The sequence below is a fragment of the Triticum aestivum genome, chromosome 7B (genome assembly GCF_018294505.1).
Source record: "Triticum aestivum cultivar Chinese Spring chromosome 7B, IWGSC CS RefSeq v2.1, whole genome shotgun sequence".
Classification (NCBI taxonomy): domain Eukaryota; kingdom Viridiplantae; phylum Streptophyta; class Magnoliopsida; order Poales; family Poaceae; genus Triticum; species Triticum aestivum.
Genome location: NC_057813.1, coordinates 377511320 through 377583408, shown reverse-complemented (window position 1 = coordinate 377583408; position 72089 = coordinate 377511320). Strand labels below are relative to the sequence as shown.

Here is a 72089-nt window from a genome sequence, read left to right as displayed (position 1 = left end):
TCCTAACATATTCCCCTCCTCAGGTGGACCCAGCAGGTCTCTGAATTTTCTCCCACTTTCTTTTTCGATGTAAACTGAGTTTTCTCCCAGTACTTTTCCCTAGAACCAACTCAACTGTCCCATGTCTAGCCTAAAAAATAATAATACCCCAAGTACTATTAACTCATCAAATTTAAATGATATTTTATTTCGTAAGTTGAAAGTTCTTACAAAATAATAATAATAATTGTTTATATATAACTTGGCAAGTTAACTCCTAGTGATTGCGTACATAAGCTTGCAAAGATTTTACCGACCAATGCAGTAATAGACGTGCAATCATGTGTTTATGTTTTTATAACATTTCTCCGTCTAGCCCAACATGATATTTTCACCCAACCTAGCAAGTCCATGGATTTCGAGAAAAATGCAAATGGGATTTAAACGGGCTGCATAGATGCCACATCATTGTTTCACCCAGCCCACCAAATGGACTAAAAAACAAAAGGACTGGCTGACATGTGGGCCAGTAGGTCGAAGCCTAAGAAGGCGTTGGATTTACATCCAACGGCCGGCATTCTTCTTAAATCTCTCGTCTTCTTCCCCCAGCGCTGCTGGGACCGCCTGCTCCAGCCTTCGGCGTCCAGTGGCGTTGTTTTGCGCTCCTCAGCGAAATGCTACCCCGCCGACGGTCAGGCCATCCCTCCACTCCGCACCTCCTGTTATTCTCTGCCGAGTGTAGGCCCACCCCGCACCCGAACCAGTCAAGTTTCCCACTCCTCTTCGTCTGCGACTCCACTGTCGCGTCTTCCGCATCTCTGGGTCGTTCCAGTCTGGGGTCTCGCCGTCGTCCACCGCCTCGGTGTGCTCGGCGCGGCGTGGTCAACATACGAGAGTCATCGGAAGAGGACTGCATGTGGAGAGCCTGACAGCTGGGACCCACGAGGTTTATGGTCGCACGCAAGGAAAGTTCCTCCTTATTACGCACTGTACGTGGACTGTACGTGGGAAGGGCTTTTGTATTTCGCGAAAAGACATTCCCCCCGCTGACAGGTCGGACCCACCAGCTATATCTTCGCACGCAAGGAAGTGCCTCCTTATTACAAACAAAAAAAATGAATACCCCCTACTAGTTGGGACCCACCATAGTGGGTGGCTGACTTGTGGTCCTACTAAGTTGCGAGGACGGAGGACTTTGTCGTCAATATGAACGATTCTAGCTCCAATGATCGTACGATGTCCATCCAACAGTCATAGTTCTTCTTCAACCTTTGGTCTTCTTACTCCAGCGGCCCAAAGCAGCGCCGGTCGTGCCGCGTGCTCCTGCCTCTCGTCGCCGGCTGTGATGCCGCGGAGGCCTCACCGCCCCTACTACTCCCACCGCTGGCCAAGGGCATCCCTCTACTCACCCACACCCCTTGTTATTCTGCGGCGACGGCAGCCTCACGCCGCAGCCAAACCAGTGAACCCTCGTACTCCTCTCCGCGTGGGCATCCACTGCCGCGTCTTCCCCGGCTCCGCGTCATCTCCTTACTAGGCCTCGCCCTCGTCCACCGCCTTGGTGCTCTCGGCGCGGCATGGTAAATGTGGTCAATGACCGACTTCCATCGGAAGAGTACTGTACGTGGAGAGGCTGACAGCTGGGTCCACGGCCACAACCCAGTTTTTTTGTGATTTGCCAAGTAAGTCGCTTTGACAGGCCTATTGGGCTGCAAATCTTTCAGGACGAGGAGAGCTTCATTCAGCTGGACGAGAAAATGGCCTATCAGTAATGAGAAATGGGTTGTACATTTTTAAAACACATCAAACCGACAATTAGTTTCAAATATCTTTTTTTCATTTCGATATTTTAAATTGCATTTTTTTTATGTGTGGACAATTTGTTGGATTTTATATTGATATACATTTATTTTTAAATTCTCGAAATTTCGAGATTAAAAACAGTTCAGACCAAACCGAAATATGCAAAATTTAACTTTTTAACCGTGGCCACTATATGGGCTATAATGCTAACAAAAAGGATATGGGCTCCAAAAAAACCTTAAGAATTAGCAAATGGGCTGTAAATTATTAGAAATAATGGCAGATGGGATGTATGCTGTTTTCCATGGATTTGAGGCTTTCCTAAAAAAAGGTTGACGCACAAGCAGTGACTGTTGGATTTCCATCCAACGGCCGTCGTGCTTCTTCAATCTGTGCTCTTCCTGCTCCTATTGGGGAACGTAGTAATTTCAAAAAAATTCCTATGCACACGCAAGATCATGGTGATGCATAGCAACGAGAGGGGAGAGTGTTGTCCATGTACCCTCGTAGACCGTAAGCGGAAGCGTTATGACAACGCGGTTGATGTAGTCGTATGTCTTCATATTCCGACCAATCCAAGTACCGAACGTACGGCACCTCCGAGTTCAGCACACGTTCAGCTCGATGACGATCCCCGGACTCCGATCTAGCAAAGTGTCGGGGATGAGTTCCGTCAGCATGATGGCGTGGTGACGATGATGATGTTCTACCGACGCAGGGCTTCGCCTAAGCACCGCAACGATATGACCGAGGTGGAATATGGTGGAGGGGGGCACCGCACACGGCTGAGGAATGATCACGAAGATCAACTTCTGTGTTCTAGGGTGCCCCCCAGCCCCCGTATATAAAGGAGCAAGGGCGGAGGACGGCCGGCCCTAGGGGGCGCGCCAAGGAGGAGGAGTCCTCCTCCTAGTAGGAGTAGGACTCCCTCTTTCCTACTCCTACTAGGAGGGGGAAAGGAAGGGGGAGAGGGAGAGGGAAAGAGGGGGGCGCCGCCCCCCTCTCCTAGTCCAATTCGGACCAGAGGGGGAGGGGGCGCGCGGCCCATCCTGGCTGCCCCCCTCTCTCTCCACTAAAGCCCATAAGGCCCATTACTTCTCCCGGGGGGGTTCCGGTAACCCTCCGGCACTCCGGTTTTCTCCGAAAACACCCGGAACACTTCCGGTGTCCGAATATAGTCGTCCAATATATCAATCTTTATGTCTCGACCATTTCGAGATCCTCGTCATGTCCGTGATCATATCCGGGACTCCGAACAACCTTTGGTACATCAAAACTTATAAACTCATAATAAAATTGTCATCGTAACGTTAAGCGTGCGGACCCTACAGGTTCGAGAACTATGTAGACATGACCTAGAACTATTCTCGGTCAATAACCAATAGCGGAACCTGGATGCTCATATTGGCTCCTACATATTCTACGAAGATCTTTGTCGGTCAAACCGCATAACAACATATGTTGTTCCCTTTGTCATCGGTATGTTACTTGCCCGAGATTCGATCTTCGGTATCTAATACCTAGTTCAATCTTGTTACCGGCAAGTCTCTTTACTCGTTACGTAATGCATCATTCCGTAACTAACTCATTAGCTACATTGCTTGCAAGGCTTATAGTGATGTGCATTACCGAGAGGGCCCAGAGATACCTCTCCGACAATCGGAGTGACAAAACCTAATCTCGAAATATGCCAACCCAACATGTACCTTTGGAGACACATGTAGAGCTCCTCTATAATCACCCAGTTACGTTGTGACGTTTGGTAGCACACAAAGTGTTCCTCCGATAAACGGGAGTTGCATAATCTCATAGTTACAGGAACATGTATAAGTCATGAAGAAAGCAATAGCAACATACTAAACGATCAAGTGCTAGGCTAACGGAATGGGTCATGTCAATCACATCATTCTCCTAATGATGTGATCCCGTTAATCAAATGACAACACATGTATATGGTTAGGAAACATAACCATCTTTGATTAATGAGCTAGTCAAGTAGAGGCATACTAGTGATGTTATGTTTGTCTATGTATTCACACATGTATCATGTTTCCGGTTAATACAATTCTAGCATGAATAATAAACATTTATCATGATATGAGGAAATATATAATAACTTTATTATTGCCTCTAGGGCATATTTCCTTCAGCTGCAACCGCTCAAACAAGCGCTGGCGGGACTGCCTGCTCCCTCCTTCCCGCGGCCGGCTATGCTACCGTGCAGGCCTCACCGCCCCACCGTACTCCCATCTCTGGCCTAGCCATCCCTCTACTCACCCACACCTGCTATTATTCTCCGGCGACAGTAGACGAACCAGTAAACCCTCGTATAGTCGTACTCCCCTCCGCGTGGGAAACAACTGCCGAGGTTTCCCTGCCTCCGTGTCGTTCCCTTCCTAGGCCTTGCTGTCGTCCACCGGATTGGTGCTCTCGGCGCGGTCTGGTCAACATTGTCAATGACCGACATGCATCTGAAGTGGACTATGCATGGAGAGGCTGACAGCTGGGTCCACGGCCGCACGCAAGGAAATGCCTCCTTATTACACGCAAAATAATGATTCCTCCACCTGACATCTGGGACCCACCGAAAGGGCCTCTGTATTTCTTGAAAATAACGTTACCGCCGCTGACAGCTTGGACCCACCAGCTATATCTTCGCACGCAAGGAAGTGCCTCCTTATTACGCACAAAAAAAAATGAATACTCCCCCTGCTAGCTGGGACCCAGTATAGTGGCAGGCTGACCTGTGGGCCTACTAAGTTGACGGGGATGGAGGGCTTTGTCAACTTAGTCAATACTCCCTGACTGTACGATGTCCATCCAATGGCCGTAGTGCTTCTTCAACCTCTGGTCTTCGTTCTCCAGCCGCCCAAAGTAGCGCCGGTCGTGCCGCATGCTCCTGCCTCCCGTGGCCGGCTGTGATACCGCGGAGGCCTCACTGCCCCCTACTACTCCCACCGCTAGCCAGGCCATCCCTCTACTCACCCACACCCCCTGTTATCTATGGCGACGGTGGCCTCACACTGCAGACGAACTAGTGAACCCTCGTACTCCTCTTCGTGTGGGCATTCACTACTGCGTCTTCCCCAGCTCCGCGTCGTCCCCTCCCTAGGCCTCGCCGTCGTCCACCGCCGTGGTCAATGTGGTCAACAACCGACTTCCATCGGAAGAGTACTGTGCGTGGAGAGGCTGACGGCTGGGTCCACGGCGGCCGCAAGGAAGTGCCTCCTTATTATGCACAAAATAATTATTCCTCCACCTGACATCAGGGACCCACCGGACGGGTCACCGTATTTCGCGAAAAAAATGTGTCCCCCCTGACTGGTGGGACCCACCAGCTACACCATCGCATGCAAGGAAGTGCGTCCGGGCAAAAAAAAAGATTCACCCCCTGACAGCTGGGACCCACCAGCTACATATTCGCAGGCAAGGAAGTGCTTGACAGTTGGGACGTGTACGTACATACTGGTGGATGTAGAGGCGCGCACGTGTCGTAGTAGAGGCGAGCACGTGTCGTAGTAGAGGCGCGCACGTAGCATGTACTCGTACGTACAGCGGCCAGTGTGCAAGAAAGAAATTATGGCCACGTATGTGTACATACGGGCGGGGTCTCGAACGCCTACTCGCGCATACGTACGGCCAGGGCTCGTGTACATGGCTGGGTCGGAATGGAGAAACAGCATTGTCGTCGTGTTCATGGGGAGCCAACCGGCTGGGTCAGAATGGAATGCGTCATCGTGTTCATCGGGAGGGCTTGGAAGGAACATGCGATGGAAACGAGGCCTGGCGTACGCAAAACGGAGGAAACGGCCTTGTATTCGACCGGCCACGTTCGAAACGGGATCCTGTTCATCGGGAGGGGTCTGGTGTACCACAAAATGGAGGAAACAGACCTCCTACGGTCGAAATGGGGGTCCTGTTGATCGGGAGGGGTGTGGCGTACCGCAAAACAGACAAAACGGACTTGTGTTGGAGCGCTATGGTCGAAATGGGGGTCCTGTTCATCGGGAGGGGTGTGGCGTACCGCAAAACGGGACTCCACGGGATACTGTTCATCTCCACCGTCCACCTCCTCCAGCCTCCACAGGCTACCGTCGACCTCCTCCAGCCTCCACGGGCTCCTGTTCATCCAGCCTTCACCGCGCGCTACTCCACCGGCTACTGTTCAACCACCCCTCCACGGGCACCCCTCCATCGTCTACTGTTCATCCAGCCCTCCACGGGGTCGTCTTGTTCATCCAGCCCTCCACTCGACGGGGTCCTGTTCATCTAGCCCCAACCGGCTCGATCGATCGGGGTCCTGTTCATCCAGAGGCAATGCCACCACTCACTGTTCATCCAAACCCCCCGCAATGCTCACTGTTCATTCCAGAGGTAACATTGATCGGCTTCAGTTAGCAGTAGTAGCGAAGGAATCGCTCGATCGGGTTTAGTTAACAGCCATCGATCGATCGCTCTGGTTCAGTAACGCGTAACCTGCAGTGCAATCGCTCGGGTTCAGTTAGAGGCCAACGCCTCGCTCGGGTTCACTTAGAGCCAACGCCTCGCACACACGCGCGTACGTGTATGAGAGAAACGCGCATCGCTCGGCCCCCGACCACCCACCGTAACCGAGAACTCCCCGATATTTTCCTCACCCTCGCTTCTACCACGTTTTTTCCCGTCATGGACGACCCAAAGAATGTCATGCAGCTGCATCTCCGGCCCACCCAGGAAGAAAAGCCCATTTTTGGTCATGATTTTTTGTCATAGAAGTAGGAGCCCACCACATCTATGATGATACCGGGTTTTGTCACAATTATCATCATAGAAGTGTCATAAGTATGATAGAAAAAAGTTCCGTTCGGCCCAAAATGTCACGGATGTGTCTTCTTTTGTAGTGTAAGGATATGTTTCTCGTTTATGGAGGTGAAAAAGAGCTCGTCGTAAACGGTTATGTCGATGCAAGCTTTGACACTGATCCGGATGACTCTAAGTCGCAAACTGGATACATATTTTTATTGAATGGAGGAGCTGTCAGTTGGTGAAGTTCCAAGCAGAGCGTCGTGGAGAGATCTATGTGTGAAGCGGAGTACATTGCTGGTTCAGAAGCAGGAAATGAAGGAGTTTGGATGAAGGAGTTCATATCCGATCTAGGTGTCATAGCTAGTGCATCGGGTCCAATGAAAATCTTTTGTGACAATACTGGTGCAATTGCCTTGGCAAAGAAATCCATATTTCACAAGAGAACCAAGCACATCAAGAGACGCTTCAATTCCATCTGTTAGTAAGTGTCGGAAGGGGACATAGAGATTTGCAAGATACACACGGATCCGAATATTGCAGACCCGTTGACCAAGCCTCTTCCATGAGCAAAACATGATCAGCACCAAAGCTCCATGGGTGTTAGAATCATTACTATGTAATCTAGATTATTGACTCTAGTGCAAGTGGGAAACTGAAGGAAATATGCCCTAGAGGCAATAATAAAGTTATTATTTATTTCCTTAATTCATGATAAATGTTTATTATTCATGCTAGAATTGTATTAACCGGAAATTTAGTACATGTGTGAATACATAGGCAAAACATATAGTCCCTAGTATGCCTCTACTTGACTAGCTTGTTAATCAAAGATGGTTATGTTTCCTAACCATAGACATGTGTTGTCATTTGATGAATGGGATCACATCATTAGGTGAATGATGTGATGGACATGACCCATCCGTTAGCTTAGCATTATGATCGTGTTAGTTTCATTGCTACTGCTTTCTTCATGACATATACAAGTTCCTCAGACTATGCGATTATGCAACTCCCGAATACCGGAGGAACACTTTGTTTGCTACCTAACGTCACAATGTAAATGGGTGATTATAAAGGTGCTCTACAAGTGTGAAGGAGTCCTGGACTAGGGGGTGTCCGGATAGCCGGACTATCATCATCGGCCGGACTCCAAGACTATGAAGATACAAGATTGAAGACTTCGTCCTGTGTCCGGATGGGACTTTCCTTGGCGTGGAAGGCAAGCTTGGTGATACGGATATGTAGATCTCCTACCATTGTAACCGACTCTGTGTAACCCTAACCCTCTCCGGTGTCTTTATAAACCGGAGGGTTTTAGTCCGTAGGACGAACAACCATTACAACAATCATACCATAGGCTTGCTTCTAGGGTTTTAGCCTCCTTGATCTCGTGGTAGATCCACTCTTGTACTACCCATATCATCAATATCAATCAAGCAGGAGTAGGGTTTTACCTCCATCAAGAGGGCCCGAACCTGGGTAAAAACATCGTGTCCCTTGTCTCCTGTTACCATCCGCCTAGACGCACAGTTCGGGACCCCCTACCCGAGATCCGCCGGTTTTGACACCGACATTGGTGCTTTCATTGAGAGTTCCTCTGTGTCGTCACCGATAGGCTTGATGGCTTCTTCAATCAACAACAACGCAGTCCAGGGTGAGACTTTTCTCCCCGGACAGATCTTCGTGTTCGGCGGCTTTGCACTGCGGGCTAATTCGCTTGGCCATCTAGAGCAGATCAAAAGCTACGCCCCTGGCCATCAGGTCAGGTTTGGAAGCCTAAACTTCGTGGCCGACGTCCGCGGAGACTTGATCTTCGATGGATTCGAGCCATAGCCGAGCGTGCCGCACTGTCACGATGGGCATGATCTAGCTCTGCCACCGGACAGTACCATGGAGGCCGCACATGAGTCCGCTCCGACCCTTAGTTCGGAGCCGACTGCGCAGATCGAGGACAGGTGGCTGGACACCGCCTCGGGAGCTGCAATCTCTACGGCGATGGAGCCGAATACTGACCCTGTCCCTTGCAAAGCTCGTGACTCCGAGGTGCTGGACTCCTTGCCGTACTCTGAACCTCCTGCGCCCCTGCCAATCGAATCCGATTGGGCGCCGATCATGGAGTTCACCGCTGCGGACATCTTTCAGCACTCACCCTTTGGCGACATCCTGCATTCGCTAAAGTATCTCTCGTTATCAGGAGAGCCCTGGCCGGATTGCGGTCAGGATGGTTGGGACGCGGACGACGAAGAAATTCAAAGCCCGCCCACCACCCACTTTGTAGCCACTGTCGACGATCTAACCGACATGCTAGACTACGACTCCGAAGACATCGACGGTATGGACGACGATGCCGGAGACGATCAAGAACCAGCGCCTACGGGGCACTGGAAGACCACCTCGTCATACGACATATACATGGTGGACACCCCAAAGGATGGGGACGGCGAAGAAGCAGCGGAGGCAGATTCCTCTAAGAAACAACCCAAGCGCCAACGTCAGCGGCGCCGCTCTAAATCCCGCCACAGCAAGAATGGAGATTCCGGCACCGGAGATAATAACACCCCAGAGAGTGCCGAAGACAACCCCCTTCAGCAAGATTCAGCACAGGAGGACGGAGAAGCCAGCCCTCAAGAGAGAGCGGCAGACGAGGAGGATGAAAATTACATGCCTCCCTCCGGAGACAAGGCAAGCCTCAACGACGACGAATTCGTCGTGCCCGAGGATCCCATCGAACAAGAGCGTTTTAAACGCAGGCTAATGGCCACGGCGAACAGCCTAAAGAAAAAGCAGCAACAGCTTCGAGCTGATCAAGACCTGCTGGCCGATAGATGGACCGAGGTCCTCGCGGCCGAAGAGCATGAACTCGAACGCCCCTCCAAAAGCTACCCAAAACGCAAGTTGGTCCCCCGACTAGAGCAGGAAGCATACAAACCTTCATCACCAGTGCACAATACGGCAGACCGACCACCTCGTGGCCGCGACAGAGAGGCATCTAGGCCCTCCACCAGAACCGTACCCCGGCACCGCTCGAAAAGCGTGAAGCCACGGAGGAATGCACCGGACTTGCGAGATGTACTGGAGGACATCTACGGATCACGTGGGCGCCCCACGATCCACGACGACTATCGTCGCGCCGGATACAGCAAATCCGGCCGGGCCGAACACAGCAGACAAAGCTCTCTTGAGCTACGTCGTGATATTTCCCAGTATAGAGGCGCCGCACACCCACTATGCTTCACAGATGAAGTAATGGATCATCAAATCCTGGAAGGGTTTAAACCCGTGAACATTGAATCCTACAATGGCACAACAGACCCCGCGGTTTGGATCGAAGATTATCTCGTCCATATCCATATGGCCCGTGGTGATGATCTCCACGCCATCAAGTATCTCCCACTCAAGCTTAAAGGACCAGCTCGGCATTGGCTTAACAGCTTGCCAGCAGAGTCAATTGGGTTTTGGGAGGACCTAGAAGCCGCATTTCTCGACAACTTCCAGGGAACATATGTGCGACCACCAGACGTCGATGACCTAAGCCATATAATTCAGCAGCCAGACGAATCGGCCAGACAGTTCTGGACACGGTTCTTAACAAAGAAAAATCAAATCGTCGACTGTCCGGATGCAGAGGCCCTCGCAGCCTTCAAACATAACATCCGCGACGAGTGGCTGGCCCGGCACCTAGGACAGGAAAAGCCGAAATCCATGGCAGTCCTCACATCACTCATGACCCGCTTCTTTGCGGGGGAGGACAGCTGGCTAGCCCGCAGTAACAATCTCAGCAAAAATTATAGCAGTCCGGACAACAAGGACCGCAATGGCAGGTCGCGTCGTAACAAAAACAAACGCCGCGTTAACGGTGATAACACTGAGGATATGGCTGTCAATGCCGGATTCAGAGGCTCTAAACCCGGTCAGCGGAAAAAGCCATTCAAAAGAACTACTCTGGGTCCGTCCAATTTGGACCGAATACTCGACCGCTCTTGCCAGATAAATGGCACCCCCGAAAAGCCAACTAACCACACCAACAGGGATTGTTGGGTATTCAAGCAGGTAGGCAAGTTAATTGCCGTAAACAATGACAAGGGGCTGCATAGCGATGACAAGGAGGAGACCCGGCCGCCGAACAGTAGAGGACAGAAGGGTTTCCCCCCACAAGTGCGTACTGTAAACATGATATACGCAACCCACATACCCAAGAGGGAGCGGAAGCGTGCACTTAGGGACGTATATGCGATGGAGCCAGTCGCCCCGAAGTTCAATCCATGGTCCTCTTGGCCGATCACTTTCGATCGAAGGGACCACCCCACCAGTATCCGCCATGGCGGATTCGCCGCATTGGTTTTAGACCCAATCGTCGATGGATTTCACCTCACTAGAGTCTTGATGGACGGCTGCAGCAGCCTGAACCTGCTTTATCAGGATACAGTGCGCAAGATGGGCATAGACCCCTCAAGGATTAAACCTACAAAGACGACCTTCAAAGGAGTCATACCAGGTGTTGAGGCCAATTGTACAGGCTCAGTCACACTGGAAGTGGTCTTCGGATCCCCTGATAATTTCCGAAGCGAGGAGTTAATCTTCGACATAGTCCCGTTCTGCAGCGGCTATCACGCTCTGCTCGGACGAACCGCGTTTGCAAAGTTCAACGCGGTGCCGCATTATGCATACCTTAAGCTCAAGATGCCAGGCCCTCGTGGAGTTATCACAGTCAACGGAAACACTGAACGCTCCCTCCGAACGGAGGAACACACAGCGGCTCTCACAGCAGAAGTACAGAGCAGCCTCTTAAGGCAATTTTCGAGTCCGGCGTTAAACGGCCAGACATGGCTAAACGCGCCCGGAGTAACTTACATCAAGACCACCAGGCACGTTCCGAGCACGCGTAGCAATGCGGCCCCCACCCCAGCCCTTGCATGTGTAACGCCCTCGATGCGGCTATATCTCCCACGTGTCGAAGCACGACTTAGAGGCATAACCGCATTGAAAGCAATGTCGCAAGTGAGGTAATCTTCGCACAACCCATGTAATACATAAGGGAAAAGAGATACATAGATGGCTTACAGTCGCCACTTCACACAATACATAAATAAACATCCATCATTCAGTTTACACTCAAGGTCCGACTACGGAACCAAAATAAAAGAAGACTACCCCAAATGCAACACAGATCCCCGATCGCCCCAACTGGGCTCCACTACTGATCGTCTGGAAATGAAACATAGTAACGACCAAGGGCCTCATCAAATTCCCACTTCAGCTCAGTTGCGCCATCTGCGCTGGCGTCACCGGTACCTGCATCTGTTTTGGTAGAATCTGTGAGCCACGGGGACTCAGCAATCTCACACCCATGAGATCAAGACTATTTAAGCTTAAGGGAAGGCTGGTGTAATGAGGTGGAGCTGCAGCAAGCGACTAGCATATATGGTGGCTACATCACAAAAGAGAGCGAGAAGAGAAACAAGGCACGGTCGTGAAACTAGTAGCGATCAAGAAGTGATCCTGAAACTACTTATGTTAAACATAACTCCAACACCGTGTTCACTTCCCGGACTCCGCCGAGAAGGGACCATCACGGTTACACACGCGGTTGATGTATTTTAATTAAGGTCAACTTCGGGTTTTCTACAACCGGACATTAACAAATTCCCATCTGCCTCATAACCGCAGGCACGGCTTTCGAAAGATAATACCCTGCAGGGGTGTCCCAACTTAGCCCATCACAAGCTCTCACGGTCAACGAAGGAATAAACCTTCTCCCGGGAAGACCCGATCAGTCTCGGAATCCCGGTTCGCATGACATTTCGACAATGGTAAAACAAGACCAGCAAAGCCTCCCGAATGTGCCGACAAATCCCAATAGGAGCTGCACATATCTCGTTCTCAGGGCACACCGGATGAGCAGTACGTACGGCAACCGAGGATATCCCAATTTGCCTCAGGGCGGCACCACAAGTGGCTCTAGTTTGGACCAACACTCAGAGGAGCATTGGCCCGGGGGGTTAAATAAAGATGACCCTTGGGCTCGCGAAAACCCACGGGAAAAGGCTTAGGTGGCAAATGGTAAAACCAAGGTTGGGCCTTGCTGGAGGAGTTTTATTCAAAGCGAACTGTCACGGGGGTCCCATAAATCACCCAACCGCGTAAGGAACGCAAAATCAAGGAACATAACACCGGTGTGACGGAAACTAGGGTGGCAAGAGTGGAACAAAACACCAGGCATAAGGCCGAGCCTTCCACCCTTTACCAAGTATATAGATGCATTAATTAAAACAATAGATATTGTGATATCCCAAAATATCCATGTTCCAACAAGGAACAAACTTCAACTTCACCTGCAACTATCAACGCTGTAAGAGGGGCTGAGCAAAGCGGTAACATAGCCAATCAACGGTTTGCTAGGACATGGGTGGTTAGAGGTTTGACATGGCAATATGGGTGACATGATATAGCAAGTGGTAGGTATCGCAGCATAGGCATAGCAAAAGAGCGAGCATCTAGCAAGCAAAGATAGAAGTGATATCGAAGGTATGGTCATCTTGCCTGCAAGGTTCTAAGAGTTGTCGAAGGCTTGATCCTCGTAGGCGTTCTCAACAGGTTCCTCGTTCATGTACTCGTCTCCTGGCTCTACCCAAAGCAAGAACACAAGCAACGGAACCACAATCAAACAAGGAACAATGCACAAGCAATATGATGCAATACATGACATGATATGCGAGATGTGATATGCAATGCATATGTGTGCTCCGGAAGGAAAATGATGAACCTGTCACATCCCTAGTTCTGACAATGCCTAGTGCATGTATTAGAGTGTTACATCATGTTTAAATTTCATTTAAACCTGAGATGGGGATTGACTAAGCCCTAGCACCAAATGAATTCAACTAGGGTCAAAATAAAACCTTTTTCATTGAACTCAAAATGTCCTCTAAAAATGTTCAACATTTCTGGTTTGAGGTGGAAGCATCTACCAAAAATGGTTTATATTTTTACAGGACATATTTGCTCACTGAATTAAATCATATAGTATTTTCATTTGGGCATTTAAATGCTATTAAATATTTCAAATGCTCAAATAATCATAAACTAAAATGTTTACTGTTGGATATATTCTAAACAGTAGCCATGATTAGTTTCATGATTTTTGAAAGTGTCTGAGTATTTTTAATAAAGCCCTAAATTTACAGAATAATAGAAAACAGAACTGAAATAGAAATAAAAGAAAGAGAGAGAGGATACCTGGCCACTTACCCAGCCCAGCAGTGCGGCCCACTGGCCCAACTGCCAGTCGTCATCTCCACCGCGCCAGTCGGACGCCGAGCGCGTGCCCGACGCGCGCGCACGGCCGTGCTGCCACGCCACCTGCCTGCCTGCCTGCATCCTCGGGACAGCGCAACGCCGCGGGTCTCCCTCCTCGGTGCCGTCCCGATCGATCCGGCCTCTCATTCCTTCCCCCTGCTCTCTCCCTCGCCGTTTCCCCATCTCACCGAATGCGCCCGCCGCCACCGACGAGCACCACCGCAGCCATCGCCTCTCCCTCGCCCCCTCGAGCAGCCCAGAAGCTCCGCCGCATCTTCCTCGTCCTCTCCACCGAGTTACACGGCGCCGGAGGCCCTGCATCATCACCATCTTCGTCATCTTCGTCGCCGGCCGTCGGAGATCCCCTTCGCCGTTGCGCACGCTCCGGTGCTTCCCCGAGCACGCCGAAGCCACCCCTGCATCCGCCGTGAGCTCCTCTACCGACCCCCCCCTTCTCCCATGTCCATTAGCTCGTCGTATCCGTCGTTTCCGTCGAGACCGAGACCTCACCGGCGCCGGACTTGTCGCCGTCGTCGTTTTGGTTCACCTCCGTCCAAACCGAGCACGCAGACGTACTCAGAGCACTCCCAGGAGCCCGTAGCGCCCACCAACCCCTCCTCCCATGCACCATAGCGCCGAACCCGTCGTTGCCCGAACTCCGGTCGCCGCCACGAGCTCGACTCCGGCGAGCCCGCTCCACCCCAGCTCCTCCCACTTGCACTACCAGACGCGCGCGACCCCCAGCTACGCGTAGGACCAATCCGCCGTCCAAATGGTCGCCTGTGGGCGAAACCCGACGCGCTCCGCCGCCACTGACCTCGCCGGCGACGAGCCGTCGGCCTAACCCCGGTCTAGTTAACCACTAATGACCCAGCTAATCACCCTATGAGCCACTGCCATGTGGGCCCCTGCGCCTAATTAGGATTAGTATATCTTTCTGTTTAGTTTAGTCTAATTGCAGTGGCCCCACGCGTCAGTTTTGACCGTGCTGACGTGGCCGTTGACTGGGCCCACCCGTCAGCGGCACTAAGCAGCCCCAGTCACTGACCAGTGGACCCCACTGGTCAGGTTTGACCAGCAGCAGCGTCTGTTGACCTGCTGACGTCATAGTGACGCAATGCTGACGCAATTATGTTTTCTGGATTATTTTTTTTATTCAGAAAATTCCAGAAAATGCCTAAAACTTCTAAAAATCATAGAAATTCAACCGTAACTCCAAATTAAATAATTTATATATGAAAAATTATCAGAAAAATTCAAGGAATCCATCTGTACCATTTTCATGCATGTTAGAACAACTTATAGGTGCTGTTTAGCACAAATCAATTAAATGGCATTTGAATAATCACATATGGAGTTTGAATTTGAATCTTGTATTCAAACCAACTTCATTTAATCTGTTGCTAGTTGCATTAGCCCAAAACACATTCATTTTGCCATGTCATGATCATGCATCATATTGTGCATTGCATTGATTGTGTTCCCTTCTGTGTTGCCGGTATTTGTCCCCTCTCGATAGACGTGATACCGATGATGTGATCGTTGACACTGATGAAGACTCAATGTTATCTTCAGAAGTGCCAGGCAAGCAAAACCCCCTTGTTCATTCCGATAAAATCCCACTCTCTCGCTCCTGCTCTCTTTTACTGCATTAGGACAACATCGATTCATCTGTTACTTGCTGCGGTAGCTGAACCCCTTTATCCTCTGCATGACCTGTCATTGCCACAGTAAATAGATGAAACCCACTAGTATGAGTAGGAGTTGCTTGAGCCCTGTTGTGCCTACTCATCATTGCTTGTTTGTCATGCCTGCTACTGCTTAGAGTTGAGTCAGGTCTGATTCATCGGGGATGAATCAGAGGCGTGTGAACATGTCCTACGGTGTGTGAGCTAAGCGTCTGAACACGATTTGGTAAAGGTAGCGGTGAGAGGCCATGTAGGAGTACATGGTGGGTTGTCTCATTGCAGCCGTCCTCAGGAACTGAGTTCTGTGTTTGTGATCCATGATTCAGCTACTACCACGCATTGGGCCCGAAACCAATGGACCCTCTCGGCTTCTTGATCACCCTTGTCCTCTGTCCAGGAGTTGCAAGTAGTTTCTGGTGTTTGTAGTATGCTGGAGGCCGTGCGCAGCGCTGACCGTAGGGGTGGGCTGTGATGCGGTAGGCACGTGGCACGGTGTACCGGGCGCCCGTTTGGTGTCTCGGGAACCCTGTTCACATCGTTTGGGGCTGTGAGCGAAACTCCGGCCGGATCTCCTCATGGATGGAACCCGAATAGGCGATAAACCTGGACTAGAGACTTGAGTGTTTAGGTAGGCCGTGGCCGACACCCACGTTGGGCTTCCGCTTGAAGGTTGCCGAGTACATGTCGTGTAAACGGCGGTAAGTGGTGAGAGCGTGTGTGAAGAAGTACACCCCTGCAGGGTTAATATGATCTATTCGAATAGCCGTGTCCGCGGAAAAGGACTTCTGGGTTGCTTATATCAGTTCATAGACAAGTGAAAGTGGATACTCTAAAATACGCAAGATAAGCGTGAGTGCTATGGATGGCGTTCTCGTAGGGAGACGGGAGCGGTTCCATAGTGGTGTATTGGTTGGTGAATATGTGGACTCGTGTGCGCCACCTCAAAAGAGTTACTTGCAGTCGTAGTTCAGGATAGCCACCGAGTCAAAGCTGGCTTGCTGCAGTTAAACCCCAGCATCCCTTTGTTGATAATGATGCATATGTAGTTAGTTCTGATGTAAGTCTTGCTGGGTACATTTGTACTCACGTTTGCCCATTTTATGTTTTGCAGAGAGACTTCGGTCTCACTAGTGGTTTCGCGTGGACTTCGACGTTTAGCTTGATACCTCAGCTACGATCTTGTGCCCTCGGCAGGATCTGATAGATAGTCAGGCTTCTCAGCCTTTTTCATTTATAGATGTCTGTACTCAGACATGATAGCTTCCGCGTGTGCTTTGATTTGTATGCTCTGATTGTTGGGTCATGAGACCCATGTTTGTAATATCGCGCTCCTCGGAGCCTATTGAATAAATTACTTGAGTCGTAGAGTCATGTTGTGATGCCATGTTGTATTTGCACATATCGAGCATATTGTGTGTATGTTATTGAAATGCTTGGTATGTGTGGGATCTGACCATCTAGTTGTTTATCTTTAGTAGCCTCTCTTACCGGGAAATGTCTCCTAGTGTTTCACTGAGCCATGGTAGCTTGCTACTGCTCCGGAACACTTAGGCTGGCCGGCATGTGTCCTTCTTCGTTCCTGTGTCTGTCCCTTCGGGGAAATGTCACGCGATGAATACCAGAGTCCTGTTAGCCCGCTACAGTCCGGTTCACCGGAGTCCTGCTAGCCCAGTGCTACAGCCTGGATTCACTCGCTGATGACCGACACGTTCGATGCTGGGTCATGAATGCCTATCCCTGTAAGTCTGTGCCACTTTGGGTTTACGACTAGCCATGTCAGCCCGGGCTCCTTATCATATGGATGCTAGCGACACTGTCATATACGTGTGCCAAAAGGCGCAAACGGTCCCGGGCTAAGGTAAGGCGACACCCGTGGGAATACCGTGCGTGAGGCCGCAAAGTGATATGAGGTGTTACATGCTAGATCGATGTGGCATTGAGTCGGGGTCCTGACAGCGTTGGTATCAGAGCTTGACTGCTTGTAGGATTACCAAGCCAAACTGGTCGAAGTTGAGTCTAGAAATTCTTTAGTTATATGTAGGGGAATTGATTGTGGGATGGAACGTAAGGCTCTTTTACTCCTTATACCTCATGCCCTTCTGATCTGAGTCATCTTATCTTTCCTGCGGGGATTAAGAACTAGGCTATCTCTTCTTTCTATTAGGATCACGTGTTACTAATCAGTAGACTTATAAGATTGTTGGATTTAAGTCTCAGTTCAGTTCCTACTACTTCCGTATGTTAATTGTTGATCTCGAGACCTTGATATTGTGCTTCTGAGTGGTTATGCCACCATTTTTTGTGAATGTCTCAAATCTTTTCTGAGCATTTACAGCCGTTATGCTGTCCGAGTCATCCTAGGTTTCTAAATAGTCTGATGCATTTGCAAAATCCTTTCCCTCTGGTTTCGATGTTCCTTCATGCCAGCTCAATCACACTAATTGTTGAGTTGAGGTATTCTATTGCCTTGGCATTTATGTTGGAATTATTATTATGACCCTAGGTGTCTTAGGGGATCATCTAGTAATTTAGCCATGATTTGTGTTCCCAGTGTGATGATTCTGGCCATCATTCTCGAAAGCATCCCGTGATGCTACTTAGTAATAGGTATTCTACTCCTGGGTTTTGAACCCGAAATTCACTCTACTTACCTCATGTTGATAGTGTTTGCTAGTTCCTTTAGGATATTAGTAACCTTTGCGATAGTCCTCGAGGTCCGTGGTATATCGTTCTTCCAAATACCATGAACCATTATGGCAGAAGTTTGTTGGATCAAAAGATCACAACAGGCCCTCTAGGAGTTCTCCATGCTATATTGTGACTCTGCCAGCTCAACCTTTCTGCATGGGTTATCCGGAAGAATTATGTTGAACTTTGTTCGGCATACCAACCCATGTATCCACAACTCAGAAAGTTATATGTTCCTTTGAGTTGTCCCTCTTTAGTTGTCTACTGACCTTCGTCTATCAATTGATAGTCAAGAGTATGCGTGCGTTCGTTTATCGATGCCTATTACTCTTGTGGTCCGTCAAGCCATTCTATCGCGGAATGACTAGGAGAAACAAACTCCAGTACCTCTTCCCTATCCAGGATTGGGTCAAAGAAGTTGTGCTCCGCAGATCGAATTGCTAATCCAGCTTTTGTTCTGCTCTACCTTGGAGTATTACATATTTTATATCGAGATTGTTATAGGAATTGCACACCATCCTATGAACTCTTGGTACAACGATACGTCTTGCCATCATTGTTCATTCCTCGGTTCCTGTGTTATTGTCACCGGAATGCCGACAAATGAATCATGGTGTGTGAAATCAATACTCCTAGCAACCTTGTTGCTTGGTGGATAAATGGACAATAACCTCATTCTTAACGTGTTTGTTCTTGAATCATCATTCTAAGATTTATCGTGCTACCTTGTCCATCTTCCTGGTGCACCTTTCGATTGATGAGTTAGGATTTTGTCAAGTCCTCGCTCATTTGATCATATCGTCTTGCCCTGAAAGGCAAGATTGTTCTCGAGCTTAGTAACATACCGGTGGTTCGTGACTTTCCAAATATCTTCTTGGAAGCGTTACCGGGTTATTTCCTGACTGTTATGTTGGGCTTGTGATCAAGTTGGTTTCTTGTGAACCACCCTTTCTCCAAGAATCTGTGTTGGATATCCCGGAGCTAGTTGGTTAAGCTAGACAACAACTTGGAGAGTTGGAAGATAAAAGCTTGCCTGACTTAGTTCGTTCCAAAGGGATATTCTAGTGTAGTGTGTGTTGAAGAACGATGATATCTTCCTCGATTGATCCCTATGATCAGTTGCTGGACCTATTGTCTTATCAATCCTTTGATTTGAGTGTGGGCTATCGTCAAATCAAATCAGTACCAACGATGCTCGTAATGTTGTCTTATTCGTGGTTGATCCCTCGAGCATACACCATTACATCTTTGGTCTGACCAATGCTATCACCGTGTTCACTTAACTATGGAATTCCTTTTAAAAGGAAACATAGATGAATTGTTGTTGAGCCCATTGGCAACATCCTTATCTCCTCCATGATGTTGTTGAACATTAAGCTAGTGCTGGAAACTTTTGAAAGCATTTCTTCATGCTAGCTCATGAAGTATTTGTTTGATGAAAGGAGTGACTTCCTCTTATACACGTGCATTTGGTGAAAGTTGCTGCCGTGAATTTGAGAAAGTTAGTTTTGCTTCCTCTGGAATCATCCCAAGTCAGTCATGCATATGTGCGAAGTATTCTATGGTTTGGAGACTTGCAACCTTCATTCTATATGTGTCCCGAGCACACCAAGCCACTGATTGATTTGTTCAAGGAGAAGGAGTTCCTTCATAAGAGCTAATCCGGACTTATGTAGGGATTTCGATACCCTCGTTGATGGTTCCCCCTCCTGAACTCGGTAGTGTTTTATTATAAGACTACTTTGTGGTCATGCTTGTCTGGAACAACGTGTTCACATGTTTGTAGCAGAACCAGCTCATGTTTTGGAGCTTACTATCGTAGTTCATTTCCCAAGAATCTCGCAACGTCATCTCGTCGATTTGTGTTGCAAACTTTCGTTTTTCTTCCTAGACTCGACGAGTCTGGAATATCCTGACACCAACCAGATCTGAATCTCAAGCAGATGTGATGGTTGGAACATTTCCCAAGAACTATATATTGGTCTCTCGATAACCGGTAAGGTGGATGTCGTGGCCAACACACCCATCCGGTAGACCTATTATTATAGTATCTTATTTGAGGAAGTTGGCCACCTTCCATAAGGACTTCGTAGGATTTACTCCCTAGTTGTGCCTTATGATTTTTTGTCTTTCCGAAGTCCGACCTTTACTTGATGTTCTAGATACCAGACCATTTCTATGAATGGGTTACACTAGCACATCAAGGAGAACATTAGAAGCGGAATGCTAAATGTCTCTCGGTCGATCATCCAGATTTTGTTCCTTGGCTTCGCTAAGGTGTAATCTGAGAAGGTGTTATCTTCCTTAGCGTCTGCATCATCCATCATTAGCCATCATGGTAGTATGTTGTGTTGCCAGGATCCTTGACACGGATATTGGTAAAATCCTGATGAATATGGAAATGCTCAAGTTCTTGAGAGCACGCACAAGCGCTAGGTGTTATCATCGACACTAACTGGGTTGCTCTCAGTTTCCTCGGCAATGCTATGACCATTCCAATAGTGGAATAACTCTCTATTGTTGGGCTCTTCCCAGTTACTAGAATCATTCCCAGCATTTGCATTTTGTTCCCAGTTTGCACCGCCAATGTGCCATTCTACCATGGGTCTCTTCCATTTCCGGTGATAAGCAAATTCATCCATTGCGTTGTCTTCAACAAGGTAATCCACATCATCCAAGTCCGAGTATGCCATTCTACCGACCCCCTCCAAACGATCGTTGTGAATTGCCTTAGGCTGGTATGAGGAGTTTCAATGATCTTTGAATCAAAAGTAATTCTTTTTGCCACTTAAGGAAATAATCTACGAATCACCCTCCTCCAGGATGTTTCGTCGTGGTATCATGGCAACTCAACTCCTCGCTACGTTGACAATCGTTTACCACCTTCTTAGGTATGGAATTGTTGTCTACCCAGTGAACCTTCGTCATCCGTTTCTTCCACCCCTATTGATGTGTATCTCGTGTCTCAACCCGAGAGATGGTTCTATGTCTCATTCCGTGAGTTAATCCTGAGTTGTTCGATCTTCGAGGAGATCGACCCTTCTAGAGTCTCCTTCTTCCCCCCCCCCCTGTCATGTTGACAGGATTTCTCAGAGCAAGACGACAAGACAAAGATGGTGTTCAAATCAACGTTCATTTGAAGTGCAACCTGGATCATGAAGATTGTACTAGTTGCGTTTACCCTTCACCTTACCCTACGCTTGAATCTCGAGACGAGATTCTTGTTTAGTGGGGGTGAGTTGTCACATCCCTAGTTCTGACAATGCCTAGTGCATGTATTAGAGTGTTACATCATGTTTAAATTTCATTTAAACCTGAGATGGGGATTGACTAAGCCCTAGCACCAAATGAATTCAACTAGGGTCAAAATAAAACCTTTTTCATTGAACTCAAAATGTCCTCTAAAAATGTTCAACATTTCTGGTTTGAGGTGGAAGCATCTACCAAAAATGGTTTATATTTTTACAGGACATATTTGGTCACTGAATTAAATCATATAGTATTTTCATTTGGGCATTTAAATGCTATTAAATATTTCAAATGCTCAAATAATCATAAACTAAAATGTTTACTGTTGGATATATTCTAAACAGTAGCCATGATTAGTTTCATGATTTTTGAAAGTGTCTGAGTATTTTTAATAAAGCCCTAAATTTACAGAATAATAGAAAACAGAACTGAAATAGAAATAAAAGAAAGAGAGAGAGGATACCTGGCCACTTACCCAGCCCAGCAGTGCGGCCCACTGGCCCAACTGCCAGTCGTCATCTCCACCGCGCCAGTCGGACGCCGAGCGTGTGCCCGACGCGCGCGCACGGCCGTGCTGCCACGCCACCTGCCTGCCTGCCTGCGTCCTCGGGACAGCGCAACGCCGCGGGTCTCCCTCCTCGGTGCCGTCCCGATCGATCCGGCCTCTCATTCCTTCCCCCTGCTCTCTCCTCGCCGTTTCCCCATCTCACCGAATGCGCCCGCCGCCACCGACGAGCACCACCGCAGCCATCGCCTCTCCCTCGCCCCCTCGAGCAGCCCAGAAGCTCCGCCGCATCTTCCTCGTCCTCTCCACCGAGTTACACGGCGCCGGAGGCCCTGCATCATCACCATCTTCGTCATCTTCGTCGCCGGCCGTCGGAGATCCCCTTCGCCGTTGCGCACGCTCCGGTGCTTCCCCGAGCACGCCGAAGCCACCCCTGCATCCGCCGTGAGCTCCTCTACCGACCCCCCCTTCTCCCATGTCCATTAGCTCGTCGTATCCGTCGTTTCCGTCGAGACCGAGACCTCACCGGCGCCGGACTTGTCGCCGTCGTCGTTTTGGTTCACCTCCGTCCAAACCGAGCACGCAGACGTACTCAGAGCACTCCCAGGAGCCCGTAGCGCCCACCAACCCCTCCTCCCATGCACCATAGCGCCGAACCCGTCGTTGCCCGAACTCCGGTCGCCGCCACGAGCTCGACTCCGGCGAGCCCGCTCCACCCCAGCTCCTCCCACTTGCACTACCAGACGTGCGCGACCCCCAGCTACGCGTAGGACCAATCCGCCGTCCAAATGGTCGCCTGTGGGCGAAACCCGACGCGCTCCGCCGCCACTGACCTCGCCGGCGACGAGCCGTCGGCCTAACCCCGGTCTAGTTAACCACTAATGACCCAGCTAATCACCCTATGAGCCACTGCCATGTGGGCCCCTACGCCTAATTAGGATTAGTATATCTTTCTGTTTAGTTTAGTCTAATTGCAGTGGCCCCACGCGTCAGTTTTGACCGTGCTGACGTGGCCGTTGACTGGGCCCACCCGTCAGCGGCACTAAGCAGCCCCAGTCACTGACCAGTGGACCCCACTGGTCAGGTTTGACCAGCAGCAGCGTCTGTTGACCTGCTGACGTCATAGTGACGCAATGCTGACGCAATTATGTTTTCTGGATTATTTTTTTATTCAGAAAATTCCAGAAAATGCCTAAAACTTCTAAAAATCATAGAAATTCAACCGTAACTCCAAATTAAATAATTTATATATGAAAAATTATCAGAAAAATTCAAGGAATCCATCTGTACCATTTTCATGCATGTTAGAACAACTTATAGGTGCTGTTTAGCACAAATCAATTAAATGGCATTTGAATAATCACATATGGAGTTTGAATTTGAATCTTGTATTCAAACCAACTTCATTTAATCTGTTGCTAGTTGCATTAGCCCAAAACACATTCATTTTGCCATGTCATGATCATGCATCATATTGTGCATTGCATTGATTGTGTTCCCTTCTGTGTTGCCGGTATTTGTCCCCTCTCGATAGACGTGATACCGATGATGTGATCGTTGACACTGATGAAGACTCAATGTTATCTTCAGAAGTGCCAGGCAAGCAAAACCCCCTTGTTCATTCCAATAAAATCCCACTCTCTCGCTCCTGCTCTCTTTTACTGCATTAGGACAACATCGATTCATCTGTTACTTGCTGCGGTAGCTGAACCCCTTTATCCTCTGCATGACCTGTCATTGCCACAGTAAATAGATGAAACCCACTAGTATGAGTAGGAGTTGCTTGAGCCCTGTTGTGCCTACTCATCATTGCTTGTTTGTCATGCCTGCTACTGCTTAGAGTTGAGTCAGGTCTGATTCATCGGGGATGAATCAGAGGCGTGTGAACATGTCCTACGGTGTGTGAGCTAAGCGTGTGAACACGATTTGGTAAAGGTAGCGGTGAGAGGCCATGTAGGAGTACATGGTGGGTTGTCTCATTGCAGCCGTCCTCAGGAACTGAGTTCTGTGTTTGTGATCCATGATTCAGCTACTACCACGCATTGGGCCCGAAACCAATGGACCCTCTCGGCTTCTTGATCACCCTTGTCCTCTGTCCAGGAGTTGCAAGTAGTTTCTGGTGTTTGTAGTATGCTGGAGGCCGTGCGCAGCGCTGACCGTAGGGGTGGGCTGTGATGCGGTAGGCACGTGGCACGGTGTACCGGGCGCCCGTTTGGTGTCTCGGGAACCCTGTTCACATCGTTTGGGGCTGTGAGCGAAACTCCGGCCGGATCTCCTCATGGATGGAACCCGAATAGGCGATAAACCTGGACTAGAGACTTGAGTGTTTAGGTAGGCCGTGGCCGACACCCACGTTGGGCTTCCGCTTGAAGGTTGCCGAGTACATGTCGTGTAAACGGCGGTAAGTGGTGAGAGCGTGTGTGAAGAAGTACACCCCTGCAGGGTTAATATGATCTATTCGAATAGCCGTGTCCGCGGAAAAGGACTTCTGGGTTGCTTATATCAGTTCATAGACAAGTGAAAGTGGATACTCTAAAATACGCAAGATAAGCGTGAGTGCTATGGATGGCGTTCTCGTAGGGAGACGGGAGCGGTTCCATAGTGGTGTATTGGTTGGTGAATATGTGGACTCGTGTGCGCCACCTCAAAAGAGTTACTTGCAGTCGTAGTTCAGGATAGCCACCGAGTCAAAGCTGGCTTGCTGCAGTTAAACCCCAGCATCCCTTTGTTGATAATGATGCATATGTAGTTAGTTCTGATGTAAGTCTTGCTGGGTACATTTGTACTCACGTTTTCCCATTTTATGTTTTGCAGAGAGACTTCGGTCTCACTAGTGGTTTCGCGTGGACTTCGACGTTTAGCTTGATACCTCAGCTACGATCTTGTGCCCTCGGCAGGATCTGATAGATAGTCAGGCTTCTCAGCCTTTTTCATTTATAGATGTCTGTACTTAGACATGATAGCTTCCGCGTGTGCTTTGATTTGTATGCTCTGATTGTTGGGTCATGAGACCCATGTTTGTAATATCGCGCTCCTCGGAGCCTATTGAATAAATTACTTGAGTCGTAGAGTCATGTTGTGATGCCATGTTGTATTTGCACATATCGAGCATATTGTGTGTATGTTATTGAAATGCTTGGTATGTGTGGGATCTGACCATCTAGTTGTTTATCTTTAGTAGCCTCTCTTACCGGGAAATGTCTCCTAGTGTTTCACTGAGCCATGGTAGCTTGTTACTGCTCCGGAACACTTAGGCTGGCCGGCATGTGTCCTTCTTCGTTCCTGTGTCTGTCCCTTCGGGGAAATGTCACGCGATGAATACCAGAGTCCTGTTAGCCCGCTACAGCCCGGTTCACCGGAGTCCTGCTAGCCCAGTGCTACAGCCTGGATTCACTCGCTGATGACCGACACGTTCGATGCTGGGTCATCAATGCCTGTCCCTGTAAGTCTGTGCCACTTTGGGTTTACGACTAGCCATGTCAGCCCGGGCTCCTTATCATATGGATGCTAGCGACACTGTCATATACGTGTGCCAAAAGGCGCAAACGGTCCCGGGCTAAGGTAAGGCGACACCCGTGGGAATACCGTGCGTGAGGCCGCAAAGTGATATGAGGTGTTACATGCTAGATCGATGTGGCATTGAGTCGGGGTCCTGACAGAACCGGGCATCAAATTGGCAAACCAAGTATGCCGCTGGAAAGATGAGATGATTTCGGTTGAAATCGATATAAAGATCACCGGAATAGGATGCACGGTTTGCAAATGGCAAGCAAAGCAATAATGGCACAAATCTGCGTTTAACAGCACGATGCTACTTAGAACACACCAATAAACTATGCTACAGCACCCCAACATAAAAACAAAGCATATGGCAGTGATCTACAGGAGATGCTTAACAAAAGAGGAACACTGAGCTACGGCTAAATCACATCATAACAGGTTCAAACAAGCATGGTGAAAGTGCAAAAAAATACCAGGTTCACAGACTTAGTGGAAATACTAGGATGCCAGAAATTAACATCAGGAAGGCATGTTCAGAGCAAGCAAACAACAAGCTACAGGAACTTATAATAGCAAAACAAGGAATGACATGAATCTACTCAAAGCATAGATCAATAGTCCCTTACTGACCATAAGCCAAAAAGGACTAGAGGATATGATGGCACCCATGTAAACATAGCAAGTTTTATTACAGATCTCAGATTTGCAGAAAACTGGGCATGGCAAAAACAGATATCAAGTAGGCATGTTCGTAAGCTCGATGCACTCACAACAGAGCATCTCATGATAAACTAAGCATACACCCATCAAGAAGACATGGCATAGAAGCTATACATGGCAAGAATAACATCATAGCATACACGGATCAACTACAACAACCTTGTGAAAATTGAATCTCATGCAAACAATCTGCCAGGAAACATTTTGAAGCAAAAGTAGAGCACGAAAATGACATGCTAGACTACTTCATAAATGCCAACAAAGGCATGGATGGATAGAGCACATCCATATGTTCAAAACACCCTTACTGATCATGCTCAAAAAGGGCATAGATCTCTCTGTAACAACATGAACATATGGCATAAAAATAACAGCAGGACATGACTTAGTGAAAACACTAAGTTCCTGAAATCAGCAACATTACCATCCCTAGTTTGCATGCTTGTTCTAGTCACCACATAACTCACAAAAATACATGGCATACACCCCTGGAAAGATGGCATGGCATAGTTCAACACACATGTAGGGCTCAAGTTCATAAGGTGCACACATTAATCATGGCAAAAATGATAAAAGTGCAAGTTCTGTTAAGAAACAGAAACTAACATCACATAGCCCTCTTCCAACAGCATTTCGGGCATCAAGATGAGCTCAAATGAAAATGGTGCAATGAGATGAAATGATCTACTCTTCGAGGCGAACAATTTGATATGCTACACGCCCAAAACGGAGCCACGGGTGCGGTGATGTGATGCGATGAAAATGCCACAAAATTATCACAGGAAAAGACTTAGTGAGATTTGGGGGGGGGAGAAGTCAACCTAGGGTTCGGATCAGATCTGGATCGGGGAACGCGAGGTCGCCGGAGTTGGCCCGGAGCTTCGCCGGAGAAGCGGTCGGGGCCGGAGTCGGGGACCGGAGGAGTGCGCAGCCGGCGACGGGGCGGTGGCCGGCAGGGTCGGCGCGGCTCCGGGGCGGCGAGGTCCGTCGGCGGGGCCGGGCGCGCGGCGGACGGCAGGGCGGCCGGAGGCGGGGCCGGCGACGGCGGCGGCGAGCTCCGGTCGGCGGTGGGGAGGCCGGAGCGCGAGGAGGCGGCGGCGCGGCGGGCTGCGGGGCGCGGCCCGGGTCGGCGGCGGGGAGGGCCCGCGGCGCGGCAGCGCCACGTGGCGGCGCCCGATTGGCTGCAGGCGCGGCGGCGGACGCGTCCGGCCCGATCCGGACGTGTCCGGCGGCGCGAGAGGGATTTTTTTAGGGTTTGCCCGTGAATTCGGGGGAGGGATCTATATATAGATGTAGAGGGAGCTAGGAGGCTCCAAATGGAGTGCGGTTTTCGCCCACACGATCGTGATCGAATGACCGAGAGCATGGAAGGGAGTTAGATGGGTTATTGGGCTGTTTTGGAGGGATGTTGGGCTGCATCTTAAAAGGGGCCTTTGCGAGAGTGCGGTTAACCGTTGGAGTACCAAACGAACTCCAAATGACCCGAAACTTGACAGGTGGTCTACCGGTGCTATACCAGGGCCACTTGACAAGGCTCGCTCCATTCCGAGAATGTTCAACACCCGCACACGAAAAAATGTAAAAGGGGGCGCCGGGGAACATAGGAGTGCCGGATTGCAAAACGGACAACGGGGAAAATGCTCGGAATCATGAGACGAACACATATGCAAATGAGATGCACATGATGACATGATATGAGATGCATGACATGGACAAAATGCAAAACGAAAACAAAACCCAACCACGGAGGGAATATCATAGCACATATCCGAAAATGGCAAGAGTTGGAGTTACAAATATGGAAAGTTACATCCGGGGTGTTACAACACTCCACCACTACAAGAGGATCTCGTCCCGAGATCTAGGACTGAAAGAACTCCGGATATTTGGAACGGAGATGATCCTCGCGCTCCCAGGTGGCTTCTCGGTCGGAATGGTGTGACCACTTTACTTTCAGGAATTTGATTGACTTGTTGCGAGTCTTGCGCTCGGTTTCTTCAAGAATAGCAACGGGGTGCTCATGATAAGAGAGATCTTCTTGGAGGTCAACTTCTTCAAAGTTGATGGTGCGCTCAGGAATCTTGAAGCACTTGCGAAGCTGTGACACGTGAAACACATCGTGCACGTTTGCAAAGTTGGATGGAAGCTCAAGTTGATAGGCGAGATCGCCTCTTTTGCCAATGATCTTGAAAGGACCCACGTATCTAGGGGCAAGCTTCCCTTTGATACCGAAGCGACGAGTGCCTTTCATTGGAGAGACGCGGAGGTAGACATGGTCTCCGATTTCAAAAGCCACATCACGGTGCTTGTCATCATAATAGCCCTTTGGCGCGATTGCGCGGCTTTGAGATTCTCACGAATGACTTTGCACATTTCTTCGGCTTCTGTGATCAAGTCGTTGCCAAGAAGTTGGCGTTCACCTGTCTCGGACCAATTGAGAGGAGTACGGCACTTCCTGCCATAGAGAATTTCGAATGGGGCCTTGCCCGAACTTGCTTGGAAGCTGTTGTTGTAGGAGAACTCGGCATATGGAAGACACTCTTCCCACTTCATGCCAAAGGAAATGACACAAGCCCTGAGCATATCCTCAAGGATTTGATTGACTCGCTCGACTTGGCCACTTGTTTGAGGATGGAAAGCTGTGCTGAAACGAATGTTGGTGCCCATGGCCTTCTGAAAGGAGTCCCAGAACTTAGAAGTGAAGATGCTTCCACGGTCTGAAGAGATCAATTGTGGAATACCGTGCAAGGAGACAATTCTGGAGGTGTATAGCTCTGCCAGCTGAGCTGCTGTGATAGATTCTTTGACAGGAAGAAAATGAGCCACTTTAGTAAGCTTGTCAATGACAACGAAGATAGCATCCTTTCCACGCTTGGACTTAGGAAATCCAGTCACGAAGTCCATCTCGATATGATCAAACTTCCATTCTGGAATAGCAAGAGGTTGGAGGAGACCAGCTGGTCTTTGGTGTTCTGCTTTCACCCTTCTGTAGACATCACATTCATTCATGAATTGAGCAATTTCTCGCTTCATTCGAGTCCACCAATACGACTGCTTGAGGTCATGGTACATCTTCGTACTTCCAGGATGAATAGATAGGAGGGAATTGTGTGCCTCATTCATGATGACTTTTCTCAGATCGCCTTTAGGAACCACAATATGATCCTCGAAGAAAAGAGTATCTTTGTCATCCAAGCGATAGCACTTGTATTTGGAAATGCCCTTGTCAATACCACGTTTCACTTTCTTCACCATGGTATCCAGGAGTTGTGCCTCACGAATTTGATCTTCCAAAGTAGGAGAGACTATGAGGTTGGCAAGAAAGCCTTGAGGAACAACTTGAAGATTCAGCTTGTGGAAAGCTTCACAAAGATCCGGTTGGAAGGGCTTGAGAATTAGACTGTTGCAATAAGCCTTTCTGCTCAAGGCATCTGCAATCACATTCGCCTTGCCAGGAGTATATACAATACTTGGATTGTACTCTTGAATCATTTCGACCCATCGAGTTTGCCTGAGATTGAGGTTTGGTTGAGTGAAGATATACTTGAGACTCTTGTGATCGGTGAAAATGTCCACTTTCCTTCCCAACAAGAGATGTCTCCATGTTATCAATGCATGGACAACTGCCGCCAACTCGAGATCGTGAGTGGGGTAGTTCTTTTCGTTGGGCTTCAACTGACGAGAGGTATAGGCCACAACTTTCTTCTCTTAAATTAACACAGCACCGAGACCTTGCAAGGAAGCATCACAGAATACTTCAAATGGTTTGGATTCATCAGGAGGAGTCAAGACAGGAGCTGTAACTAGCTTCTCTTTGAGGGTGTTGAAAGCAACGTCACACTCAGGCGTCCAGACATACTTGACATGCTTCTGGAGGAGGTTGGAAAGAGGCTTTGCCATCTTAGAGAAATTCTCAACGAATCTTCGACAATAGCTTGCAAGACCGAGAAAACTGCGGAGCTGCTTGACATTCTGAGGAGGTTCCCAATTCAGAACTGAAGACACCTTCTCGGGATTAACAGCGATGCCCTTGGCGGGGATGATGTGACCAAGATAAAGAACTTCGTCAAGCCAGAACTCACATTTGGAAAACTTCGCATAGAATTGATGCTCTCTGAGCTTGTCGAGCACCAATCGCAAATGTTTGGCATGATCCTGCTTGTTCTTGGAGAAGACCAAAATATCATCGAGATACACCAAGACGAAATCATTGGTGTAGGGGTTGAAGATAAAGTTCATCATTCGAGAGAATGTTGGAGGAGCATTGACAAGGCCGAAAGACATGACAGTATATTCATAAGAACCAAAGCTTGTTCTGAATGCTGTCTTGGGAATATCTTGTTCACGAATGCAAATCTGATGATAACCCATACGAAGGTCAAGCTTGGAGAATACTTTAGCACCTTTGAGTTGCTCGAATAGCTCATTGATGTTGGGAAGTGGATACTTGTTCTTGATTGTCTTCTTATTCAATGGACGGTAATCGACGCAAAGTCGGTCCGTGCCATCCTTCTTCTGGACAAAAAGAACTCCACATCCCCATGGAGATGAACTCGGTCTGATCAAACCCAGACGCTCTTGTTCATCGAGCTGTTTCTTCAATTCTTTCAGCTCCTTGGGTCCAAGCTTGTAAGGACGCTTGCAAACGGGTTCAGTGCCAGGCTCAAGATCGATAACGAATTTGACTGGCCGATGAGGAGGCATACCCGGAAGCTCTTCTGGAAAGACATCTTGGTACTCACAAACGACTGGAATCTGAGAGATAGCATCCAATTCGCCCTTCTCATTGAGAGAAAACAACCGAATGGTTTCATCACGAGTGGCATAGATGATAACATCCTCAGAAGGGTGTGTCAATTGAATTTCCCTAGCAGCACAATCAAGCTGAGCCTTGTGCTGAGAAAGCCAGTCCATCCCGAGAATTAGATCAATATCCGAGTCACCAAGGACAATTGGTTTAGACAGAAATTTGTAGTCGCCCATCTTGATAGAGACATCCGGGACGAAAACTCGAGAAGTCATTTGCTTACCCGGAGACACAATCTTCAACGGAATAGGAATCTTTTCCGTCACAAACTCATGCTTGGCAACAAAAGGTCTCAAAATGAAAGAAAGTGATGCACCAGTATCAAATAAGACTTTTGTAGGAATATCATTAACTGAGAGATTACCCATTATCACATCTGAAGAATCCTCTGCCTGAGCTGCATTCATCATGTTCACCTTTGCATGCTTCGGATTATGCTTGACCACTGCATTGCTTGAAGACCTCACAGGAGGAGGAGGCGGAAGGCGCTTTTGGTTGAAGCATTTGTTCGCATAGTGACCCTTCTACTGGCACTTGTTGCAGGTCACCTCTGAGAGCGGACGGTGATAAGGAGCATTTGACCTTGGAGCTTGAGGCTGAGACTTGTTCTGATAGACTGGGTTGGGTGGGTGGGAAGATCCATGACCACCTGAGTTCTTCTGCTGATAAGTCTGACGGAACGGAGGAGGAGGAAGGTAGAACTTTTGCTGCTTAGCTGCGCCTTGAGAGGAAGAAGAAGACTGAGCTGCATCCCTGATTCTCTTCTTAGAAGCCTCACACTTGAGCTGAGCACCTTCTTGCTTGAGGGCCATATTGTAGAATTGATCAAACTGAGTAGGCTCAATAAGAACAAGAGCTAACTGCAGATCCTCTCTAAGGCCACCTCTGAACTGATAGATCATACTCTTTTCGTCAGGAACGTCTTGTTTAGCGAAGCGAGCAAGTTTCTGAAACTGTATGTTGTATTCGTACACTGACATGTTGCCTTGCTTGAGATTGCGGAACTCCTCACGCTTGCTCTCAACAACACTGGTAGGAATGTGGTGAGCTTTAAAGTCCCGACAGAAATCAGTCCAAGTAATCACTCGACCTCCTCTGGAATCCTTGTATTGCTGGAACCAATCAGCTGCTTGATCCTTGAGCTGAAAAGACGCGAACTTGATGTAGTCCTCGGGTCTGACATTGCTGCATTCAAAATGCTTGTTGATATCCACGAGCCAATCGTCGGCGTCTGTGGCCTCGCACAGTAGCTGAAAGACTTTGGCTGATTTGCAAGGAACTGGTTGAGGGTAGGAAACTGAGGCTGATGGTAGAACTGCCCTTGACCTTGATTCCCTTGGTTGCCTTGGCCTTGGTTACGCTCTTGCATCAGCTGAATCAACAACTGAGCGTTGGCGTTAGTGGTTGCCATCAAAGTTTGCCATGCCTCCGGAGGCGGAGGTGGAGGTGGAGGGTTCGCCTGACTCCCATCACTGCGTTCCGGATTCTGACGCGTTGGCGGAGCCATCCTGAAGAGGGTGACATCCGTTAGCATCTTGATAGACAGATAGACAAGTTGAATCAACGGATAGAAATTGCAACATATAGTCTTCACAATAAACATTCGAACAGGGATGAACGAATGAATTCCAAAGTAAACATCACGTCCATTAAGGTGAGAAGCCACTTGATAAGAGATTGATGAATGAAAATAAAAACAAGGTATGAATGGAACAAATAAGTGGTAAGGATTACCCAATCACAAACCAAATATCTGCGGGAAGAAATGCTAGAGCTACTTGAATCCCACCTATAAACTCCCGAAACTTTCCGGTTATGCAATCAGGTGTTGGGGATACAGGGGAAGCAATATATCTCACCCAAACTAACAATCCCTACATCCAGCTGTATCCATCCGTCAACACATAACCAAGAAACCTTCGGAAATCGTGTACCTCAACCTTCGAAAAGCATCCGTTATACGAGTCATGGCAATACTCCCGTACTCACCTCAGTACTGGGTTATCGGGGTTATCTCACCAACGAACTGCATAAAAGAGATTTTCGATGTCGGCGTACTAAACTCAGGTATTCCAGAACTGCAACGATAAAATTATGATGACAACACCTCAGAGCTCAACTCCCCGGGACACTTCCACTAAACCCCTGACAGGAGGCACCAAGACAATGTTCTCATCATAAAACCATCAGAACGATTCCAAGATACCCGCGTGATCCTAAAATTTTTTTAGTGAAATTTGAGGAGAGAAAGTCAAAACTTCTACGTCAGGAGACCTCACCAGAGCGACGAAGGGACTGAGGAGTAAAAAGAATTCCTAACTCTCCGATATATATAATCCTAAATGACTCAAAACATTTTTATAGACACAACTCGGCCGCTAAAAACGATCAAACAGTGGGGCTCCTAAGGTCGGGGATGGCTCTGATTACCAACTTGTAACGCCCTCGATGCGGCTATATCTCCCACGTGTCGAAGCACGACTTAGAGGCATAACCACATTGAAAGCAATGTCGCAAGTGAGGTAATCTTCGCACAACCCATGTAATACATAAGGGAAAAGAGATACATAGATGGCTTACAGTCGCCACTTCACACAATACATAAATAAACATCCATCATTCAGTTTACACTCAAGGTCCGACTACGGAACCAAAATAAAAGAAGACTACCCCAAATGCAACACAGATCCCCGATCGCCCCAACTGGGCTCCACTACTGATCGTCTGGAAATGAAACATAGTAACGACCAAGGGCCTCATCAAATTCCCATTTCAGCTCAGTTGCGCCATCTGCGCTGGCGTCACCGGTACCTGCATCTGTTTTGGTAGAATCTGTGAGCCACGGGGACTCAGCAATCTCACACCCGCGAGATCAAGACTATTTAAGCTTAAGGGAAGGCTGGTGTAATGAGGTGGAGCTGCAGCAAGCTACATCGCAAAAGAGAGCGAGAAGAGAAACAAGGCACGGTCGTGAAACTAGTAGCGATCAAGAAGTGATCCTGAAACTACTTACGTCAAACATAACTCCAACACCGTGTTCACTTCCCGGACTCCGCCGAGAAGGGACCATCACGGTTACACACGCGGTTGATGTATTTTAATTAAGGTCAACTTCGGGTTTTCTACAACCGGACATTAACAAATTCCCATCAGCCTCATAACCGCGGGCACGGCTTTCGAAAGATAATACCCTGCAGGGGTGTCCCAACTTAGCCCATCACAAGCTCTCACGGTCAACGAAGGAATAAACCTTCTCCCGGGAAGACCCGATCAGTCTCGGAATCCCGATTCGCATGACATTTCGACAATGGTAAAACAAGACCAGCAAAGCCTCCCGAATGTGCCGACAAATCCCGATAGGAGCTGCACATATCTCGTTCTCAGGGAACACCGGATGAGCAGTACGTACGGCAACCGAGGATATCCCAAGTTGCCTCAGGGCGGCACCGCAAGTGGCTCTAGTTTGGACCAACACTCAGAGGAGCATTGGCCCGGGGGGTTAAATAAAGATGACCCTTGGGCTCGCGAAAACCTAAGGGAAAAGGCTTAGGTGGCAAATGGTAAAACCAAGGTTGGGCCTTGCTGGAGGAGTTTTATTCAAAGCGAACTGTCACGGGGGTCCCATAAATCACCCAACCGCGTAAGGAACGCAAAATCAAGGAACATAACACCGGTATGACGGAAACTAGGGTGGCAAGAGTGGAACAAAACACCAGGCATAAGGCCGAGCCTTCCACCCTTTACCAAGTGTATAGATGCATTAATTATAACAATAGATATTGTGATATCCCAAAATATTCGTGTTCCAACAAGGAACAAACTTCATCTTCACCTGCAACTAGCAACGCTATAAGAGGGGCTGAGCAAAGCGGTAACATAGCCAATCAACGGTTTGCTAGGACATGGATGGTTAGAGGTTTGACATGGCAATATGGGTGGCATGATATAGCAAGTGGTAGGTATCGCAGCATAGGCATAGCAAAAGAGCGAGCATCTAGCAAGCAAAGATAGAAGTGATATCGAAGGTATGGTCATCTTGCCTGCAAGGTTCTCAGAGTTGTCGAAGGCTTGATCCTCGTAGGCGTTCTCAACAGGTTCCTCGTTCACGTACTCGTCTCCCGGCTCTACCCAAAGCAAGAACACAAGCAATGGAACCACAATCAAACAAGGAGCAATGCACAAGCAATATGATGCAATACATGACATGCTATGCGAGATGTGATATGCAATGCATATGTGTGCTCCGGAAGGAAAATGATGAACCGGGCATCAACTGGGCAAACCAAGTATGCCGCTGGAAAGATGAGATGATTTCGGTTGAAATCGATATAAAGATCACCGGAATCGGATGCACGGTTTGCAAATGACAAGCAAAACAAGAATGACGCAAATCTGCGTTTAACAGCACGATGCTACTTAGCAAGCAACAAGAAACTATGCTACAGCACCCCAACATAAAAACAAAGCATATGGCAGTGATCTACAGGAGATGCTTAACAAAAGAGGAACACTGAGCTACGGCTAAATCACATCATAACAGGTTCAAACAAGCATGGTGAAAGTGCAAAAAAATATCAGGTTCACAGACTTAGTGAAAATACTAGCATGCCAGAAATTAACATCAGGAAGGCATGTTTAGAGCAAGCAAACAACATGCTACAGGAACTTATAATAGCAAAACAAGGCATGACATGAATCTACTCAAAGCATAGATCAATAGTCCCTTACTGACCATAAGCCAAAAAGGACCATAGAGATATGATGGCACCCATGTAAACATAGCAAGTTTCATTACAGATCTCAGACTTAGCAGAAAAACTGGGCATGGCAAAAACAGATAACAAGTAGGCATGTTCGTGAGCTCGATGCACTCACAACAGAGCATCTCATGATAAACTAAGCATACACCCATCAAGAAGACATGTCATAGAAGCTATACATGGCAAGCACAACATCATAGCATACACGGATCAACTACAACAACCTTGTGAAAATTGAATCTCATGCAAACAATCTGCCAGGGAACATTTTGAAGCAAAAGTAGAGCACGAAAATGACATGCTAGACTACTCCATAAATGCCAACAAAGGCATGGATGGATAGAGCATATCCATATGTTCAAAACACCCTTACTGGTCATGCTCAAAAAGGGCATAGATCTCTCTGTAACAACATGAACATATGGCATAAAAATAACAGTAGGACATGACTTAGTGAAAACACTAAGTTCCTGAAATCAGCAACATTACCATCCCTAGTTTGCATGCTTGTTCTAGTCACCACATAACTCACAAAAATACATGGCATACACCCCTGGAAAGATGGCATGGCATAGTTCAACACACATGTAGGGCTCAAGTTCATAAGGTGCACACATTAATCATGGCAAAAATGATAAAAGTGCAAGTTCTGTTAAGAAACAGAAACTAACATCACATAGCCCTCTTCCAACAGCATTTCTGGCATCAATATGAGCTCAAATGAAAATGGTGCAATGAGATGAAATGATCTACTCTTCGAGGCGAACAATTTGATATGCTACACGCCCAAAACGGAGCCACGAGTGCGGAGATGTGATGCGATGAAAATGCCACAAAATTATCACAGGAAAAGACTTAGTGAGATTTGGGGGGGGGGAGTCAACCTAGGGTTCGGATCAGATCTGGATCGGGGAAGTCGAGGTCGCCGGAGTTGGCCCGGAGCTTCGCCGGAGAAGCGGTCGGGGCCGGAGTCGGGGACCGGAGGAGTGCGCAGCCGGCGACGGGGCGGTGGCCGGCGGGGTCGGCGCGGCTCCGGGGCGGCGAGTTCCGTCGGCGGGGCCGGGCGCGCGGCGGACGGCAGGGCGGCCGGAGGAGGGGCCGGTGGCGGCGGCGGCGAGCTCCGGTCGGCTGCGGGGAGGCCAGAGCGCGAGGAGGCGGCGGCGCGGCGGGCTGCGGGGCGCGGCCCGGGTCGGCGGCGGGGAGGGCCCGCGGCGGGCTTCGTGGGCCGGCGGCGGGGGCGGCGCGGCGGCGCCACGTGGCGGCGCCCGATTGGCTGCGGGCGCGGCGGCGGACGCGTCCGGCCCGATCCGGACGTGTCCGGCGGCGCGGAGAGGGATTTTTTTAGGGTTTGCGCGTGAATTCGGGGGAGGGATCTATATATAGAGGTAGAGGGAGTTAGGAGGCTCCAAATGGAGTGTGGTTTTCGCCCACACGATCGTGATAGAACGGCCGAGAGCATGGAAGGGAGTTAGATGGGTTATTGGGCTGTTTTGGAGGGATGTTGGGCTGCAACTTAAAAGAGGCCTTTGCGAGAGTGCGGTTAACCGATAGAGTACCAAACGAACTCCAAATGACCCGAAACTTGACAGGTGGTCTACCGGTGCTATACCAGGGACACTTGACAAGACTCGGTCCATTCCGAGAATGTTCAACACCCGCACAAGGAAAAATGTAAAAGGGGCGCCGGGGAACATAGGAGTGCCGGATTGCAAAACGGACAACGGGGAAAATGCTCGGAATCATGAGACGAGCACGTATGCAAATGAGATGCACATGATGACATGATATGAGATGCATGACATGGACAAAATGCAAAACGAAAACAAAACCCAACCACGGAGGGAATATCATAGCACATATCCGAAAATGGCAAGAGTTGGAGTTACAAATATGGAAAGTTACATCCGGGGTGTTACAGCATGATTGCAAGACTAGCACTTCGCGTACATCATTACGCTCTGGAGATACCATGGGCATAGGGGGAGGGGCACGACCATGACAGGCCCAGAGTGCGGCTCAAGCACACCAGGGGCTCCCAAGTGTGTCACCCTTTTTTTCCTTTTTTTAATTTTTTATTTATCCACAGGACTCCATTCACCAGAGGCCCTGTCCGGCAGTAGATCTGTTGAACTCACGATGCAACAGCCAGGGAGGGACAATGGCTACGATGAACACTCAGGTGGTCTCCATTATGAGCATTAAATCTGTTTAATACACCATTCCGCAGCCTACCCCTGGAGGGGGACATGTCTACTAGTCCAAACCTTTGCTTACCGCACTATTTGTATCGTTCTGCACTCATAGCAGAATTCCTTGAATAAACAATGCATCGCTTTTTGCTTATAATTGCATTCCTTTTTACATATATGTTCATTTGTGACATCTTGCATCCGTACACTTTGGTACGGCCGAATACACCAGGGGCTTATGTTCCCCGCATTATGGTGTGATAAGTCCGAACACTTTCACAAGCGCGGCACCCCGAACTTATAGCACTATATGCATCGGCTTCGAATCATGTCTTGGGTCAATAGTTGGGTTTGCCCGGCTCCCATGTTTTGGTACCTTACGTTCCGTTCTATCGGCTAAGGTAGCACTGGGAGAACCACTACGATTGCGCCCCGGTTGAGCTGGGCGAGCGCCTCAGTGGAGAAAGCTAAAACTGACCGTCATGATAAGGCGAGAGTTGGTCGCTGTTCGAGAGGTCTTTTCGAGTCCCTAAAGACTTATGCCGCTTAGAGCGAGGAACCGGCTTCGTCCGGCCCAGGCGAGGATAGCGCCCAGAACTCGGTCTTCCGAACACTAGGGGCTTCGCCGAAATTTAAAATTATAGAATTCTATGGCTAAGTGAGAGTGTTCAAGCATTATAAGTCCGGTTGCCTTGTTCGTTGTGTTGAGCGCCTCCCTAGATGGACCCAAAAATGGGAACAAGGGCGCTCAAGTTTATCCCGAACACCCCAGCACTCGTGGCATGGGGGCTGAAGCCGACGACTTGCCATCTCTCAGATTTGATAAATGGCCGCACAGAAGGTAATATTTTAAATCAATAAGCGTTGCTTAGCGCATATGAACAAAGTTTTCAGCGCACATGATAACACATTGCGAGTCTACTAAAAATTACATCTTTGGGGTACTCATCCGCAATCTTGCGGGCACCCTTGAGGACACTCTTATAATACATTTCGGGCGTACGATACTCCTTGCCCGCCGGCGGCGCGTCTGTTAGAAGCCTCTCAGCATCCAGCCTGCCCCAGTGCACCTTTGCGCGGGCAAGGGCCCGATGGGCACCTTCAATGCAGGCGGAGTGCTTGATGACTTCCATCCAGGGGCACGCATCCACCAGCCGCCGCACGAGGCCGAAGTAGCTCCCAGGCATGGACTCTTCAGGCCACAGCCGGACTATGAGGCCCTTCATGGCCTGCTCGGCTACCTTGTGGAGCTCGACCAACTGCTTCAGCTGGTCGCTAAGGGGCACCGGATGTCCGGCCTCAGCATACTGAGACCAGAAGACCTTCTCCGTTGAGCTCCCCTCCTCGGCCCGGTAGAATGCGGTGGCATCAGACACGCTGCGAGGCAGATCTGCAAACGCTCCTGGAGAGCTCCGAATTCGGGTAAGTAACAGGTAATTCACATTCACATGCTTGCTTTGCATGAAAAATGCCTTACCTGCCGCTATTTTCTTCACCGCCTCAATCTCCTGAAGGGCCTTATGGGCCTCGGCCTTAGTGGCTTTGGCACTCTCAAGAGCCGAGGCAAGCTTGGACTCTCGAGTCTTCGAGTCGCGCTCCAAACTCTCATGCTTTTCCATGAGAGCCTGGAGCTCTTGCCGCACCTCCACCACCCGTGCCTCCTGCTTCTCTCGCTCCGCTCGTTCCGCGGCCACATTATGTTCGGCTGCGGACACGGCCTCCTTCAGGGTCGCCACCTCGTTCGTGGCCCCTGCAGTGCCCACGTTATCCTTGTTATTTCTATTGCAACCAAAATCCATTTCTGTAAGGTACAAATTTAATACGGTGTTACTCACCTTCTTTTTCCTCGAGCTGCTTCTTGGCAAGGCTGAGCTCGTTCTCGGATCGCTCAAGGTCCTGCTTCAAAGCACCGACCTCTGCAGTCAATGCGGCAGAGGTCAGCAGCGCAGCCTGCAATCCCATATTGACATAAATTTTAGAACTCCTGCGTATATCTTCTTAGATCCTTAGTCCGACTTTTCTTTCCGAACACCGAATAGAGCATCAGGGGCTACTGCCTATGCGGTATTACATTACATATTTTAAAACTTCTTACCTCAAAGCCTGTTAGAAGGCTGCTGCAGGCTTCGGTCAGCCCGCACTTGGCGAGCTGAACCTTCTGAATCACCGCACTCATGATTGTGCGGTGTTCTTCCTCGATGGAAGCGCCGTTGAGCGCCTCCAACAAGTTGTTTGTGCCTCCGGTTGGACGGAGGCTGCCGGTGTCACGGTCTTGCCCTTCTTACGAAGGGGCCTCCTGCCGGACTCCAGAACCACTACGGGTTCCGGTGCGGAGTCCGGCACGAAGTCTGGGAGGTTGCCCTGTGGCACCTCCGGAGCCTCCCCCTCCTGACGGGTCCCCTCCTGGGATCCCACCTCGGCGTCCTCAGCGTCACGAGGGGTGGAGGCGGTTGGAATGGAATCCACATCCGACGGAGCCAAGGACCTGCTCGAAGAAGCGGGAAAATCATCCTCGGCCGGACTACAGGTTGTATGCGGCATTAGAAGGACACTATGTGGCACAAAAGAGAAATTATAAATCATTCAGGAATCCGGATACTTACGATCTTGCCGGGGGCTTGGCCCTTGAGGGCCACCCCTCGTCGCCGTCGTCGACGTTGGCGGAGCTGTCTGGAGGAAGGGTCCTTCTCCTCTTGGACCCTTCGGCCTCCCCTGTTGAGGAAGCCTTCCTCTTCCGCTCTCCCCCCTCCTGGGGAGAGTCCTCTTTCTCCTCCTCGTCTTCGGGGGAGGAGTCCGCCTCGGAGCCATCGGATGATGAGTCCGATACCACCTGGCGCCGGGAACTCCTTCGGGTTCCCGTGGCCTTCTTCTTGGCCTTCTTCTCTGGCACCACGTAAAGGGCCGGAACTAGCAACCCCGTTAAACGGGTGTCCTCTGGGTCTTCAGGAAGGGGAGCCGGACAGTCGACCTGTCCGGACGTCCTCTGCCAGTCCTATTAAAGGCATTGGGAGTTTTAGATCCCACATAGAGTCAAACTATGAAAGAAATAAGTGCCCGTAAAGGATAACAAAGCTTACCTTGCCGGCCGGGCGCTTGGTGCTGAATCCGCGATCTTCAGTTGCGGATGCGGGGGCTTCTCCGCCCTTGAACAACACCCTCCAGGCAGCTTCATACGTCGTGTCGAAGAGCCCGCTCAGGGTTCGGTGCTGTGCCGGATCGAACTCCCACAAATTGAAGGCCCGTTGCTGGCAGGGGAGAATCCGGCGGACGAGCATGACCTGGATCACGTTGACAAGCTTAAGCTTCTCGTTCACCAGGGTCTGGAGACAGGATTGGAGTCCTGTCAGCTCCTCCGAACTACCCCATAGTAAGCCCTTCTCTTTCCAGGAGGTGAGCTGCATGGGGATGCCAGATCTGAACTTGAGGGCCGCTGCCCATTTAGGGTCACGCGGCTCGGTCATGTAGAACCACCCCGATTGCCACCCTTTGACGGACTCCACAAAGGCACCCTCGAGCCAGATGACGTTGGGCATTTTGCCCACCATGGCGCCTCCGCACTCCGCTTGGACGCCCTTCACTACCTTTGGCTTGACATTGAAGGTTTTTAGCCACAAGCCGAAGTGGGGCTGGATGCAGAGGAAGGCCTCGCACACAATGATAAACGCCGAGATGTTGAGGATGAAGTTTGGCGCCAGATCGTGGAAGTCCAGGCCGTAGTAGTACATGAGCCCCCGAACGAAGGGATGAAGTGGGAAGCCCAGTCCGCAGAGGAAGTGGGGGAGGAATACGACCCTCTCACGAGGCCTGGGGGTGGGGATGAGCTGCCCCTCGTCGGGCAGCCGGTGCGCGATGTCGCTGGAGAGGTATCCGGCGCCGCGCAGCTTCTCGATGTGCCCCTCCATAACGGAGGAGGCCATCCACTTGCCTCCCGCTCCGGACATGGCTGGAGAAGGTTGAGACGAGATGTGCGGACTTGGGCACTGGAGCTCGAGTGCGCGGAGATGGATAAGCAGAGGAGGAAGAAGGCGTGGGTAAAAAAGGTGGATCCTTGTCCCCTTATATATGGGCGGACGAAGACTATGCGTCCCCACCGGCCTGGTAAAACTCGCTTATCTCCCAAGCGTCACCATCAATGGCACGGTTGGGTTACCCACGTCCGTATTGATGGGAATACCGGAATAAGGGGAACACGATCTCTGCTTCGACAAGAAGTGCCAAGGAAACCGCTTCACTAAACGCGCTGAGGTGGTATAATAAAAAATGATTCAAGTGAAGGCTTGGTGGTGGTGTGACGTCATGCCACAAAATACGTCAGCAGATTGAACTTGTGTACATATTATTCTCTCTACGGTGGAATGTGGAATTTATTTTGCAGAGCCGGACACTATCCTGGTGTTCACAATCTTCTATGAATTATTCGGAGGAGGAACCCGCCTTGCAATGCCGAACAATATGCGCGCCGGACTCATCGTCATTGAAGCCTGGTTCAGGGGCTACTGAGGGAGTCCTGGACTAGGGGGTGTCCGGATAGCCGGACTATCATCATCGGCCGGACTCCAAGACTATGAAGATACAAGATTGAAGACTTCGTCCCGTGTCTGGATTGGACTTTCCTTGGCGTGGAAGGCAAGCTTGGCGATACGGATATGTAGATCTCCTACCATTGTAACCGACTTTGTGTAACCCTAACCCTCTCCGGTGTCTATATAAACCGGAGGGTTTTAGTCCGTAGGACGAACAACCATTACAACAATCATACCATAGGCTAGCTTCTAGGGTTTTAGCCTCCTTGATCTCGTGGTAGATCCACTCTAGTACTACCCATATCATCAATATCAATCAAGCAGGAGTAGGGTTTTACCTCCATCAAGAGGGCCCGAACCTGGGTAAAAACATCGTGTCCCTTGTCTTCTGTTACCATCCGCCTAGACGCACAGTTCGGGACCCTATACCTGAGATCCGCCGGTTTTGGCACCGACAAGGTGTCTCCGAAGGTGTTTGTTGGGTTGGCATAGATAGAAATTAGGATTTGTCACTCCGTGTTTCAGAGAGGTTTCTCTGGGCTCTCTCAGTAATACTCATCACTATAAGCCTTGCAAGCATTGTGACTAATGAGTTAGTTACATGATGAAGTATTACAGAACGAGTAAAGAGACTTGCCGGTAATGAGAATTTACTAGGTATTGAGATACCGACAATCGAATCTCGGGCAAGTAACATACCGATGACAAAGGGAACAACATATGTTGTTATGCGGTTTGACCGATAAAGATCTTCGTAGAATATGTAGGAACCAATATGAGCATCCAAGTTCCGCTATTGATTATTGACCGGAGACGTGTCTCGGTCATGTATACATAGTTCTCGAACCCGTAGGGTCCGCACGCTTAACGTTCGATGACGATTGGTATTATGTGTTTATGTGATATGTGCTACGTCTTGAGCTTGCATTGGTTTTCCTTGAAGAGGAAAGGGTGATGCAGCAATAGTAGCGTAAGTATTTCCCTTAGTTTTTGAGAACCAAGATATCAATCTAGTAGGAGGCTCCTCAAAAGTCTCATGCACCTACACAAACAAAGAACTTGCAACCAACGCAATAAAGGGGTTGTCAATCCCTTCACGGCCGCTTGCGAAAGTGAGATCAAATAGAGATAGTATGATAAAATAAATATATTTTTGGTATTTTATAATATAGATGCAAAAAGTAAAGATACAAATAAAAGTAGATTGGAAGCAAATATGATAAGAGATAGACCCGGGAGCCATAGGTTTCACTAGAGGCTTCTCCCAAGATAGCATAAGTATTACGATGGGTGAACAAATTACTGTCGAGCAATCTATTATATATAAAAGGTGCTTTACGAGCTATCAGAAAAAAATATAAATACCTACAAAATCCCATAATAATTAGAAACATCTGTCCGTTAATCTGGTAGCCTTGGAAACAACTGTCAATATTAGCCGATGGATGTTCGTAAACAATTCCATATGAAAAATGTTAAGAAAATAAACCTCCTCACGGTAAAAAGAGTCCACACACCTACTATAAAAGAGTCCATACACATCCTCACATTAAAAAAGGAGTCCACACATTTTATATAAAAACCAAAAAAATATTAACAAAAGAAGATACCCACAAATTGGATCTAAAAAAACAGCCTAGCACCTAGGGCGAAAATAGCACGCCCGCTTAACACCTAATCTATCATCTCCATGCTCTCGCTGCGGCCAAGCCGGGCGATGAAGTCGCCGGCGAGATGGATTAAGCCTCTCCTTGGGCTAATCATGTACCCTCAACGTCAACCCATATATAGCTCCTCTCCCCTGATGCATCCTCTCTGTTGTTGACGTCTTCTACACTACGATCGGTAGCGGGGTAAAAGGCGTACAGATCTCAAGGGAAGATGAATGCCTAACTTCGTCGTGGGCTTTGGTTGAAGTGCAAGTTGATCCGACATATCTGACTCACGTATCGTCGTGCTGATCAATTTTTTGAAGGTAAGCACCCATCCAATTTTTGGATCATGGATGTATGACAAATCAATCCATATATTCCAAAGAAAGGGAAGGGAAAGGATAAAGTGGTTACAAAGTACATCCACGTGAACTGAATCTGAAGCCAAGGTGTAAACCTTGCCATGTTCCATAGTAGCCGGACGTAGGCTCAAGCCTCAGGAGGATCACCGGGCATGCGTACTGTCTGCAGATCAACATGCATGCAATATACGTAAGAGAGAGGTGGGCAGTCCAAATTTTGATAATTTCAAGTAGGTATTAGTCCATCAACAGTTGTAAGAATCTCCATCGAATATATTCAGCTCTAGACTAAGAATCTATATTTTGTTGATCAGGTTAGTTACATCAGGTGCATAATGTATTAGACCCCCAACAGCCGTCAGGATCTCCAAAACAGCAAGGCGAGGTCTCAGGGATTCGGGCAAGAAGACACATACGCTGACCAAGCAAAGGTAGCTCAGTAGCATATTCGTACGGTCATTGGACTGCTACCTTATTATTTCTGGTATAAGCACTAATCTATGTGTAAGCTATGTACTCTTTTTGTTACTTCGCCCCCTGCACCTACAAGCTGAATGTGCTCTGTTCTTCGATCCTATATCTGCGGTTACCTAAACATCTTCATTGGTTTTAGTTCTGCTCTCCTTACAATTAGCATTTGGAATGGTGCATATAATATTATTCAGAACAATGTCAATTGATGTTAGAAACTTACTTGTCACTAGCTAGCGGTTTTAGTTCTGCCTTCGCCATTACAAATAATCCATGAAAGGGATTTTCTTTCATTTTCTATGTGTGTGCAATATCGCTAATTAAGCTAACTATGCATACATAATAATCTATTAATTATTTGTCTCTTGCTGGACTGATATATTATGGATTCAAATTTTGTACTTTTTTGCAGGTTGAGAGAGAGAGTAGGGGTTGAAGACACATCTCGGCCGTGCTGCCTCACTTGGGACAATGCCATCCCATTACATAAGCAAACTTTACCAAAACCTACTCTTGTGGGCAATGGTGCAAGTACATTATGAAGAAAAATAGGTACCTTGCATAACATATGTATATCTAAATATCAAAGAAAACCTACCATATTTGATTCCAAGTTTGCTTTATACACAAATAATGTAAGAGTACGTAATATGGTGTCGTATGATAAATTACATATACATGTATATCCAATCGCTCAAATGTCTGATCCGGCTCCATGTGGTGTCTCATTGGTTACTTTTGTTAATTCTTTTATTAGCTCTGAAGCTGGATGATGGATTGCCCAGCCAATGCTTTTTTGCCATGGATCAGATGGTATATACCCACAATCCGGAAGCATGTTTATTACTTCCTAACATTGGCTGGATGCACCCACAATCCGGAAGCATGTTGATTACTTCCTAACATTGGCTGGATGCACACGTACTGACGTACAAGAGGACTTGATGGAATCTTACCGGATGGAAAAACGCCCACAAGCAAAACATGCACGTGAGTGGATTTGATTGCAAAAGAATCATTTAGTGATTTACACTAACGTAGGCTACCAAAATACACTCCTAATCGTTGATTATTTTAATGTCACAGCTGGACAGGAAACCACACATCGTGGTTAATTCCAGCAAGCTCAATCTCACGTTGTCGATGTAGGTGTAGTTGGGATGTGTTCTTTATTTACAGATTTGTTGGGATGTGTTCTAACTCTACTTACTTTGTACAACTTGCATATGATTTTTCAAACCATATTACCACAATATGGAATTTAAGATTTGTGGTTTGGAAGTAGAAAATTACAATTATGACTAATTGTATTGGTATATGTATTTTCTTTGAAATAAAAAAATATATCAGTACTAGAAATTTATGATGTGATGGTTCATGTACAGGCTGACCCATTGTTTAGTTGACTTCAGCCTTCCGGATTTGAGTTAGGAAAAGGACATGATTGTCCTGTTGGATTCGGGATCACCATGAGTGATTAATCAAAATGCAATACTGATAACCATAATAAATATGTTACTACAAAAATCAGAAACATCTATCCGTTTATTTAACAGAGTAAAGTTTCATGGCCATTAAATAGGATATATATATAAGTGAACAAATTTACCTACCAATGCCATTATAATCATAATAGCACCAACATGGTTTATTTGGCAATTTTTGTTTTTGAAAAGGTGGATCTATATGGCTGTCAAAAAAGAAGGTTTAACTAAAAAAACATGGGTCTATATCGCTACACTTTTGCCTTGCCTAGAGGCGAGCCGCCAAATTGCTCTTGCCATGTTGCTTTGTTGATGTCGTCGTCTGACTGCTGAGGATAGCGGAAGATAAGAAAAATCTCCTCCATAGTTCACTGGTGTTAGGCCTACATCTTCCTTGCCCTTCTATCTGATCTATACTGCTACGAGTCAAAGACGATGGACGTCGTCATGTTGGGCTGTATGCTATGAAATTTTTGATCCACACAGGTGCAGCTCAAATTCATGTGTATGTTCTAATTGATCCTTATAGATTATGTTAGCTTGGTGCAGGATTTCATCATGAAGGAATTAAATCTAGCTTGCTTCGTCGTCTTGCTGGTAGTACTACATATGCTTGTGGGCCGGTGCCAAAAGAGGTTGCAGGTAAGCATGCTTCTCCTCTTCCAAATCCCTCCACAATCAAACTTAAACACTAATAATGAGCCTATATATGTTCCACACGATTGTAGAGAAACGACTGTTTAAACAAGCACTGATGCTGCATATATGTTCGACACATATACCTAAGCCCTGACTCCTATGAACGAGCGTAGTGTTTATTTGAGACCAAATGATTTATTTAATTGTTAATCCATGACTAATTCTGCTGCAGTCTTACTCTTGATTTATTTTATAATATACAAAATTTCCAATTGCCGTATTCGTCATAATGTCACATTATTCTCTTTAATTCAAACATTTTTAGGGATGTAGTTAAACACAAGCAGTGATAGTAACATTGTGCAATTACCTTTGTGGTTTGATAGGTTCGCGCTTATCCGCGGGTCAGGTTGACATTCTAGGGTACAAAATAAAGGCCATAGAGCACACTCACTTGATCAGTGTATTCAGCAAGATACTCCTAGAGTCCCAATACGCTGGACTACAGGAGAAGTGCCAACCATTGGTACCACAAGACAATGGGTACGATAACAAGCAAGAATCGGCTGTGAAGCAAGCAACAACATGGTGGAGAAACGAGCTCCTGGATTTTCTGGCCAAGCACATCAACTAACTCACCATCATAGTTCATCAACCTAACGCAAACCCTCAATTTCTTAACGTTTGTTATGTATTTTTCTAGCATTAGATCGAAACAGTGGTCTTGGGGAACTATTGTAAAAGAAACTTTTGTTCTGTTAGATACTACTTAATGAAAGGTTAGGAGAATGATGTTTTGTTACCTTGGAATCAAAAGGGTTTAGGCTTAGTAGGACTAAAACCGAGTAAATGATGTGCGGTTTCAGTACTACTAGGTGTGAGGAGGAGGAGGTTAGCCTTGATGGTCAGGTGGTACCTCAGAAGGACACCTTTCGGTATTTGGGGTCAATGCTGCAGGAGGATGGGGGTATTGATGAAGATGTGAACCATCGGATCAAAGCCGGATGGATGAAGTGGCGCCAAGCTTCTGGCATTCTCTATGACAAGAGAGTGCCACAAAAGCTAAAAGGCAAGTTCTACAGGACGGCAGTTCGACCCGCAATGTTGTATTGCGCTGAGTGTTGGCCGACTAAAAGGTGACATGTTCAACAGTTAGGTGTGGCAGAGATGCGTATGTTGAGATGGATGTGTGGCCACACGAGGAAGGATCGAGTCCGGAATGATGATATACGAGATAGAGTTGGGGTAGCACCAATTGAAGAGAAGCTTGTCCAACATCGTCTGAGATGGTTTGGGCATATCCAGCGCAGGCCTCCAGAAGCTCCAGTGCATAGCGGATGGCTAAAGCATGCGGAGAATGTCAAGAGAGGGCAGGGTAGACCGAATTTGACATGGGAGGAGTCCATTAAGAGAGACCTGAAGGATTGGGGTATCAGCGAAGAGCTAGCTATGGACAGGGGTGCATGGAAGCTTGCTATCCATGTGCCAGAGCCATGAGTTGGTTGCGAGATCTTATGGGTTTCACCTCTAGCCTACCCCAACTTGCTTGGGACTAAAGGCTTTGTTGTTGTTGTTGTTGTAGTTACATGTCGGACATTAATTAATTATACTGGTAGTTTGCTACAATCGTACACGCATAATAAAAGGTTAAGCAAAAAGAATAATATGAAAGAGACATGAAAAGGGAAAAAAGGGACCTGTAGGTCGAAGAATGCTGCTGTTGTCCAGGATAACCACAACTCGGCCGCCTCGAGTGGGAACAGCGATGAGGCGTCTGGCTTGCGTGCTTGGGGACAACAACGTTGCCAGGATCCTCATACTCAAGCTGTTTCCATGCTGGATGCGGGAGACGAGCTCCACGCCCACATCACCTGCACGGACGCCGACAATAATGACAATGTACAGATCGACGATCTCGCCTCCCTTCTTGCGCAGCGGTTTCTCGGGCCCTGCTACACATCTGTCACAATTTACTGGCCCAGGAAATAGAGGAGGCATACGAGGAGCCAAACCAGCCGCCAGTGACCCTGTGGTCGCACCAGTGATTCGAGTTGCGGGGGTGCCCACAGCTGAGGATGAGCAGGCTCAGCCGCTAAGGGCAACAAATCAAGGGAAACCCATGGGAGCTTAGGATTTACCAGCGATACAAGCCGGGCCTCATCCGGTGGCAGCAAATCTGGAGTGAGCGGAGAGAAGGACAGGAGAAAGGGGATCGGGGCATCGGGCAAGAACACACATGTCAGCGTGTGAAGGTGCGAGTCGGAGAGAAAATTTCCTTTATTTCCGAAGCATAGTGAGAGAAGATGTGTGCGCACTGTGTGCATCTGCTTGAGCATGTTGGGCTATGATTCAATTTTTTAGAATACAAAAAATTCATTTTTTAATACAAAAAAATTACTAACTAGCTATGATTTACACAAAATTATAGTGCATATACGTGCATTTAGATATAATTTTTCATGCAAACATAGAGTACACAATCATATAAGAACTATAAAAAATTCCGGTGCCAGTCGTACTCCCCGAAAATGAATTATATTTTCAACATGTACAAAGTTACTATGGTTCGATGTGCCTGTTTGGCACATAAACTCGCATTTCGTGATGAGCCACACCCGCACTAAAAACATGATCACCCAGCCACATGTCGCTCATATCACACCCGCACTAAAAAAATGATCACCCGGCCACATGTCGCTCACGAATGATTCGACGTGAACATGCCATTTTGATATTTCCAAAATATGAAGAAGGAATTCCACTTATGCTCAAAATCACTACTTCACGATCAACCGACAAAGATATCAAATATTGATTTGTTTTCACCAACCTTTGTTACATACTCTTGCATTTGGTAAAAAAGAGGTCTTGTATTTATAAATACCAATACATTTGGTCCCAAATGTATTTTTAGAAGAAATAAAAGAAATCATATTGTTAAACTTGCTAAAGTTCTAGCTCGCGCATCGAGAGGGCCACTTTTCTAGTTCTATAAATGGTGGTTTTCTATCTAAAGAGAAATAGGCAATCCAAACTTCAAATGATATAAGTGAAGCACATGAAGCATTCTATAAAGCCATACTCAAAAGATATATGTGAAGTGCAATGAGCATTCTATAAATAAACCATGGAGTATCTCATACCAACATGGTGCATAAAAGAAAAATGAAAACTAAATGAAAAGGACGCTCCAAGACTTGCACATATCGCATGAACGAAACGAATCCGAAGCATACCGATACTTGTTGAAGAAAGAGGGGATGCCTTCCGGGGCATCCCCAAGCTTAAACGCTTGAGTCTCCTTGAATATTTACTTGGGGTGCCTTGGGCATCCCCAAGCTTGAGCTCTTGCCTCTCCTCCTTTTCCTCATATCGAGACCTTCTCGATCAAACACTTCATCCACACAAAACATCAACAGAAAACTCGGTAAGATCCGTTAGTATAATAAAGCAAATCACCACTCTAATTACTGTTGCAAACCAATTCAAATTTTGTTTTTGCATTGTGTCTACTGTAATATAACTTTTTCATGGCTTAATCCACTGATATAAATTGATAGATTCATCAAAACAAGCAAACTATGCATCAAAAACAGAATCTGTCAAAAACAGAACAGTCTGTAGCAATCTGAACATCCACCATACTTCTGGTACCCCAAAAATTCTACCAAAATTAGGAAAAATAAAAAAGTTGTACAGAAAGACAGTAAAAAAGTAATCAGAACATTTTGACGTTCCAGTTAAAAATGTAAAACCGTGCACTACAGCCAAAGTTTCTGTCCTGCACCGTACAAACCAACAAGCATTGTAAACATCCTAAAGGCAAACCTTGGCACATTATTTTTATAATACAATGAAATTGTACAAGGGGATAATTATTTTTGTTGAAAAGTTTCTGTAATCAAGATTCACAAAGTTTCCGTGAGCATGAACAAAGTTCAAGGCTAGCTCCCACTTCAACAATGCTTGTCTTTCTCACTTTCACTTTCCTTTTTGAAAAGTTTTTGGGTTCCCCTCTTTATTTTATTTTTTTAACTATATAAAAGCACTCAACAGAAATAAATGACTCTCTAAAACTTCCGGGTTGTCTCCCTGGTAGCGCTTTCTTTAAAGCCATTAAGCTAGGCATATAATGCTCAAGTAATGGTTCCACCCGGATCCTAAGGTATATCAAAGCCAATTTTAATTAACAATGATTGGTAATTTAGTAGTGAGCACAAAGTAACATATATCAAGCAATGACGAAGTCTAACTCTCTTCCTATTCATCGGCATGTCATAAAAGAACAATTCATGCACACCAAGTAAAGGCCAATGCATAGTATAAACAGTTTCTTGCAATTTTATCATATTAGAAACATAGAGAGGTGGAGATATAGTTCCTCTCTCATAATAATTGCAAGTAGGAGCAGCAAGCACATGCATATTATATCTATCAAAATCATCATGTGTAGTAGTAAAAGGCAACCCATCAATATAATCCTTAATAAGCACAAACTTCTCCGATATAGTGTAGTTTGGAGAATTCAAAAAAAAAAAAAATAGGACTATCATGCGTCGGTGCAATAGCAATAATTTCATGTTTAACATAAGGAACTATAGCAAGTTCATCTCCATAAGCATAATTCATATTGGCATCTTGGCCACAAGCATAGCGAGCATCAAGTTCATCAAAAAGGGATAGTTCAAGAGAATCAACGGGATCATAGCAATCATCATAGCACTCATCCTTCGGTAAGCACGAAGGGGAATTAAACAATGTATGATTTGAAGAGTTACTCTCATTCGAAGGTGGGCACGGGTAGCTAATCCGCTCTTCCTCCTTTTGTTCTTTGCTCTCCTCATCATTTTTTTCATCCAATGAGCTCACAGTTTCATCAATTTCTTCTTCCATAGACTCCTGCAAAATACATGAGTGTGAGCCATGGACATTGCACTATATGTGGAATAGAATGGTGGTTGTGGAGAAGACAAAAAAGAGAAGATAGTCTCACATCAACTAGGCGTATCAACGGGCTATGGAGATGCCCATTAATAGATATCAATGTGAGTGAGAAGGGATTTCCATACAACGGATGCACTAGAGCTATAAATATATGAAAGCTCAACAAAAGAAACTAAGTGGGTGTGCATCCAACTCGCTTGCTCATGAAGACCTAGGGCATTTTGAGGAAGCCCATCATTGGAATATACAAACCAAGTTCTATAATGAAAAATTCCCACTAGTATATGAAAGTGACAACATATGAGACTCTCTATCATGAAGATCATGGTGCTAGTTTGAAGCACAAGTGTGGAAAAAGAGATAGTAGCATTGTCCCTTCTCTCTTTTTCTCTCATTTTACTTTTTCCTTTTTCTTTTTCTCTTTTTTTCTTTTTTTTCTTTGGTATTCCTTTTTTTGGCCTTTTCTTTTTTTCCTTTCTTTTTCTTTTTTTTCTTTTTTTGTAAAGTCCGAAGTCTCATCCCAACTTGTGGGGGAATCATAGTCTCCATCATCCTCTCCTCACTAGGACAATGCTCTAATAATGGGGATCATCACACTTTTATGGATTTACAACTCAAGAATTACAACTCAAAGCTAGAACAAGATATGACTCTATACGAATACCTCCAGCGGTGTACCGGGATATGCAACGAATCAAGAGCGACATGTATGAAAATTATGAAGGTGTCCTTGCCACAAATACAATGTCAACTACATGATAATGCAAAGAGCAATATGACAAAAGTAATGCGTGTCATATGAACGGAACGGTGGAAAGTTGCATGGCAATATATCTCGGAATGGCTATGGAAATGCCATAATAAGTAGGTATGGTGGCTGTTCTGAGGAAGGTATATGGTGGGTGTATGGTACTGGCGAAAGTTGCACGGCACAAGAGAGGCTAGCAATGGTGGAAGGGTGAGAGTGCGTATAATCCATGGACTCAACATTAGTCAAAAGAACTCATATACTTATTGCAAAAATCTAGAAGTCATCAAAAACAAAGTACTACGTGCATGCTCCTAGGGGGATATATTGGTAGGAAAAGATCATCACTCGTCCCCGACCGTCACTCATAAGGAAGACAATCAATAAATAAAATTGTGCTCCAACTTCATCACAAAGCGGTTCACCATACGTGCATGCTACGGGAATCACAAACCTCAACACAAGTATTTTTCATAATCACCTCAACTAGCATGACTTTAATATCACTACCTCCATATCTCAAAACAATTATCAAGTATCAAATTGATCATAGCATCCAATTCACTTTCTATGATAGTTTTTATTATACCCAACTTGGATGCTCATCATTCTAGGACCAAATTTGTAACCATAGCAAATACCATACTGTTCTAAAAGACTCTCAAAATAATATAAGTGAAGCATGAGAGAGTAGCAATTTCTTCAAAATTAAGCCACCGCCGTGCTCTAAAAGATATAAGTGAAGCACTAGAGCAAAAACTATCAAGCTCAAAAGATATAAATGAAGCACATAGAGTATTCTAGCAAATTCTAATCAAGTGGGCTTCTCCCAAAAGGTGTGTCCAGCAAGGATGATTGTGGTAAACTAAAAGGCAAAGACTAATATAATACACGACGCTCCAAGCAAAACACATATCATGTGGCGAATAAAAATATAGCTCCAAGCATAGGCTGTTGGCTATCCTTGAATAGAGTTATCCTTGAATATCCTTGAAGATATAAGTGAAGCACATAGAGTTACCAATGAACGAAGATGAAAGAGGGGATGCCTTCCCGGGGCATCCCCAAGCTTAGGCTATTGGCTATCCTTGAATATCTTGGGGTGCCATGGGCATCCCCAACCTTAGGCTCTTGCCACTCCTTATTCCATAGTCCATAAAAGCTTTACCCAAAACTTCAAAACTTCACAACACAAAACTCAACAGGAAATCTTATAAGCTCCGTTAGTGAAAGAAAACAAAACCACCACATAAGGTACTGTAATGAACTCATTCTTTATTTATTTTGGTGTTATAAACCTACTTTATTCCAACTTCTCTATGGTTTATAAACTATTTTACTAGCCATAGATGCATCAAAATATGCAAACAACACACGAGAAACAGAATCTGTCAAAAACAGAGTAGTCTATAGAAATCTGTAACTAACACAAACTTCTGGAACTCTAAAAATCCTACCAAAATAGGAAGTCATGGACAACTTGTCTATTGATCAGCAGCAAAACGAATCAACGCAAAAGCACATTTCTGTGATTTAACAAAACTAAATTCGTGCGCGCAAAGTTTCTGTTTTTCAGCAGAATCAAATCAACTATCATTATAGGTTATCCTATAGGTTCTACTTGGCACAAACACCAATTATAAGATAAAAACACATCTAAACAGAAGGTAGATGCAAGATTTATTACTAAACAGGAACAAAAACAAAAAACACAAAGAAAATTGGGTTGCCTCCCAACTAGCGCTATCGTTTAACGCCCCTAGCTAGGCATAAAAATGAAGATAGATCTAAGTAGTGCGATCTTTGGCACTCAATTCCTCAATAGAGCACTTACAATCTTTAGGGGTTTCTCCCTTTTTAGCAATGATTAAACATTTAGGCAAAAATTCAAGAAATTCGTTTGTAGCAAAAGGTTCCTTAACGATAGAGAGACAATTGGGATGGACACTTATGGATTTGAGATCCGCGTCTCCTTTACTAGAAGATTCCCCCTTATTTTAAGAAACATAAATAAACTTGGCAGTTTTTGAAGGAAATATGCCCAAAAGGCAATAATAAAGTTATTATTTATTTCCTCATATCATGATAAATGTTTATCATTCATGCTATAATTGTATTAACCGGAAACACGATACATGTGTGAATACATAGACAAACTTAATGTCACTAGTATGCCTCTACTTGACTAGCTCATTAATCAAAGATGGTTATGTTTCCTAGCCATAGACATGTGTTGTCATTTGATTAACGGGATCACATCATTAGGAGAATGATGTGATTGACTTGACCCATTCCGTTATCTTAGCACTTGATCGTTTAGTATGTTGCTATTGCTTTCTTCATGACTTATACAAAGTTCCTATAACTATGAGATTATGCAACTTCCGTTTACCGGAGGAACACTTTGTGTGCTACCAAAGTCACAACGTAACTGAGTGATTATAAAGGAGCTCTACAGGTGTCTCCAAAGGTACATGTTGAGTTGGCATATTTCTAGATTAGGTTTTGTCACTCCGATTGTCGGAGAGGTATCTCTGGGCCCTCTCAGTAATGCACATAACTATAAGCCTTGCAAGCAATGTAACTAATGAGTTAGTTACGGAATGATGTATTACATAACGAGTAAAGAGACTTGTCGGTAACGAGATTGAACTAGGTATTGGATACCGACGATTGAATCTCGGGCAAGTAACATACTGATGACAAAGGGAACAACGTATGTTGTTATGCAGTTTGACCGATAAAGATCTTCGTAGAATATGTAGGAGCCAATATGAGCATCCAGGTTCCGCTATTGGTTATTGACCGGAAACAGTTCTAGGTCATGTCTACATAGTTCTCAAATTCGTAGGGTCCGCACGCTTAACGTTACGATGACAGTTATATTATGAGTATATAAGTTTTGATGCACCGAAGGTTGTGCGGAGTCCCGGATGTGATCGTGGACATGACGAGGAGTCTCGAAATGGTCGAGACATAAAGATTGATATATTGGAAGCCTATATTTGGATATCGGAATCGTTCCGGGTGAAATCGGGATTTTACCGGAGTACCAGGGGGTTACCGGAACCCCCCGGGGGTTATTGGGCCTACATGGTCCCTGAGGGAGAAGAGGAGGGCCGACCAGGGCAGGCCGCGCGCCCCCTCCCCCCTAGTCCGAATAGGACAAGGAAGGGGGGCGGCGCCCCCCTTTCCTCTTTCCCCTTGCCCCTTCCTTCTCCAACAAGGCAAGAGGGAGGAGTCCTACTCCCGGTGGGAGTAGGACTCCTCCAGGCGCACCCCTAGGGCCGGCCGCACCTCCCCTCTCCCTCCTTTATATATGGGGGCAGGGGGGCACCCCATGACACACAAGTTGATCTTCGTGATCGTTCCTTAGCCGTGTGCGGTGCCCCCCTCCACCATATTCCACCTCGGTCATATCGTTGCGCTGCTTAGGCGAAGCCCTACGTCGGTAGAACATTATCATCGTCACCACGTCGTCGTGCTGACAGAACTCATCCCCGACACCCTGCTGGATCGGAGTCCAGGGATCGTCATCGAGCTGAACGTGTGCTCAACTCGGAGCTGCCGTACGTTCGTAATTGGATCTGTCGGATCGTGAAGACGTACGACTACATCAACTGCGTTGTTCTAATGCTTCCGCTTTCGGTCTACGAGGGTACGTGGACAACACTCTCCCCTCTCGTTGCTATGCATCACCATGATCCTTGCGTGTGCGTAGGAATTTTTTTGAAATTACTACGTTCCCCAACAGTGGCATCCGAGCCAGGTTTTATTCATAGATGTCATATGCACGAGTAGAACACAAGTGAGTTGTGGGCGATACAAGTCATACTGCTTACCAGCATGTCATACTTTGGTTCAGCGGTATTGTGAGATGAAGTGGCCCGGACCGACATTACGCGTACGCTTCCGCGAGACTGGTTTCACCATTACGAGCACTCGTGCTTAAAGGTGACTGGCGGGTGTTTGTCTCTCTCACTTTAGTTGAACCGAGTGTGGCTACGCCCGGTCCTTGCGAAGGTTAAAACAACACTAATTGACAAACTATCATTGTGGTTTTGATGCGTAGGTAAGAATGGTTCTTGCTCAGCCCGTAGCAGCCACGTAAAATTTGCAACAACAAAGTAGAGGACGTCTAACATGTTTTTGCAGGGCATGTTGTGATGTGATATGGTCAAGACGTGATGCTATATTTTATTGTATGAGATGATCATGTTTTGTAACCGAAGTTATCGGCAACTGGCGGGAGCCATATGGTTGTCACTTTATTGTATGAAATGCAAATGCCCTGTAATTGCTTTACTTTATCACTAAGCGGTAGCGATAGTCGTAGAAGCAATAGATGGCGTAGTGACAACGATGCTACGATGGATATCAAGGTGTCGCGCCGGTGACGATGGTGATCACGACGGTGCTTCGGAGATGGAGATCACAAAGCACAAGATGATGATGGCCATATCATATCACTTATATTGATTGCATGTGATGTTTATCCTTTATGCATCTTATCTTGCTTTGATTGACGATAGCATTTTAAGATGATCTCTCACCAATTATCAAGAAGTGTTCTCCCTGAGTATACACCGTTGCGAAAGTTCTTCGTGCTGAGACACCACGTGATGATCGGGTGCGATAGGCTCTACGTTCAAATACAACGGGTGCAAAACAGTTGCACACATGGAATACTCAGGTTAAACTTGACGAGCCTAGCATATACAGATATGGCCTCGGAACACGGAGACCGAAAGGTCGAACGTGAATCATATAGTAGATATGATCAACATAGTGATGTTCACCATTGAAACTACTCCATCTCACGTGATGATCAGACATGGTTTAGTTGATTTGGGTCACGTGATCACTTAGATGACCAGAGAGATGTCTGTCTAAGTGGGAGTTCTTAAGTAATATGATTAATTGAACTTAAATTTATCATGAACTTAGTACCTGATAGTATTTTGCTTGTCTATGTTGGTTGTAGATAGATGGCTCGTGTTGTTGTTCCGTTGGATTTTAATGCGTTCCTTGAGAAAGCTAAGTTGAAAGATGATGGTAGCAATTACATGGACTGGGTCCGTAACCTGAGGATTATCCTCATTGCTGCACAGAAGAATTACGTCCTGGAAGCACCGCTGGGTGCCAGGCCTGCTGCAGATGCAACTGACGACGTTAAGAATGTCTAGCAGAGCAAAGCTGATGACTACTCGATAGTTTAGTGTGCCATGCTTTACGGCTTGGAACCGGGTCTTCAACGACGTTTTGAACATCATAGAGCATATGAGATGTTCCAGGAGTTGAAGTTAATATTTCAAGCAAATGCCCGGATTGAGAGATATGAAGTCTCCTGATGATAGTTCTGTTAGTGAACACATACTCGTTGCGGTGCTTAGGCGAAGCCCTGCGTCGGTAGAACATCATCATCGTCACCACGCCGTCGTGCTGACGGAACTCATCCCCGACACCCTGCTGGATCGGAGTCCGGGGATCGTCATCGAGCTGAACGTGTGCTGAACTCGGAGGTGCCGTACGTTTGGTACTTGGATCAGTCGGATCGTGCAGATGTACGACTACATCAACCGTGTTGTTCTAACGCTTTCGCTTTCGGTCTACGAGGGTACGCGGACAACACTCTCCCCTCTCGTTGCTATGCATCACCATGATCCTTGCGTGTGCGTAGGAATTTTTTTGAAATTACTACGTTCCCCAACAGTTTTGGTAGGGGGTTTTGGAGTGTTTTTCATGGAAGAAAATGCGGAACCTAAGTTGGTAATGATATCCTCAAGTTTACCATTCTTTCAGAATCTAGATCTATTTTTTCATTAACTATAGGTTCTTTCTCTTTAAGATTTTTCAAAGTAACTCCAACCCTAGATCCATATTGGGTAATGTGATTATGGATCTTTTTATCCAAATTTTCAATCAACTCAATAGTGGCCATTTTATTTTCAATAATATCGAGCCGTTGCATCACATGTTCTACAGCTAAGACCATTCCATTAACCAAAAGTGGTGGTGGGCCAAACAAATCTAACATAGCATTATAAGCATCAAACGTATGGCTACTCAAGAAATCCCCTCCGACAACAGTATCAAGAACACATCTATTCCAAGGAGTAATGCCTACATAAAAATTGCAAAGAACGGAAGTAGAAAGCTTCCTAGCATATTTATTTTGAGCATTGCAAATTCTATGCCAAGCATCTTTTAAATTTTCTCCCTCCCTTTGCTTAAAATTAAGAATTTCATGTTCGGGGGTGATAACAAGGATAGGAGGACTAGCCATAACGACAAGGTAACCGATCTAACACACGAGCAAACAGAAAAAGGCAAGCGGAAAGAGAGAGGAGGAGATTGGGAAAGAGAGGGCAAATAAAACGGCAACGGTGAAGTGGGGGAGAGGAAAACGAGAGGAAAATGGCAAATAATGTAAATGCGAGGGAGATGAGTTTGTGATGGGCACTTGGTATGTCTTGACTTGAGCGAAGACCTCCCCGGCAACGGCGCTAGAAATTCTTCTTGCTACGTCTTGAGCTTGCGTTGGTTTTCCTTGAAGAGGAAAGGGTGATGCAGCAATAGTAGCGTAAGTATTTCCCTCAGTTTTTGAGAACCAAGGTATCAATCCAGTAGGAGGCTCCTCAAAAGTCCCACGCACCTACACAAACAAACAAAGAACTCGCAACCAATGCAATAAAGGGGTTGTCAATCCCTTCACGGCCAGTTGTGAAAGTGAGATCTAATAGAGATAGTATGATAAGATAAATATATTTTTGGTATTTTATAATATATATGCAAAAAGTAAAGATGCAAATAAAAGTAGATTGGAAGCAAATATGATAAGAGATAGACCCGGGGGCCATAGGTTTCACTAGAGGCTTCTCTCAAGATAGCATAAGTATTACGGTGGGTGAAAAAATTACTGTCGGGCAATTGATAGAAAAGCGAATAATTATGAGATTATCTTGGCATGATCATGTATATAGGCATCACGCCCGCAACAAGTAGACCGACTCCTGCCTGCATCTACTACTATTACTCCACACATCGACCGACTCCTGCCTGCATCTAGAGTATTAAGTTCATAAGAATAGAGTAACGCCTTAAGCAAGATGACATGATGTAGAGGGATAAACTCATGCTGTATGATATAAACCCCATCTTTTTAACCTCGATGGCAACAATATAATACGTGCCTTGCAACCCTTTTTCTCACTGGGTAAGGACACCGCAAGATTGAACCCAAAGCTAAGCACTTCTCCCATGGCAAGAAAGATCAATCTAGTAGGCCAAACCAAACTGATAATTCGAAGGGACTTGCAAAGATAACTCAATCATACATAAAAGAATTCAGAGGAGATTCAAATATTTCTCATAGATAAACTTGATCATAAACCCACAATTCATCGGATCTCGACAAACACACCGAAAAAAGAGTTTACATCGAATGGATCTCCACAAGAGAGGGGGAGAACATTGTATTGAGATCAAAAAAGAGAGAAGAAGCCATCTAGCTAATAACTATGGACCCGAAGGTCTATGGTAAACTACTCACAACTCATCGGAGGGGCTAGTTGATGTGGAAGCCCTCCATGGTCGATTCCCCCTCCGACAGAGCGCCGGCGAAGGCTCCAAGATGGGATCTCGCGGATACAAAAGGTTACGGTGGTGGAAATTATGTTTCGTTGGCTCCCTGGATGTTTTCGGGGTACGTAGGCTTATATAGGAGGAAGAAGTACGTCGGTGGTTGCCCGTGGGGCCCATGAGACAGGGGGCGCACCCTATGGGGGGGGCGCCCTACCCTCTCGTGGCCGCCTCGGCTACTTCTTGACTTGCACTCCAAGTCCTCTGGATCACGTTCATTCCAAAAATCACGCTCCCGAAGTTTCATTCTGTTTGGACTCCGTTTCATATTCCTTTTCTTCGAAATACTGAAATAGGCAAAAAAACAGCAATACGGGCTGGGCCTCCAGTTAGTAGGTTAGTCCCAAAAATGATATAAATGTGTAAAATAAATCCCATAAACATCCAAAAGGGGTAATATAATAGCATGGAACAATCAAAAATTATAGATACGTTGGAGACATATCAATATGATGTACCGAAGACTGTTCAGAGTCCCGGATGTGATCACGGACATGACGAGGAGTCTCGAAATGGTCAAGACATAAAGATTGATATATTGGACGAATATATTCAGACACCGAGGTGTTCCGGAGAAGTTTCGGATAAAACCGGAGTGCCGGAGGGTTAGCGAACCCTCCTGGGGAACTAATGGGCCTCGATGGGCCCTAGTGGAGAGAGAGAGGGGCAGGCCAGGGAAGGCCGCATGCCTCCTCCCCCTAAGTCCAAATAGGACAAGGAGGGGGGCGCCCCCCTTGCCTTCCCCCTATCCCTCTCCTTCCTTCCCCCTCACTTGCCTTGTTGGAAACCTACTAGGAATAGGATTCCTAGTAGGAATCCTACTTGGGACGCGCCCTACAGGGGCCGTCCGGCCTCCCCCTTGCTCCTTTATATGCGGGGGGAAGGGGGCACCCTAGAACACACAAGTTGACAATTGTTTTAGCCGTGTGCGGTGCCCCCCTACATAGTTACACACCTCGATCATATCGTCGTACTGCTTAGGCGAAGCCCGGCGCCGGTAACTTCATCATCACCGTCACCACGCCGTCGTGCTAACAAAACTCTCCCTCGGCCTCAACTGGATCAAGAGTACGAGGGACGTCATCCAGCTGAACGTGTACTGAACGCGGAGTTGCCGTATGTTTGGTGCTTGGATCGGTTGGATCATGAAGAAATTTGACTACATCAACCGCGTTAACTAAATGCTTCCACTTTCGGTCTACAGGGGTATGTGGACACACTCTCCCCTCTCGTTGCTATGCATCACCTAGATAGATCTTGCGTGATCGTAGGATTTTTTTTGAAATTACTGCATTCCCCAACATCTTGGTTGTCCTTGAATATTACCTTGGGGTGCCTTGGGCATCCCCAATATTGGGCTCTTGCCACTCCTTATTCCTTAGTCCATCAAAACTTCACCCAAAACTTGAAAACTTCACAACACAAAACTCAACCAAAAATCTCATAAGCTCCGTTAGTATAAGAAAATAAATCACCACTATTGGTATGGTTGTGAACTCATTCTAAATTCATATTGGTCTTACATCTACAGTATTCCAACTTCTCCATGGTTCATATACTCAAATACTACTCATAGATTCATCAAAATAAGCAAACAACAAATAGAAAACAGAATCTGTCAAAAACAAAATAGTCTATAGTAATATGTAACTCTCGAATACTTTTGTAACTCCAAAAGTTCTGAAAAAATTATTTCCACCTGAGCAATTTGTGCACCCATCCATATAAAAATGAATCAGGTCAAAAGCACGTTTCAATAAGATTCTGGAAACTATTTACTGAGTGCAAAAGTTTCTGATTTTCAGCTGGATCAACACAACTATTACCACAAGCTATCCTAAAGGCTTTACTTGGCGCTTTATTGAAACAAAAGTTATAAAACATGATTAATAAAGTATCTTAATCATATGGACACACATAAACAGTAGGGGTAAATATTGGGTTGTCTCCCAACAAGCACTTTTCTTTAATCTTTTTAGCTAGGCATGATGATGACAATGATACTCACATAAAAGATAAGAATAGAAACATAACGGGAGCATCATGAAGCATATGACTAGCACATTTAAGTCTAAACCACTTCCTATGCATAGGGATTTTATGATCAAACAACTTATGGGAACAAGAATCGACTAGCATAGGAAGGCAAAACAAGCATAGCTTCAGAATTTTCAGCACAAAGAGAGGAAACTTGATATTATTACAATTCCTACAAGCATATGTTCCTCCCTCATAGTAATTTTCAATAGCATCATGAATTAATTCAACAATATAACTATCACATAAAGCACTCTTTTCATGATGCATAATCATAGAATTTTTGTTACTCTCCACATAAGAAAATTTCTTCTCATTCGGAATAGTAGGAGTATCGTAAGAAACTCGAATACTATATATTGTTTCCACATTAAAGGAGTAATGTTCAGAAAAAGGGTAATCATAATCATGACAAGTTTTATAAATATAATCATCACTACTTTTTATAACATAAGTATCATCACAATAATCATCATAAGTAGCAACTTTGTTCTCATCATAATCAATTGAAACCTCTTCCAAGATAGTGGAATCATTACTAAATAAAGTCATGACCTCTCCAAATCCACTTTCATAATTGTCACAATAAGATTCAACACCCTCCAAAATAGTGGGATCATTACTTCCTAAAGTTGACACTCTTCCAAACCCACTTTCATCAATATAACCATCATAAGTAGGAGGCATGCTATCATCATAGTAAATTTGCATATCAATACTTGGGAGACTAAAAATATCATCTTCATTAAGCATAGCATCCCCAAGCTTGGTACAAACATTAATTTCAGCAAATAAATTATCAAACATGTCATTCTCATCAAACATAGCATCCCCAAGCTTGGGCCTTTGCATATCTGTCACATCCCTAGCTCTGGTATTACATAGTGCTAGCTTTTGGTGTTGCATCATGTTTCACTTTCAACTAAACTTGAAGTGGGGAATGACCAGACCCTAGCACGAAATGACTTCAAATAGGCTCAAATAAAATCATTTTCAATGAACCCAAAATGCCCTTTGAAAATGTTCATGATTTCTGATAAAGGTGAAGACCTCTGCCAAAAATGATGAACATATTGATAGGTCATTCCTGGATTTTTGAATTAAATCATATTGTATTTGACTTTGGGCATTTCAACACTATAAATAATTTAAATGATCAAATAATGTTGGGACTATTTGTGGACCATTGAAATATTTCAGAAAGTGCTCATGATTATTTCTAGGATTTATAAAATTGATTTGTTTTTTAAACAGGATCAAAAACAAACTGCAAATTAGAAAACATAAACAAAAATAGAAAAGGGTTAGAACTCACCAAGCTTACCTGCACTCACCTGCGGCCTGCTACTGTAGCCTGCTAGCAGCCCAGCCCACCAAGGGCTCCCATGTCTTCTTCCTCCTCTGCCAGGAGGACAAACAGGTGTGTGGCGAGCGCTGACGCTGCCCTGGCCACCTCCTGCTTCCCCGACCCCTCCTAGCGACGCCACGGAGATGCCCCGATGCCCCTGTCCCTTCTCCCTCACTCGCTCCTCTCTCTCCCCTCCCCTGGCTCTTTCCCCTGAGCTCACCCGAGCGTAGCCGTCGCCGCCGATCAGCTCTCGCGCGGCCACAGCCACCCCCTTGCTCCCCTGACACGTCCGAGAGCTCTGCCACATCGTCCTCGTCTTCTTCACCGAGCCACAGGAACTGGGTCACCCTATGACGCCGCCATCACTGTCTTCTTCCTCGCCGGCCACCGGAGATCCCTCTCACTGCTCCGCTTGCTCCGGTGCTTCCCCGAGCTCGTCGACCCACCCAACGTGCTCACCGTGAGCTCCTGCCCCGAACCCCTTCTCCTTTGCCTCGTTTGCACGTTGCAGCCACCGTGTCATCTGCGCCCGGACGCCGCCGACGAGGCTCCAGTGACCATTTGGTCCCGTGCTTAAGCCCGTTTCATGAGCGCGTGTAGAACACGTAGGTACTAACCGCTTGTTTCCCCGCGCGCTGCGTTATCGGTTTCCTCGATGTCCGAGCTCCGGCCGCAGCCGGAGTCGACGCCGTGCTCAACTCTGGCTAGCTCGCGTCCTCCCCCTGCCATCGCTGGTTGTGCACGAGCTCCAGCTCGCCGTAGAACCCACCCGCACGACCAGCCGTGGACGGAAACGGCCGGCCGGTGATCGCCGCCGTGCACTGCTTAGCGCCGGGGATTAGTCGCCGGTTGAACCCCATTGTTAGTGCTAATTAACCCCCCTACACTCACTAACACGTGGGCCCTAGTGCCTAATTACTTAGTTAACTTCTTCTATTAGATTAGCAGTAATCTCAAGGGGGGCCCACCTATCACCTTTGACTTGGCCACGTCAGCATTGACCAGGTCCCACGTGTCAGCCTCTGTAGCTGACTCTATATCACTGACCTGTGGACCCCACTGGTCAGGTTTGACCTGGTCAGCCTTAGTTGACTCGCTGACGTCAGGCTGGCACAATGCTGAGGAAGTAAGTGATTTTTTGGGTTTTAAATAAATCAGGAAATTCCAGAAAATAGTTTAAACTTCAAAAATTCATAGAAATTTATCTGTAACTCCAAATGAAATAAATTATATATGAAAAATGATCAGAAAAATCCAATCTATCCATCTATACCATTTTCATGCATGTTAGAACAACTTATAGCTGTTGTTTAGGACAAATCATATAAATGACATTTGAATATCCACATATGGAGTTTGAATTTGAATCTAGAGTTCAAACCAACTTCATTTAACCTGTTGCTAGTTACATTAGCTCAAATCACAACATGTTGACATGTCATGATCATGCATCATATTGTGCATTGCATTGATTGTGTTCTTCCTTGTTGCTTGTATTTGTCCCCTCTCAGTAGACGATGTTCCGACGATGTGATCGATGACACAGATGAAGAGCTACACTATCTTCAGAAGTGCCAGGCAAGCAAAACCCCCTTGTTCATTCTGATACAATCCCTCTCTCGCTCCTGCTCTCTTTTACCACATTAGGAAAACAATGATTCATCTGCTACTTGTTGTGGTAGTTGAACCCCTTTCCTGTGCATGACCTGTCATTGCCATAGCAAATAGATGAAACCCACTAGCATGAGTAGGAGTTGTTTGAGCCCTGATGTGCATACTCATTCATGCTTGTCTGTCATGCCTGCTACTGCTTAGAGTTGAGTCGGGTCTGATTCAATGGGAATGAATTGGAATGTTGTGAACATGTCCTACTGTGTGTGAGCTAAGTGTGTGAACATGATTTGGTAAAGGTAGCGGTGAGAGGCCATGTAGGAGTACATGATGGGTTGTCTCATTTAAACCGTCCTCAGGAACTGAGTTCTGTGTTTGTGATCCATGAACAGTTACTACCACACATTGGGCTCCGAGCACTCCAAGCTCTCTCGACTTATTAATCAATTCGATCTCTGTCCAGGAGTTGCAACTAGTTTCTGGTGTTTGTAGTTGTGTTAGTATTCTACCATGTGGCACCTGGTACAGGTGGGCTTGGGTCAGACTAGGCACTGTGGCCAAGTATGCCAAGCACCGCCCGTTTGGTGGGCTTGGAACCCTGTACACATCGTTTGGGGCCGTGAGCGACACCCCAACCGGATCTCCTTGCGGATGGAACCCGAATAGGCGATAAACCTGGACTAGAGACTTGTGTGGTTAGTCAGGTCGTGGCCAACACCTTCGCCAAGCTTCCGCTTGAAGGTTGCCGAGATACATGACATGTACATGGCGGTAAGTGGCGAGAGCGTGTGTGAAAAAGTACACCCCTACAGGGTTAACATCATCTATTCGAATAGCCGCGTCCGCGGTAAAGGACCTCTGGGTTGCCTATACAGTTCATAGACAAGTGAAAGTGGATACTCTAAAATACGCAAGATAAGCGTGAGTGCTATGGATGGTGTTCTCGTAGGGAGACGGGAGCGGATCCATAGTGGTGTATTGATATGGTGAATATGTGGACTCGTGTTCCCCACATCAAAAGAGTTACTTGTAGTCGTAGTTCGGGATAGCCACCGAGTCAAAGCTGGCTTGCTACAGTTAAACCCCACCATCCCTTTGTTGATATTGATGCATATGTAGTTAGTTCTGATGTAAGTCTTGCTGGGTACATTTGTACTCACGTTTGCTTAATTTATGTTTTTGTAGAGAGACTTCAGTCTCGCTAGTAGTTCCGCGTGGACTTCGATGTTTAGCTTGTTACCTCAGCTATGATCTTGTGCCGTCGGCAGGATCTAGTAGATAGTCAGGCTTCTCAGCCTTTTTCATTTTTAGACGTCTGTACTCAGACATGTTAGGCTTCCGCATGTGCTTGTTGTTTGTATGCTCTGAATGTTGGGTTATGAGACTCTTGTTTGTAATATCTCGCTCCTCGGAGCCTATTGAATAAATACTTTGAGTCATAGAGTTTTGTTGTGAAGCCATGTTGTATTTGCACATATCGAGCATATTGTGTGTATGTTATTGAAATTCTTGGTATGTGTGGGATCCGACAACCTAGTTGTTTATTCTTGGTAGCCTCTCTTATCGGGAAATGTCTCCTAGTGCTTCCACTGAGCTTTGGTGGCTTGCTACTGCTCCAGAACACTTAGGCTAGCTGGCATGTGTGCTTCTTCGTTCCTGTGTCTGTCCCTTCGGGGTAATGTCACGCGTTGTTCCTTTAAGTCCTTGTAGCTTCCTACGACTTGGGTTCATACGTTGATGACCGACACGTTCGTTGCTGGGTCATGTACGCCTATCCCTGTAAGTTAGTGCCACTTTGGGTTTACGACTAGTCATGTCGGCCCGGGTTCTCTGTCATATGGATGCTAGCGACACTATCATATACGTGAGCCAAAAGGCGCAAACGGTCCCAGGCCAGGTAAGGTGGCACCCATGGGAATACAGTGCGTGAGACAGCAAAGTGATATGATATGTTTCATGCTAGATCGGTGTGACTTAGGATCGGGGTCCTGACAGCTTTGGTATCAGAGCTTGACTGCCATTAGGATTACCAAGCCAAACTGGTCGAAGTTGAGTCTAGAAATGCTTTAGTTATATGTAGGGGAATTGATTGTGGGATGGAATGTAAGGCTCTTTTTACTCCTTTACCTTATGCCCTACTGATCTGAGTCATCCTATATTTCCTATGGGGTTAAGGAACTAGGCTTTCTCTTCTTTCTATAAGGATCACGCGTTACTAATCCATGGACTTATAAGATTGATGTATTCAAGCCTCAGTTCAGTTCTTACTATCTTCGTGTATTGACAGTTGATCTCGGAACATTGATATTATGATGAGCGAGTGGTTATGCCACCATTTTGTAGGATGTCTCAAATCTTTTCGAGCATTTACAGTCGTTATGCTGTCCGAGTCATCTCATGTTTCTAAATGGTCTCATGCATTTGCATATTCCTTCTTTCCGTTCCCGATGTTTCATTGGCCAGATTAACCACACTAACTGCTGAGTTGAGGTACTTTGTTGCCTCGACATATACGTTGGAGTTGTTATTATGACCCTAGGTGTCTTAGAGCATCACCTAGTAATCTAGCCATGTTTTGTGTCCCAGTGTGATGATTCTGGCCATAATTCTCGAAAGCATCCCGTGATGCCATTTAGTTAGTAGGTATTCTATTCCTGGGTTCTTGAACCCGAGATTCACCCTACCTACTTCTTGTTGGTAGTATTTGCTAGTTCCTTTAGGTTATTAGTAACCTTTGCGTTAGTCCTCGAGGTCCATGGTAATCCTTCTTCCAATACCATGAACCAATATGACAGAACTTTGGGAACCAAAAGATCACAACAAGAGTGCTCTTGATGAGTTCCCCTTCTATATTACGATTCTGCCAAACCTACCTCTCTGCATGGGTTATCCAGAAGAAACCTGTTGAACTTGGTTCGACATACTAACCTATGCATCCACAACTCAGAAAGTTATATGTTCCTTGAGTTGTCCCCCTTTAGTTGTTTTCTGGCCCTCATCTATAAATTGATAGTCAGGAGTACTTAAGCATTCGTGTTCATCAATGCCCACTACTCTTGTGGTCCGTCAAGCCATTCTATTCTGGAATGACTAGGAGAAACAAACTCCAGTGCCTCATCCATATGTAGGATTGGGTCAAAGCAGTTGTGTTCCACAGATCAAATACTAATGCATCTTTTGTTCTGTTCCACTTTGGAGTGTTACCCTCTTTACGTCGGGATTGTCATGAGAATTGCACCATCTCTTGTGAATTCTTGAGATAGTGATACTTCTCGCCATCATTATTCATTCCTTGGTTCCGTGTTATCGCAACCGGAGTGCTGACAAGTGAATCATGATGTGTGAACTCAATACTCCTAGCATCCATTGCTTGGTGGTTAAGCGGACAATAACCTCATTCTTAGCGTGTTGATTATTGAATCATCACCCTAAGGTTAATTGTGCTACCTAGTCCTTATTTCTGGTGCACTCCTTGATCAATTAGTTAGGATTGTGCCAATCCCTTGCTCTTTTGATCATATCGTCTTGCCCTGAAAAGCAAGATTGTTCTCGAGCTTAGTAACATATCGGTGGTTCGTGATTTTTCGAATATCTTCTCGCAGGTATCACCAGGTTGTCACCTGACCGCTATGTTGAGTTCGTGATCAAGTTGGTATTCTTGTAAACCACCCTTTCTCCAAGAATTTGTGTCAGATACCCTGAGCAAGTTGGTTAAGCTAAACAACAACTTGGAGAGTTGGAAGATAAAAGCTTGTCCGACTCAGTTCAGTACAAAGGGATGTCTTTGTGTGTGTGTCTTGAAGAAAGATGATATCCTCATCAATTGGTCCTCGTGATCAGTGATTGGATCTATTGTCTTGTCCAAACCTTGATTTGAGTATGGGATATTGTCAAATCAAATCAGGACCAATGATGTTCATAGTGTTATCTTACTCGTGGTTGATTCCTCGAGCATACTCCATTATATCTTTTGGTCTGACCAATGCTATCACCATGTTCACATAATTGTGGAATTCCACTTATATGGAAACCTGGATGAATTGTTGTTGAGCCCATCAGCGACATTGTTATCTTCTCCATGATTCGTGTTGAACATCCAGTTAGTATTGGAAACTTTACAAGCATAATCTTCATATTCCATTCAAGAAGCATATGCTTGGATGAAAGGAGTGACTTCTCTAATTCACGTGCACTTGATGTAAGTTGCCGCTGTGGATCCGAGAAGGATTGTTTTTTCTTCCTCGGGAATCGTCCCAAGTTGGTCATGCACATGTGCGAAGTACTCTATGGTTTGGTAGGTTGGCTGCCTCCATTTTATATGTGTTCCTAGCACTCCAAGCCATTGATTGACTTGTTCAAGGAAGAGAAGTCTATGCTTGGGATCTAATCCATGGACTTGCATAAAGACTTTGATATCCTCGATGAGGGTTCCCCACCTGAACGCGGTAGTGTTTCGTTATAACACTACTATGTGGTCATGTTTGTCTGGGACAACATGTTCACATGTGTGTAGTAGAACCAGCTCATGTTTTGGGGCTTGCTATCGTAGTTCATTCCCCAAGAATCTCGCAACGTCATCTCGTCGACTTGTGTTGGAAACTTTCATTTTTCTTTCTAGACTTGATGGGTTTGGAATATTCTGACACCAACCAGATCTAAATCTCAGGAAGATATCATGGTTGGAACGTTTCCCAAGAACAATAATATTGGTCTCTCTGTAACCGGTAAAGTGGATGTCGTGGCTAACACACCCAGCTGGACGACCTATTATTGTAGCATCTTGATTAAGGAAGTTAGCCACCCCCCATAAGGATTTCGTAGGATTTACTTCAGCAGTTGTTCCTTATGGATTCTGGTGCTCCCGAAGTCCAACCTTTACTTAATGTTCTAGACACCAAACCATATCAACAAATGGGTTATGCTAGCACATCAAGGAGAACATTAGAAGTGGAGTGCTAAATGTCTCTCGGTCGATCATCCAGATTTTGTTTCCTTGGCCTCGCTAAGGTAAAATCTGAGAAGGTGTTATCATCCTTTGCATCTGCATCGTCCATCACTATTCATCATGGTAGTATGTTGTGTTGCTAGGATCCTTGTCACGGATATTGGTAAAACCTTGATGAATATGGAAATGCTCAAGTTCTTGGAAGCATGCTCAGTCGCTGGGTTATATCCTCGGTATCATCTAGAGTGTGCTTCCCGTTTGCTGGGTTGTCCTATAACTCTAGTTCTCTTTCCAAACTGAGTATGTTTTTCCTTTGAACCCTTTCAAACAATTGATTGTGATTGTCTTAGGCTGGTATAAAGAGTCTCAATGATCTAGATATCAAAGATAATTCTTTTTGCCACTTCAGGAAAAATTCTGCAAGTCACCTTCCCTAAGGTGCCCCGTTATGGAATCGTGGCAGATAACTCCTCGCTATCTTGAAACCATGCACCATTTTTCAGCGTGGAATTGTGCTTACCAATTTGAACCTCATTCAACTGTTTCTTTCCATCCCACTCGATGTGTTTTGTGTCTCAGCTCAAGAGATGATTCGATGTCTCACTCCATGAGTTGATCTTGAATTCCTCGACCTTCGAGAAGATCAATTCTTGTAGAGTTTCCCGTTCCTTTGGTCATAGTGTTTTGGTGAAGACCCCAAAGGCAAGGACGTCAAGATCTGTATGAGGCAACAAATTAGCGTCCCCGAGATGGGCATCTAGATTGTGAAGATTGTGTTAGCTTTGAGTTCCCTCTGTCTTCTTACCTCACCCCTTGAATCTCGAGACGAGATTCTTGTTTAATGGGGGTGAGTTGTCACATCCCTAGCTCTACTATTGCATAGTGCTAGCTTTTGGTGTTGCATCATGTTTAACTTTCAACTAAACTTGAAGTGGGGAATGACCAAACCCTAGCACCAAATGAATTCAAATAGGCTCAAATAAAATCATTTTAAATGAACCCAAAATGACCATTGAAAATGTTCATGATTTCTCATAAAGGTGAAAACCTCTGCCAAAAATCATGAACATATTTCTAGGTCATTCCTGGATTTTTGAATTAAATCATATTGTATTTGACATTCGGCATTTAAATACTATAAATAATTTAACTGCTCAAATTATGTTGGGACTATTTGTGGGCCACTGAAATATTTCAGAAAGTGCTCATGAATATTTCCAGGATTTATAAAATTGATTTGTTTTTTTAATACTGGATCAAAAACAAACTACAAATTAGAAAACAGAAAAAAAATAGAAAAGGGTTAGGACTCACCAGGCTTACCTGCACTCACCTTCGGCCTGCTACTGTAGCCTGCTGGCAGCCCAGCCCACCAGGGGCTCGCGTGTCTTCTTCCTCCTCTGCCAGGAGGACAAACAGGTGCGTGGCGAGCGTCGACGCTGCCCTGGCCACCTCCTGCTTCCTCGACACCTCCTAACGACGCCATGGAGATGCCCCGAAGCCCCTGTCCCTTCTCCCTCACTCGCTGCTCTCTCTCCCCTCCCCTGGCTCTTTCCCCTGAGCTCACCCGAGCGCAACCGTCGCCGCCGACCAGCGCTCGCGCGGCCACAGCCACTCCCTTGCTCTCCTGACACGTCCGAGAGCTCTGCCATGTCATCCTCGTCTTATTCACCGAGCCACAGGAACTGGGTTGCCCTGTGACGCCGCCATCGCC

At 46.4% G+C, this 72089-nt stretch overlaps 1 protein-coding gene and 1 long non-coding RNA gene across 4 annotated transcripts; one reads left to right on the top strand and one right to left on the bottom strand.

The window, feature by feature from the left end:
* Window positions 1-44019: 44019 nt before the first annotated feature.
* LOC123160089 (uncharacterized) lies at window positions 44020-49405 on the bottom strand. The gene is made up of 2 exons (XR_006479994.1): window positions 48799-49405; window positions 44020-44670 (listed from the first exon to the last, which is right to left on the bottom strand). It is a non-coding gene; the product is annotated as an uncharacterized lncRNA (long non-coding RNA).
* LOC123160087 (uncharacterized) lies at window positions 44456-47880 on the top strand. Of its 3 annotated transcripts, none has more exons than XR_006479992.1 (6): window positions 44456-44708; window positions 44822-44938; window positions 45391-45530; window positions 45736-45968; window positions 47012-47104; window positions 47488-47876. XR_006479992.1 is itself a non-coding variant. In XM_044577909.1 (3 exons), exons 1-3 carry the CDS (start codon window positions 45923-45925, stop codon window positions 47733-47735), a joined length of 387 nt encoding a protein of 128 aa, XP_044433844.1. In that variant the 5' UTR covers window positions 45582-45922; the 3' UTR covers window positions 47736-47880. The 3 variants fall into 3 exon arrangements, 1 of the variants encoding a protein (XP_044433844.1); XR_006479993.1 differs by having other exon boundaries at window positions 44569-44737; window positions 47488-47878; XM_044577909.1 differs by lacking the exons at window positions 44456-44708; window positions 44822-44938; window positions 45391-45530 and having other exon boundaries at window positions 45582-45968; window positions 47488-47880.
* Window positions 49406-72089: the final 22684 nt, after the last annotated feature.

Bases quoted from the DNA above. Each gene is read 5' to 3' on its own strand.
- LOC123160087 (XM_044577909.1), top strand. From the start codon at position 45,923: ATGGAATCTTACCGGATGGAAAAACGCCCACAAGCAAAACATGCAC. The intron at 45,969-47,011 runs GTGAGTGGATTT...AGCTTGGTGCAG, and splicing joins CCCACAAGCAAAACATGCAC to GATTTCATCATGAAGGAATT. The intron at 47,105-47,487 runs GTAAGCATGCTT...GTGGTTTGATAG, and splicing joins GGTGCCAAAAGAGGTTGCAG to GTTCGCGCTTATCCGCGGGT.